Source organism: Simochromis diagramma, unplaced genomic scaffold (assembly GCF_900408965.1).
Source record: "Simochromis diagramma unplaced genomic scaffold, fSimDia1.1 OVJJ01000787.1, whole genome shotgun sequence".
Classification (NCBI taxonomy): Eukaryota; Metazoa; Chordata; class Actinopteri; order Cichliformes; family Cichlidae; genus Simochromis; species Simochromis diagramma.
The window spans coordinates 1-68,521 of NW_024387000.1; the positions used below are offsets into that span (position 1 = coordinate 1).

The 68,521-nt window shown below is 42.8% G+C and overlaps 2 protein-coding genes and 2 long non-coding RNA genes across 8 annotated transcripts; 3 read left to right on the forward strand and 1 right to left on the reverse strand.

Moving 5' to 3' along the window:
• Positions 1 to 3,830: 3,830 nt before the first annotated feature.
• LOC120739216 (interferon-inducible GTPase 1-like) lies at positions 3,831 to 4,540 on the reverse strand. The gene has a single exon (XM_040040910.1). It carries the CDS (start codon positions 4,353 to 4,355, stop codon positions 3,834 to 3,836), a length of 522 nt encoding a protein of 173 aa, XP_039896844.1. The 5' UTR covers positions 4,356 to 4,540; the 3' UTR covers positions 3,831 to 3,833.
• Positions 4,541 to 19,953: 15,413 nt separating this feature from the next.
• LOC120739215 lies at positions 19,954 to 24,566 on the forward strand. Of its 2 annotated transcripts, none has more exons than XR_005697146.1 (5): positions 19,954 to 20,006; positions 21,694 to 21,785; positions 22,511 to 22,668; positions 23,088 to 23,145; positions 24,085 to 24,566. It is a non-coding gene; the product is annotated as an uncharacterized LOC120739215 (long non-coding RNA). The 2 variants fall into 2 exon arrangements; XR_005697147.1 differs by having other exon boundaries at positions 23,091 to 23,145.
• Positions 24,567 to 26,769: 2,203 nt separating this feature from the next.
• Positions 26,770 to 33,463, forward strand: LOC120739212. Of its 2 annotated transcripts, XR_005697145.1 has the most exons (4): positions 26,770 to 26,819; positions 28,676 to 29,586; positions 30,285 to 30,468; positions 30,733 to 33,463. It is a non-coding gene; the product is annotated as an uncharacterized LOC120739212 (long non-coding RNA). The 2 variants fall into 2 exon arrangements; XR_005697144.1 differs by lacking the exon at positions 26,770 to 26,819 and having other exon boundaries at positions 28,633 to 29,586.
• A 4,738-nt stretch (positions 33,464 to 38,201) lies between these two features.
• Positions 38,202 to 51,628, forward strand: LOC120739213 (interferon-inducible GTPase 5-like). 3 transcript variants are annotated; one of them, XM_040040907.1, is made up of 6 exons: positions 38,210 to 38,332; positions 44,981 to 45,210; positions 46,233 to 46,820; positions 48,478 to 48,668; positions 49,865 to 50,435; positions 50,731 to 51,628. In XM_040040907.1, the coding sequence occupies exons 3-6, from the start codon at positions 46,265 to 46,267 to the stop codon at positions 51,381 to 51,383; spliced, it is 1,971 nt and encodes a 656-aa protein (XP_039896841.1). In that variant the 5' UTR covers positions 38,210 to 38,332; positions 44,981 to 45,210; positions 46,233 to 46,264; the 3' UTR covers positions 51,384 to 51,628. The 3 variants fall into 3 exon arrangements, with proteins under 3 accessions (XP_039896842.1, XP_039896841.1, XP_039896843.1); XM_040040908.1 differs by lacking the exon at positions 44,981 to 45,210 and having other exon boundaries at positions 38,202 to 38,332; XM_040040909.1 differs by lacking the exons at positions 38,210 to 38,332; positions 44,981 to 45,210 and adding an exon at positions 45,265 to 45,386.
• Positions 51,629 to 68,521: the final 16,893 nt, after the last annotated feature.

Sequence of the window (68,521 nt, forward strand, 5' to 3'; positions counted from 1 at the left end):
CATTTTCAAAACTTTGTCTTTCTGATGTTTTTTTTTTAATAGCTAAAGCAACATGGCTGCTATGAGGCCAGCAAGGATCCCTGTGGCCCTACAAATGATCCAGGACGGATGGGATGAAGAGCCCATCGGAGGCATTGACTCGGACATCGGACATCTCAGATATAGAGGACCCAGACTATTGTCCCCCCCACTGAACAAGGCCAGTCAGACACAGAGGAGTCCTCCGATGAGTCCTCTGAAGAGAAAATGGATATTGAGTCTAACAGAATGAGCCCCTCTTACTGCTCTAGCCACAATATTCTGAATTAGTCGGCCAGGGCTTGCACCTGGGTTTAGTACTGTCTCCCCAATAGATGCATGGAAGATGTTCATGTCTGATAATATAATAGAAGAGGTGCTGTCATACACAAACATGGAGGCACAAGGAGTAGCCACAGACAGGGGAAAAGAGTGGAAAAATGTAATCAAACATAAGCTGGCCTTCATTTGATTGACCATTCTTGCAGGAAGTGAGAAGAACTGGGATGTACCAGTCGGTGTGCTTTTTGGGAGTCCTCTGCATAACCCATTGTACAAGGCCACTATGTCAATTCAAAGATTTAAAGATATTCGCCCGTCTTGCACTTTGATGACAAGAGGACCAGAGCCTACCGACTGAAAACAAACGACGTGGCAGCTTTCCGCTACATATGGGGCGTGTTCCTGGTCAACTGCAGGCAGAAATTCATGCATAGTGATTGTGTTACAGTGGATGAACAACTTGTGCCTTTCAGAGGGAAGACCCAGTTTTTGCAGTATATGCCGAGCAAGCTTACAAAAGTGATATACGTGATACAAAAACTCCAATTTCTTAAAATGAATGAAAAAATAAATAAAAATGCAAAGGGCCTCATGTCACAAACATGTTTTATGAGGAATACCTCAAATATGAAAATATTACAACTCTTCATTTTAAAGATTTTGAAGAATAACAACTGAGTTTACAGCAAAATGCATTGATTTTATTTGGGGTCATTTTTGACCCCACTCGTGGAAGAGTGTAGGTATTGGTAGGTTGTGCATCCAAGGGTTAAACTCTCAAAGTTCTAACCTTCGTAAAAAAATATAATAAAATAACACATACATATAGGATCTTGCGGGTGGGCACGCTACACATCATCCAGATGACCATCAGGGTGTACACCTCACCCCTGGCGTCGTTGCCCACCTCTCAATTTTAAATACACGTAGACATTGAGGGCTATCAGGAGGGACTATGTGCTTACCTGCTGCTCTCTGGCAGGTAGCTCCATGCCCTCCTGGGTTTTAAATGCACCTTAGAACACACATGCATCAACACTACATATGAGCGGGCGGAGGGAGGTTTGGAGTCTTCTCACACCCCCGGTCTCTGTTGCCTGTTGGGACGGGGGGGGGGCTGGGAGGAGGAGTTGGCCGTCCAATTGGGGTCTGGAACGTGGGGCCTCCCTGCTGCTGCGGAGTCTGGGCAGTCTGCTTCACTCCACCCAAGGGTAACACTACCTGGGTCTGGGTGCAGTTTCCCCCTCCAAGGGCAAGGGTACCTAGACCCGGGGCTTAGAGTACGCTTGGGGAGTGTGATTGTGTGTACAGCGTCTCTCTATGTCTGTCTCCACATTGGGTGAGTGTGGAGTAATTGCATATGAGAGCATGAGGGTGAGAATGGATGTTTGTATCTGTGTGTGCCTGTATGTCTGTGTCTATATGTCAGGTTGGGTATCAGACGCCACCTCTCTGGGGACATCTCAGGTCATCCAAGGTTTGGAGGCCTATCTCCCCCTACCACCACTTCCCCTGCCAGTGGCGGACTCCCTCAGACATCGGTGCGTTGGTGGTTCTTTGTGTCCGGGGATGGGCGTCCAGTTACACACCGGCTCACTCCTTGGCGGCTGCTTGTCGGTGCCTTGAGCCTGGGGCTCGCTCGGGCCACTCCGGAGGTGGGGTGCCCCCGGCCCCTCGGCCTGGGGCTCGGTCACTCAGGCACGGCTGGCTGCCGGCGGAGCTCACGGGCGCGTCACTGCAACTCCCCCTGACTTCTGCTCCGCGGCTGCTGAGTGAGCCCTCATCTGGGACTCTCCTCAGCTCTTACTGGGACAGTGGCGCGGCTGCCCCTCTGTTGGTCTTCCTTGGTCTCTTGTGTTCTGGGGGCCTCTGGATGTCTGGAGTTTTGATCTCCTCCATACCTGCTTCATGCCCTGGAGGACGGGGCTGTGGCCCCCCCACACCCTCTAGCAGATCATTACATGAAGGAACCTTTTAAAAACAAACGCGCTCACAGGTGTACACACGGGTGCTCACACACACAAACTACACCCTTTTTGGCTCCTACCTCAAAGCACACTGTGCACTGTCGATCTTACGTGCTGCACAATAATGTTTAATATTTAGTATTTACTGTTATATTCCCATATATCATCGTGATGTTGTTTATTGTATTGCTCTCTTTTTTCTTTCTCAACAGGTGATCCAGGTGATTGATAGATGGATATTTTGTCTGTTTGTTTTTTTGTTTTTTGCCCTTTATCCCCGTCCCTCTTCCCCGCTGTTTTTCTTTCCCTCTTTCTTTCTCCCTTTTCTTTTCCCCAGTCAAGTCTGTCCCGTGTTCAGCAAATGAAAATAAAATAAACAAAAAAAGCAAAGGTGAATCAAATGGACCAATACGGCAAGGCTGGGATTGGTCCATCTTTCTTCGCCTTTAGACAATAATTCTGATGGCAAAAGAACCAAACGGGACAGGCAAAAAAAAAAAAAAAAAAAAAAAAGCACGCAAAATTGCACTAAAAGAATCCGTGAAACAGTGAGGCTGCAAAAGGTGATCAGCGTTATAGCGAGGGACCACTGTAATTGTAAAGATAAGTCACAACACACCCTTTGTGAATACTAATATATAGAGACCCTTACCTGTAATCATTCATGTATGTTTTAATATCCTGTGGCTTTTTTTCACAGTTTGTTGACATGCTGTGTAGGTGTGTACTGATATCGACATAACGGGGATGACTTTGACTATTGTTCACCTGTAGTTTGAATGCTGGACATTTGCCTGTTTAAATCATAAGAACTGTCACTATACAGAGATGTGCTTCTGCTGCAGTGATGCAGTTCTGCTTGTGTTGAGTGATGTAAACAAATTTGGATATCACACTGCAAGGTACAGAAGCAGTACATCCTCCAGCCACACAGTTAGTGTTCAGTATAATAAAACTTCCTCAAAGCAGATTTAAATTATTTTATTGTCCAGTTGCAGCTGAAACACCATCATTAAATCCAGAAACTGACCTCAGGTACAAATCACACAGGTCTGCAACCAAAAAACTAAAGAGAAATTTGGGTTGTTTTTTATAGATTTTTACTCACTGAAACCGGGAAAAATATTTTAAAAATTCCATCTTATCAGGTTTTCTTGCAAAATGCTTTTAGTTTTTATTAAACGTAAAAATTTCCCTTTTTAAACTGGAATCTGGTATCCTATACCTGAGTCAAAAAAACATCCAATAATGATTTCATACATTAATTAATGCAAAATGCAAATAGAAATTGGGAGGGGGGGGGGGGGGTGTTGTGTTTGGCGGTATGAAGAAATCAGATGATCATGTCCCAAAAGGTTTATTCTGTTCACAGCCAAAGATAATGGATCTCAGAACACTTATGCATAATTAATTGTAATAAAACATTGATTTTTTTCATCTCTGTTGTGCTTTTTTTAATGTAAGCTCCTCATGTTTTGAAGAGAAACTGTACGTGATGGAGGGACATGGAGATCATTTTTTGATTTAGCACCATAAAAAACATAACATTTAACAAAAATATCTGTGTTATTTTGCATCTGAACGAGGTCGCTCACCTTGAATGCAGTCGTCTCTGATTTTTGTCAGAGTCCCCTCTGCACTGAAGTCTCTCTTTCTTCTCTCAGCATTTATATCGTCATCAATCTTTGAGCGAACAAAGTAGAACTTTTTCTCCATCTTCTGAATCTCCTGAGCGAGTTTCACATCATTCTCGTTGAACCGAACAGCTGAGATGATGATGAAGAAGTCAAACTTCTCAAATCCAACACGTTCCAGGTACGTGTCAGATGGAAAATTTTGGGTACCAACCTCCATGGTGCATTCCGTAACACCAGTAGGAGCAGATCCCTCGTCATCATCACTCACACCTCTGAAGGCATTAACAAAGGTGGATTTGCCAGAACCAGTTTTCCCAGTGATGGCGATATTCAGTGTGATGCCGTCCATCCCCAGTGGCTCCTTGACTATTCCAGCAGCTGAAGGTTTGTCATGGAGTTGTAGAGCTTTAATTCCTTTTGTAACTGATTTGCAGTCAGTTTGAACAGCCATCTTTATCCTCGATAACTGCAGTAAGAGAGATGTTGAAAGTTATTACACAACTGGAAAAATAATAATACCTAAATTTTTTTTCAGTTAACATACAAAACTGTATGATGTCAAGACCATTTCAGTGCATTGAAATTGTCTTAATACATTTCAAGGCACTGAAAATTTTAAGTTCTTAAAATTTCCTTCCATAATATCGGAGGAGTAGAGCTGGGCGATAGAACGATAACGATATGTATTGCGAAATAACTTTTTCTCGATAGAAAAATGAAACTATTGCGATAGACATCTCTCTCTCTCTTCCTCTCTTAAAAAAGCCGAACCAATTACAGCCGCAGCGTCACGTCACATGACTTGTTACGTACAGCACAAGTGCCAAGCCGCACATGTGTATTTGTTTGGGAAGCAGCCAGCTGCCGTGCCGGCCGGGTAATGGAGGCGGGTAATGAGTGTGCCGACTAGAGAAAAATCAACCGAGAGCGTGACCGAAGGTTACCAAAGAGAAAACAGATGATGGTTCCAATGCTGGAGAGATTGTCGAAAGGAAGGCCAGAGAAGTTGCATAGTGTGGAGGTATTTTGGCTATTTGAAGTCTTACAAAAAACAGAGTAGCGCGCCCTGTAAATTGTGCCAAAAGCATGTTCCCACAAAGTCACAAACCTTTTTGATCACCTGAAGCAGTGCCACCCACTAGAGCACGCTCAATCTCTGACTGAAAGGGCTTTCGTCATTGAAAACAACCAGGGGAATCCCTGCGAAGCAGCAACAGTCAATTGAGTCGGCTTTCTCCAGCGTCTTACCATATGACAAAAAAACTAAGAGACAGCGACATAACGAATGCCATAGCCTACTGTCTTGCTAAAGACATGCTACCAATAAATGAAGGATTCAAGCAGCTAATTAAGGTAATGGATCCTTGTTACAAACTCCATGGACGTAAACATTTCTCTCAGACAGCGCTTCCAAAGCTATATAGAGAGTGCCATGAGGGTGTTGAGAAGGAGCTACAAACTGTGTTGTTCTTCGCTACTACATCCGACATGTAGTCAAGTTGCACGTCAGAAACTTACCTTAGCCTTACTGCCCAATATATCGACCAAGACTGGAATCTCTACGTCTCTTAGCTTTTTTGTCATATGGGCTGCCTTTTGTGTAGATTGCAATATTTGCCTTTATTTATCTGAAATTGAAGTCTCAGACACAGTGTGATTTTATCCTGGTGGAAGCAAAGCAGGAAAACTGAGGGAGTTCACGACGATGTTTATGTGAAGCGCAGTTTGGATCTTCTTTTGTTGCTGGTTCAGTCAATATTGTTTGGAGAGAGATCAAACTAACAGCTTTAGAATCAGCGCAAGAAGGGCGTGAACACAAAGTGCGGACCCGCCGAAACATCAGAATCAGCGAGCTGTCGGCTTTCAGCCCCGACCGTGTCCGTGCTGTCGGGTGAAAAAGTCACATCTGACTGATTCTGATCCATCGGTGGGTCGAGCTTTGTGTTTACGTCTTTGTGCAGAATCCGTGTTCCTGCTCTCATTTACTGTTTTAGCTGTTTGGTGGTTGTTGAAATTTTGTGAGGTTTAAGCTGAGATTCTGGCATTTCGGGCAAAATAAAATTATATTAAAAAAATCGATTCAGGATTTTAATGAATTGATATCACGTTATCCAAGCCAGAATTGATTTTAATCGATAAATCGATAATCAAAACCCACCCCTACAAAGGTTTCACAGAGCCAAAGTAGTGTGATTTACATGCACAAACTGGAGTCTATTAGATAGATACAGTGGGGCAAAAAAGTATTTAGTCAGCCACCGATTGTGCAAGTTCCCCCACTTAAAATGATGACAGAGGTCAGTAATTTGCACCAGAGGTACACTTCAACTGTGAGAGACAGAATGTGAAAAAAAAAAACCATGAATCCACATGGTAGGATTTGTAAAGAATTTATTCGTAAATCAGGGTGGAAAATAAGCATTTGGTCACCTCAAACAAGGAAAATCTCTGGCTCTCACAGACCTGTAACGTCTTCTGTAAGAAGCTTTTCTGTCCCCCACTCGTTACCTGTATGAATGGCACCTGTTTGAACTCATCATCTGTATAAAAGACACCTGTCCACAGCCTCAAACAGTCAGACTCCAAACTCCGCCATGGCCAAGACCAAAGAGCTTTCGAAGGACACCAGGAAAAGTATTGTAGACCTGCACCAGACTGGGAAGAGTGAATCTACAATAGGCAAGCAGCTTGGTGTGAAAAAATCAACTGTGGGAGCAATCATCAGAAAATGGAAGACATACAAGACCACTGATAATCTCCCACGATCTGGGGCTCCACGCAAGATCTCATCCCGTGGGGTCAAAATGATCATGAGAACGGTGAGCAAAGATCCCAGAACCACACGGGGGGACCTGGTGAATGACCTGCAGAGAGCTGGGACCAAAGTAACAAAGGTCACCATCAGTAACACACTACAACGGCAGGGAATCAAATCCCGCAGTGCCAGACGTGTTCCGCTGCTGAAGCCAGTGCATGTCCAGGCCCGTCTGAAGTTTGCCAGAGAGCACATGGATGATACAGCAGAGGATTGGGAGAATGTCATGTGGTCAGATGAAACCAAAGTAGAACTTTTTGGTATAAACTCAACTCGTCGTGTTTGGAGGAAGAAGAATACTGAGTTGCATCCCAAGAACACCATACCTACTGTGAAGCATGGGGGTGGAAACATCATGCTATGGGGCTGTTTTTCTGCCAAGGGGACAGGACGACTGATCCGTGTTAAGGACAGAATGAATGGGGCCATGTATCGTGAGATTTTGAGCCAAAACCTCCTTCCATCAGTGAGAACTTTGAAGATGAAACGCGGCTGGGTCTTCCAACATGACAATGATCCAAAACACACCGCCCGGGCAACAAAGGAGTGGCTCCGTAAGAAGCATTTGAAAGTCCTGGAGTGGCCTAGCCAGTCTCCAGACCTCAACCCCATAGAAAATCTGTGGCGGGAGTTGAAAGTCCGTGTTGCTCGGCGACAGCCCCAAAACATCACTGCTCTCGAGAAGATCTGCATGGAGGAGTGGGCCAAAATACCAGCTACTGTGTGTGCAAACCTGGTAAAGACCTATAGTAAACTTTGACCTCTGTTATTGCCAACAAAGGTTATGTTACAAAGTATTGAGTTGTATTTTTGTTATTGACCAAATACTTATTTTCCACCCTGATTTACGAATAAATTCTTTACAAATCCTACCATGTGGATTCATGGATTTTTTTTTTTCACATTCCGTCTCTCACAGTTGAAGTGTACCTCTGGTGCAAATTACTGACCTCTGTCATCATTTTAGGTGGGGGAACTTGCACAGTCGGTGGCTGACTAAATACTTTTTTGCCCCACTGTACGTGTATGATTTAAAAGCCTGTGAATGTAAGATCGAAAGTTAAGCAGACAGAAACAGCAGCTCCTCCTCCCAGTCATGTATTTCAGGTAGAACCGGTCCTCCACCCTGACAACAACAGAGAGGACATTCACTAACATTAAACCTGACTGTCCTTTTCAGGACACTGCACGAAAAATTTATGTTCTTTAATCAATATTTAATAAATCTGGAATTTACAGGAAAGTGTCATCTGTGCTCCATCATCTTCTTTTTTTTTTTTTCTTCTTTTGCCTGTCCCGTTTGGCTCTTTTGCCATCAGAATTGTTGTCTAAAGGCAAAGAAAGATGCCCAACGGATTTACTTTACCAAATTGACCATCCCAGCCTTGCCATAATGGTCCATTTGATTCACCTTTTATTGTTTATTTTATTTTCAGGATTTCTGGATATCAGCCACCTCCTCTATCTGCCGGTGGTACATATCGTGCAGGGGCCTGTCCTTCCATGATGGTTCCTCGTCTCCCTCCTCTTTCTTGGGTTTCTGCTGCCTGAGGTATTCACTGAGCACTCAGTCAGTTGGGGCCATCTTCCCAATGTATTCTTGGATGTTCGTTGTCTCATCCTGGACCGTGGTGCTGACACTCACCAGTCCCCGGCCTCCTTCCTTCCGCTTAGCGTACAGCCTCAGGGTGCTGGACTTGGGGTGAAACCCTCCATGCATGGTAAGGAGCTTTCTTGTCTTGATGTCAGTGGCTTCTATCTCCTCCTTTGGCCAGCCTATTACCCCAGCAGGGTACCTGATCACGGGCAGGGCGTACGTGTTGATGGGCCAGATCTTGTTCTTACCGTTCACCTGACTCCTCAGGACTTGCCTGACCCTCTGCAGGTACTTGGTGGTTGCAGCTTTCCTAGCGGCCTCTTCCTGGTTTCCATTCGCCTGCGGGATCCCCAGGTACTTGTAGCTGTCATCTATGTCTGCAATGTTGCCTTCTGGTAGTTCGATCCCCTCAGTTCTGACTACCGTACCTTCCCTCTCTTTGCCGAGCGCCTGGCAGCACAAATGAACCAGCTGCTAGTTGACGAGAGACACCCGGAATGGCTAACCGAAAGCCGGACAGTCCTGATCCTCAAGGACCCCCAGAAAGGACCGGTCCCCTCCAACTACCGACCAATAACCTGCCTCAGCACCACGTGGAAGCTCCTGTCAGGCATCATAGCGGCTAAGATGAACAGGCACATGGGTCAATACATGAGCGGGACACAGAAAGGGATGGGCAAGACTACCAGAGGCGCAAAACACCAGCTACTGGCAGACCAAGCAGTCAGCCGAGACTGCAGGACCAGACTGACCAACCTGTGCTCTGCCTGGATTAATTGCAAGAAGGTCTATGACTCAATGCCCCACACCTGGATCCTGGAATGCCTAGAACTATATAAGATCAACAGGACCCTGAGAGCCTTCATCAGGAACTCAATGGGGATGTGGCGGACAACACTAGAGGCCAACTCCAAGCCCATAGCCTCGTTATTTATATACATATATATATTATACTATTTACATAAACCAAAGACTAAAGACATTTTCTAAAAAGTAGGAATGACAGCATTATTTATTTTACCATAGGTAAATTATACTACAGTCCGTTTGACACTGACCACTACCAGTTAATTCTGAGCAAACATGTCATGGTCCAGAGGTTGCTGGGATGAGGATGAAGAAACCTTCCTAAAAGTTATTTGCATTCTGCTGTGGATGACATATCTTGAGACCGGAAGTATGACTGAAAAAAATGCAATATGTTGTGAGAAACAAACAAAAATGTCACCTTTAATTAATTTCTTGTATTTTTGTTTAGACTTTCGCACATTTTAACAGCATGAACACTCCTTCGGCTTCTGCCTGTGCTGAGTGGGAGTATTGTTTTAGTGACGCAGAAACCACTTAACGCTGCAAATACACTTTCTGTCGAAAGTAGAAAAACCTACAGAACAGTCAGTTGTATGACTGTTTTCTTGAAAGGACAGATGGTTTCTATTGAGATCATTTAATGAATGGGCAGCACAGTGTTCCCCTCTCTGTGAAAATTAGATAACCCACTGGCCTCTCTCTTTTTCTAAATAAGAAGATATTTATTTATTGTTTAAACTTTGGATGTCAGTCTTTGAGTGAATGGCAGCCTATACTGGTCTTCACAATCCACAGAAAAAAAAACAAACAAACCCTGTAACAGTTGTTGAAATGTTAGTATTTGACCACTAGATGGAGCTCTTGTAATGATAATGTAATTAACGCATTTTATTTTGTATGTTTTATTTTTATGTTGAGCATGTTAACATTTTCCTATTTGCATGCCGGGTTGGTGTACTGTTAATTTGATACATGGAAAATAGCCGGTTAATTTTGTAAGTTTAAGGTAAGAGCAGAAGTCGCTTCCTGATTTAGGAAGTAAAGTCAGAGAAGTTGCTCAGGGTCTAGCCGTGTGAATGTCAAAGAAGAAATAACAATTAAGTTCTAAAAACACCGGTTTGTCTACTTGCAGGCCAAAGTGGTATGTTTGTTTATATTTTGTGAATTTTATATTGCAATATGTTTTAATGCTGAAATATAATTTCCTTGTACATCTGTATTCATCAGTTCTACGGTGTACCTGTGTACGTTAAGAGAAGCACAGTAAACATCAGTAAAGAAGAACTCTCGTGTCTCTCGTGTATGTGTACAAGCCGGTATAAACCCAATTCAATTCAACTGTGTTTATATAATCACAACAATAACAGTGACAACAGTCTCCTCAAGGCCCTTCATACTGTAAGGTAAAGACGGCACAATAATGCAAACAACAATGATAGAACTTAACTTACACACGTATCCGCTGGTAATAAATTCAATTAAATTCAGTTTTATTTATATAGCGCCAAATCACAACAGCAGTCGCGTCAAGGCGACTGTTATAAATACAATCAAAAACACTAACATGTCCCGCCCAGGTTACTGAAGCCCGTCTAGAATCGCCACTGACAGCTACAACCAACCGCGCGCACTCTTTCCTTTTCTACGTGATCACGGAAAATGTGCCCACGGACTGACGTAAAGAACAGAAAGTCTAATCACATGATGGAAGTTTACCTGCACGCTGTGCTTTTGAAGCGATGATGAGTACTGTCTGTAGCTGGTGGAGGTCTGTCTGTACAGAGTGCAGCCTTGTACTACTCTCAGCTGAACTCTGCTCCCACCCATATGAGTAGCCCCGCCCCTTGATGGCTTGCTCTTTGGTCTTTCTGTAGCTGTTGTTTTCTGTACTTAAGAAAAGAAAAAGAAAAGGTACACTACAGACTGGAAAACTGAAAGTAAATTTTAAGATGTTGATGGATCACTTGGAGCAACTGCAGGTGGAGCACAAAGTGCTAGGAAATTTACAGTTTCCACAGACATAACCTGTGTATTAATGCTTGCTTGTTACAGGACAAACGCTCCCCCTCCTCACAAATCCCAGATTAACACTTTGGTTGAGATTAAACTACATTTTGTGTGAATAAATATATTTTATATTTTTTACATTTATATTTTATATTTTGGTATACTTTTGATCAGACAAGAGAGGGTTTTCAGGAAAAACTGTTAAATGTTCAGTTTCTATGCCATATGTAAAAACAAGATCTAGAGCAGGGGTCGGCAACCTTGGGCACGCGAAGGGTTAACTGATGGCACGACCATAGCTGGATTCATTTTTATGAGCCTATGTTTTGTTTTGTTTTTTGTAATGGTATAAAGGTCTGAGTGTCAGGTGAACTGAACTTCAGGTAAGAAGTTGACAGGGGATTTCTAAGAATCACCCCACAGTTCTTCAGCTGAGACACCTGAGTTAGAACACAAACACTGCAGTTGTCTTTACTCGCGAGGACGGTCACAGAGCGCTCGTACAAGAGGCACTCACGGACTCGCGCTCTGTCACTGTCTGCATTCTTTATTTATACAAGCTTGTGTGTGTACAAAGATATCAAAGTTATTCTAAGAACTCAGAGCTGAGGTTCCCCTTTACTAAATCTGTATGTTCTTAGAAAAGAGCAAGCTGTTAGTTGCTAAATAAATTTATCACACAAGAGTTTATGTGAAAAGTCACATAGACATGTGGATTGCTTAGTGATCCATAAAAAGACACATTTCATGTAGCTGATCACACTATGTACAATTTTCTTTTGACAGAAGTTATGACCTGCAGTCTATCTGGTCAGATATAAACCAAGTTTAGGTGGAGTTTATTTTCGTTGTGCTGACTTTTAACAGTCAGTTACAATATCTCAGCTAGCATGACGAGTTTCTATACAGCTGGGTGGGTGCTCTGATGTTACTGATAGTGAAATTTATTTTATTCATAAGGTTAGTTAGTAGAGTTGCCAACCGTCCTGTATTCAGAGAAAATATTGCGCGTTTCGTGTTGAGCTGAAAAGAAACACAGTTTGTCCAGGACTTCAGCTACAATGAAAAAGACAAAGCTGGAGTTACTCTGTGTCTTTGCTGCACAGCCGCCTCTTCTCTCATTCTCTCCCCTCCCTCTCCTGTTTCTACTTCAATCATGAAACTGATCAATGATCAGCTGATCAGCTTTTCTCTCTTATTTGTTTATCGCCCACTTTGCGCCAGAAAGAGGAAACCAGCGGATGTCGCGTTAAACAACAGCAGCACGTTTAAGCTTGATCAGCTGTTGTTAGAATTTATTTAATATTAATTTCTAGTATCAGCTGATGTTTGCTGGAGCCACAGCTGTAAAGCTGCTGGTCATGATATGGTTTGGTTATGTGGTGAGAGGGAAACATGAAGATGAAACCAGGAGATGTCCTTACTGAATCATCAGAGCTGAACAGGTGATGGAGAAACAGGTTTACCTTTTAGTTAACATGAATGAGTTGAAGTTATGAACTGTTTCTGAGAGACAAATAACACCAGGATCCTTTTTTAGGTAGCTGACAGCTGGTAACTGTGCAGGGGCGGGTCTAGCAAAGTGTTGCCAGGGGGGCAGGTAGGGCATTAACAGGGAAAGGGGGGCACAAAGAAATACACTCTTATTCTCATTTAAAATATCTAGCTTTTATTAATTATCTGAATCTTACATCCAAAGTTGTTATCTAACATAAAATGTATAGAAATCATACATATACCAACAAGACAACGTACATCACTGTCACAACAGCGTTTGTTTTCATTCAAAGGCTTTATAGCTTTTCCTGTAATACCTGGTCCAGTCCTGGGGGGCGGGGCTACATCACACTCGGGCTTTGGAGCGTGATGTCACGGGAGGGGGCATGGTCATTTTTGGTCGAGCTGCCATGTTAGTAGGCCAAACAAAGGGCTACAGGAGTGAAAGCACACGGAAACATCAGCTATGGCTCGTACTTGCTGTGTTGTCGGTTGCAACGTTAGATCACACAATCGGGAAGGGAATAAGCTGGAAAATTGGCTCTCTTTTTATCGTTTCCCCTCCTGGAAGCAACGCGAGGGATGTCATGTATGTTACCAAACGAAGATGTCAGGACTGGATAGTATGGCGTTATTTTTGTGCCACTATTCTGAGCGCACATAAAAAAAAGTTTGCAGGTTCTTTTTTTTTAAGCGAAGAAAAGCTGAATTTGAGTGAACAAAATTCATTGCTGTGTGCAAAAAATGTATTTCCGTGTTTGCTATTATCCACACACACACACAACAGCAGCCCGTCTCGCTCAGTTTTTGCATTTGCACTCGCTCGCAATGTGTTGCTCGCGCTGTCAACATTTCTGCCCGTGCGCGCTCAACTCTTTCTCTACACCGTTATATTTGTGCCACAAAACCAGCCAATCACAGACTTGGATGCAAAAAAATCTGATTGGCTGTTTTGGTCTCCAATCAGCTCAAAATGACGAAATGCAATATCCCAGAATCCATTTCGTCCAAAACTCAAATGAGGCAGTGGCGGAAGAACAGGATGTCCTGTTCGGTATTTCTGTTTTGAGCTATTTGTGTGATGTGAAATAATTTGACTGTAAAAGTGAAAGCCTGGTGCCGGTGCGTCGAGCCACCTGGGGGGCTCTTCAACTGGTGGGGGAGATTGTCACATCTTGCAGGAGCTTTCCTCTCTTCAGGAACTCTCTCTGCAGGAGGGGGAGATACAGGAGAGGTGGAGGAAAATCTCAGCCTGGGCGTATATTGTCTTATGTAGTCTGGAAGATGAGTGGATGGTGGGGTGGGTGCAGTTTTCTCTGTGGTGGGGCTGGGCGGCGCTGCTGCACTGGGCCCCGGTCTGGATGGGCCTGGGCCCCCTTTCCCTGGCGGGTCGCGGAGTATGGGGGTGCCTACTGGGGTCAGCGGGGGTGCTGGCCCCAGGGAGGGGTTACCTGCCCCTCCCTTCCTTCCCTCCCCATCTCCAGCTGCCTCCCTCTTCCCCCTCCACCACAACCACCCACACATGCAGGGCCTTGGAGTAGGGGTATGTCACCAGGGTGCAGAGGAGGCTACCCCCCCGTCCCCTTCTGGCTGCCTCTGCCTCAATTTTATCCCACAACTTAGACATTCACATTACTCACACTCTCATTACACATACATATAGGATCTTGGGGGTGGGCACGATACACGGAGTCCAAATTACCATCAGGGTGTACACCTCACCCCTGGCGTCGTTGCCCACCTCTCAATTTTATTTTATTTTATTTTATTTTATTTTATTTTTTTTGTGCCTGTCCCGTTTGGCTCTTTTGCCATCAGAATTGTTGTCTAAAGGCAAAGAAAGATGCCCAACGGATTTATTTTACCAAACTGACCATCCCAGCCTTGCCGTAATGGTCCATTTGATTCACCTTTTATTGTTTATTTTATTTTCACTTACTGAATACGGGACAGACTTGACTGGGGGAAAGAAGGGGAGAAAGAAAGAGGGGAAGAGAAACAGCTGAGAAGAGGGACGGGGGAGAAGGGCAAAAGACAAAAACCAACAGAATGGGCAGAGAAAAAAAAAATGCATATATCAATCACCTGGATCACCTGCTGAGAAAGAAAAAAGAAAGCAAGCAGAAGAGAACAAGAGTAATAGAATAAACAACATCACAATGATATATGGGAATATGACAGTAAATACTAAATGTTAAACATTATTGTGCAGCACATAAGATCAACAGAACACAGTGTGCTTTGAGGTAGGAGCCAAAAAGGGTGTAGTTTGTGGGTGTGATCACCCGTGTGTACACCTGTGAGCATGGACGCGCTTGTTTTTTGTTTTTTTTAAAAGGTTCCTTCATGTAATAATCTGCTAGAGGGTGTGGGGGGGCCACAGCCCCGTCCTCCAGGGCGTGAAGCAGGTGTGGAGGAGATCAAGACTCCAGACATCCAGAGGCCCCCAGAACACAAGAGACCAAGGAAGACCAACAGAGGGGCAGCTGCGCCACTGTCCCGGAAAGAGCTGAGGAGAGTCCCAGATGAGGGCTCACTCAGCAGCCGCGGAGCAGAAGCCAGGGGGAGTTGCAGTGACGCGCCCGTGAGCTCCGCCGGCAGCCAGCTGCGCCTGAGTGACCGAGCCCCAGGCCGAGAGGCCGGGGGCACCCCACCTCCGAAGTGGCCCGAGCGAGCCCCAGGCTCCAGGCCCCGATAAGCGGCCGCCAAGGAGTGAGCCGGTGTGTACCTGGACGCCCATCCCCGGACACAAAGATGGGGATGGGGGGTGCCTACTGGGGTCAGCGGGGGTGCTGGCCCCAGGGAGGGGTTACCTGCCCCTCCCTTCCTTCCCTCCCCATCTCCAGCTGCCTCCCTCTTCCCCCTCCACCACAACCACCCACACATGCAGGGCCTTGGAGTAGGGGTATGTCACCAGGGTGCAGAGGAGGCTACCCCCCCGTCCCCTTCTGGCTGCCTCTGCCTCAATTTTATCCCACAACTTAGACATTCACATTACTCACACTCTCATTACACATACATATAGGATCTTGGGGGTGGGCACGATACACGGAGTCCAAATTACCATCAGGGTGTACACCTCACCCCTGGCGTCGTTGCCCACCTCTCAATTTTAAATACACGTAGACATTGAGGGCTATCAGGAGGGACCATGCGCTTACCTGCTGCTCTCTGGCAGGTAGCTCCATGCCCTCCTGGGTTTTAAATGCACCTTAGAACACACATGCATCAACACTACAATGAGCGGGTGGAGGGAGGTTTGGAGTCTTCTCTCACCCCCGTTCTCTGCGGCCTGCTGGAGCGGGGGGGGGCTAGAAGGAGGAGTTGGCCGTCCGACTGCGGTCTGGAGTGTGGGGCCTCCCTGCTGCTGCGGAGTCGGGGCGGTCTGTCTCTCCCCACCGCAGGGAAAAGGGTAACACCACCTGGGTCTGGGTGCAGTTCCCCCCTCCAGGGGCAAGGGTACCTAGACCCGGTTCGTAGAGTACGCTTGGGGAGTGTGATCGTGTGTACAGCGTCTCTTTATGTCTGTCTCCACGTTGGTTGAGTGTGGAGTAAGTGCATATGAGAGCATGAGGGTGAGAATGGATGTTTGTATCTGTGTGTGCCTGTATGTCTGTGTCTATATGTCAGGTTGGGTATCAGACGCCACCTCTCTGGGGACATCTCAGGCCCTCCAAGGTTTGGAGGCCTATCTCCCCCTACCACCACTTCCCCTGCCAGTGGCGGACTCCCTCAGACATCGGTGCGTTGGTGGTTCTTTGTGTCCGGGGATGGGCGTCCAGTTACACACCGGCTCACTCCTTGGCGGCCGCTTATCGGGGCCTGGATCCTGGGGCTCGCTCGGGCCACTTCGGAGGTGGGGTGCCACCGGCCTCTCGGCCTGGGGCTCGGTCACTCAGGCACGGCTGGCTGCCGGCGGAGCTCACGGGCGCGTCACTGCAACCCCCCCTGGCTTCTGCTCTGCGGCTGCTGAGTGAGCCCTCATCTGGGACTCTCCTCAGCTCTTACTGGGACAGTGGCGCGGCTGACCCTCTGTTGGTCTTCCATGGTCTCTTGTGTTCTGGGGGCCTCTGGATGTCTGGAGTTTTGATCTCCTCCATACCTGCTTCATGCCCTGGAGGACGGGGCTGTGGCCCCCCCACACCCTCTAGCAGATCATTACATGAAGGAACCTTTTAAAAAAAAACAAGCGCGTCCATGCTCACAGGTGTACACACGGGTGATCACACCCACAAACTACAACCTTTTTGGCTCCTACCTCAAAGCACACTGTGTTCTGTTGATCTTATGTGCTGCACAATAATGTTTAATATTTAGTATTTACTGTCATATTCCCATATATCATCGTGATGTTGTTTATTCTATTACTCGTGTTCTCTTCTGCTTGTTTTCTTTTTTCTTTCTCAACAGGTGATCCAGGTGATCGATATATGCATTTCTTTTTCTTTTTTTTTTTCTGCCCGTTCTGTTGGTTTTTGCCCTTCTCCCCCGTCCCTCTTCTCAGCTGTTTTTTCTTTCCCTCTTTCTTTCTCCCCTTCTTTCCCCCAGTCAAGTCTGTCCCGTATTCAGCAAGTAAAAATAAAATAAACAATAAAAGGTGAATCAAATGGACCATTATGGCAAGGCTGGGATGGTCAATTTGGTAAAATAAATCCGTTGGGCATCTTTCTTTGCCTTTAGACAATAATTCTGATGGCAAAAGAGCCAAACGGGACAGGCACAAAAAAAAAAAAAAAAAAAAAAAAGGGGTGGAGGACCGGTTCTACCTGAAATACATGACTGGGAGGAGGAGCTGCTGTTTCTGTCTGCTTAACTTTCGATCTTACATTCACAGGCTTTTAAATCATACACGTAGCTTTAACTAACTCTTTTTGTTAGATAAACTCTGAGGTGTGCTTAGGTTTCTTTCCTTTGAAGAGAACATGGATGAGATTTTCCTTTAAATTAAATATTAACAACATCTTAAAACAGTCAGAGGAAGAACAGATATTTCAGAGATGCATTAATTCCTCTTTAAGCTGAATTCCAGGCAGTACAGTTGTGAGCATGCAGCTTATCGTGAGTCTAAACTAAAGAAAGTTCTCTTTGTTTTATCCTCTTTCATTTGGAGAACTTGTGCTGGAAACTCATTTGACTTTCTAAACAGGAGGGGAAGCTGGGCCTGTGTTTGTTAGGCTTTCACTTTTGATTTTTTTTTTTTTTTGTATGATTTAACCAACCATGTTTTTGGGTTAAATAACAAAAAACATTTTTGGGGGACTTTAACCTGTGCCTGACTTTCTTTCACTGCTCAGTCCATCACAGGTTTTCACACAAAATGTCATGATACATGGCCCCATTCATTCTTTCCTTTACACGGATCAGTCGTCCTGGTCCCTTTGCAGAAAAACAGCCCCGAAGCCCCAAATGTTTCCACCCACATGCTTCGCAGTAGGTATGGTTTTCTTTGGATGCAACACAGCATTCTTTCTCCTCCAATAATGACAAGTAGAGTTTTTACCAAGAAGTACTACTTTGGTTTCATCTGACCATGTGACATACTCCCAGTGCTCTCTAGCAAACTTCAGACAGGCCTGGACATGTATTGGCTTAAGCTGGGGGACACGTCTGGCACTGCAGGATTTGAGTCCCGGGCAGCTTAGCATGTTACTGAGGGTAGCCTTTGTTACTTTGGTCCCAGCTCTCTGCAGGTCATTCACTAGGTCCCCCCGTGTGGTTCTGGGAATTTTGTTCACTGTTCATTTTGACCCCACAGGCTGAGATCTTGCTTGGAGCCCCAGATCCAAAGAGAATATCAGTGATCTTGTATGTCTTCCATTTTTTAATAATTGCTCCCTCAGTTGACTTCTTCACACCAAGCTGCTTACCTATTGCAGATTCAGTCTTCCCAGCGCGGTGCAGGTCTAAAATTTGTTTCTGATATCATTTGACAGCTCTTTGGTCTTAGCCATAGTAGAGTTTGGAGTGCGACTGTTTGAGGTTGTGTACAGGTGTCTTTTACACTGATAACGAGTTCAAACAGGTGCCGTTAATACAGGTAACGAGTGGAGAGCAGAGGAGAAGTTACAGGTCTGTGAGAGCTTGTTTGTAGGTGACCAAATACTTATTTTCCACCATAATTTGCAAATAAATTATTTAAAAATCAAACTATGTGATTTTCTGGATTTTTTTCTCATTTTGTCTCTCATAGTTCATACATATGATGAAAATTATAGGCCTCTCTTATCTTTTTGAGTAGGAGAACTCGCAAAATTGGTGGCTGACTAAATACTTGTTTTGCCCCACTGTATATGGTTTCATACTTTCTTTATGTAACAGCTCCATTTTTTGTACTATTCTAATCAGTGAGGAGTGAATTCAGTACAAGAAAGCATGAATCAAAAAACAGAAGATAAGCCATTTATTAGGCTGGAATAAGTCCAAACATAGATGCAAACGGTCCAAGGAGCAGAACAACAAAAAAATCCAAATGGCAAGAGAACATACAGGGAGGGTTAGTGTCTCCCTACCTTTTGTTTGTAAGTTTCACCAGCCTTATTAAACGTTTGCTTTTTGTTAAAAGCAAGTTTTTGTTTCCACATGTCTACTTCACACCTCAACCTCCACACAGTCTGCAGTCTGTGACAGCTTTAAATCAACCATGAACACCAATGTGACACCTGCAGTGTCCCAGAGTGTGTTTTGGTCAGTGTCCACAAATACTGTCATACTGTTTGTGAGAAGAAGTTCCTGAAGCAGCAAAAGAGCCACACAGCTGACACTGTTACTGGCAACAAAATGTAAAACAGCACGGGGATCAGGAAACAAACAAATGAGTGAGATCAGTGAGATAAAAGTGAAAGCCTAACAAACCAACATTCTCACTCCCAACTCGTCAAACGTGTGACGCATGGTCAGGCTCCCTCTGCTGCACTTATGGACGCGCAAGGTACCCCCCTCGCGTCGGGAATTGACGTGAAGGGTCCTCCGATTGAAGAGATTGCCGCGGAAGTGCCTGTTGTCGGTATATTTAGACATTTTCCAAATCACATTGTAGTGACGTATACAGAACACAATAAATTATATAATGTAAACAACTACCTGAAAAACAGGTAGAACGATACTTTTGTATCGTTTATTGCATTTATGGAGGGAGTGATGTATGCTGGGTAATGGCACACCTAGCTACTGGGTGACTTTATTCACCCGCTTCGGCTGTTATCAGTCCATACAATGGGCATTATTAGCACAAATCAGTCCCATAGATATGGGCCATCTCCTGCTAGATTGTTCAGAAGGTTGTTCTCATCCATCCAGATGGAGGATCACTAACAGGAGCGTGGTAAGACTCCAGAATCCACTCTGGCTGGAATCCGGTGGATATGCAGTGTGTACAGGTAAGACCATTTAAACGGACAGCATTTATAGAATGACTATTGAAAGGGCTTTTATTTTTGAAAGCAAAATCAGAATGACTTGATATTGATATGGTATCACCGTGGGGTTGTATACTGTTGATCTAAAGTGGAATTACCCTGTGGAAACAAGAATTTTTCATTTTAGAGCATTTTGAATCGTTAGAAGATTAAGTCAAATATCAGCAATTTCAAAGGGCCATTACTATGAAAGGCAAAATCAGACTGACTTGATATTGATATGGTATTACTGTGAAAAAGACTGCTGTTGGAAAGTGTTGATACAAAGTTCAAATAGTATTTGGAAATACGACTTTTGCTTTTAAGAGCATTATGAAGTCATTGAAAGAGTAGTTCAAAAATGAAGATTCACAGGGCTTTTACTTTGAAATCCAAAATAAGATTGCCTTGATAGTGACAGGGCACGATTAGGGTACAAGGCTGTGTCATATAGATCGTTCATTAGAGTTTGTAAAAAAAAAAAAAGAAGCCTAAATTATATGTTATTATGTTCTTAACATATCTGCTAATTCACTCGAAGTTGGCTTTTATTTTGAAATCCGGTTTCCACATCCATTCCCGTAATACTTTGAATACACAGGGAACGTAAAACAAACTGGAGGCTGGCTTGACACAAGTGTTTAAACGGACAGCATTTATAGAATGACTATTAAAAGTCAGCGAGTGTCAGTAATGTTAATGTGGTTATGTTAGTAATACACCGAGTGCTAATATAACAGCTTTAAGATGCATTTGTAGATATTATTACGTGTTTTACCGTCTTTATGGTGCTAGCTTAAAGTTACGGTGTAAACGTTAGCTTATATTGGAGTAAAGCTGTTACTGGTTAAACGATGTTAGCACAGAAATATTAGCTTCTGTCATGACTGATGAAGTTACTAGTTAATAAAGTTTCCAGTAAAGTGTTTAATCGCAGCCACAGATTGACAGCAAATATCTCGATTAGCTTCAGTGCATCTATAATAAATATGTGCAAGTTTCAGTGCTTCGTTTAAACTGTATGGTACTTATACTGACCCAGGGTCAGTGTAAAATACAATCCTAGCTGTGTGAACAAAGCCTGGCTCCTTTAATCCTGCATGAAAAACCTCAGGATGCAGGTTATTATTACTCTTTCCTGCTGACACACCTGTCACACCTGAGAGTCAGCTAGAAACGTACAGTGACGTGGACATCATGCAAAGACTGCCAGACTCTGTAATACTGCAAATGATCAGTGACTCTCTGTGTGCTGAACATCTAGGATTGAGTCAGGCTGCATTGACTGTGGGACTTTAATGTGTTAAAAGCAGGTTGAAGACAGCTCAGAAACATTTGAAGATTAAAATTTAGCATTATGGCTGCTGGTGGTTTGTAAAGCCTCTACTCAGCTGTATTTTTGTTACTAATTTATGTTTGTTGTTGTTTAACACAGATTTCAGAAGAGCAAATATGCTTAATAGTTTAACTAGATTTCATTTGTCAGTGTGGGACTGCTGAGTCACCCGAAGAACTCATTTCATTCATTCTCCACATGATGTTCATTTACAGAAATGTTTCACAGGAACTGATTTCTCCCAAAGGGTGAACTAGTGTGTTTCCATAGATTACCTCTGTATGAATGTACTTCTTAAATGAAGGCAAGTGTTTGTCCTTTTTTGTTCCTCAGGTACAGTACGTGATATCAAGGGCAGGCGGTCAACACTGGGGGTAGACAAGAAGCAGACGTACTTCCAAGAGGGAGCTGCAGTGAGGTCAGAGGTCAGAATCTGAAACAGCTCAGGTTTATATTTTAGAGGTTATAAAAAATCAAAATGTATTTATAAAGAAACCTTTAAATAATAGTCATAATTATGATTATTATAAGAAATATCAAACATTTAAGTGGATTTTCTGTTACACATATTGTGTTAGCCCTGCGATAAACTGGCAGCCTGTCTTTGTCCTGTATCAGCTGGGATAGGCTTCATCCTCCCGCAACCCTGAACTGGATACATTGTATTCCAATTATGTAATCTGATCATTTACAAACTCAAGGTATCTAATCAAAATATAAGTAATAATTATAAAATGGGAAAGCAGAAATAAGTGTGACATAAATGTAAATGTGTGAGCTGACATAGAGGACAGCTACATGTAGTCTGAAAAACCTTTGTTGTCAAGTTTGCAGGTCTATCAGCACGAGACATTCTTACATAGAAGAGACATTAAAGTCTCTAACTCAGTGAAGCATTATTGGTCCCGTCTGTTTGGATAAATATAGTAAGTTGATGTTTGTCCATTTATTGACACATTTTCTTAAGTGCTTATCCAGTTCAGGATCACAGTGGAGCTGCAGCTGGATATGTTCACTAAATAAACCTTACAAAAGTTAACAATAAACCTGCATCTCTGTTCGTTGTTGTCCACAGGATGAGAAAATCAAGCTGGAAGACTGTGGAACATGTTAATAAATGTTTGTGTGTTTATGCCTGTGTCTTTCACAGGAGGCGCTGGAAGGTTTCCCTAATAGTTCCTGGTGAATCAAAGCAGAACCATAACGGTTGCTGGACTGCATGATGGCCTTACCCCTGAGCAGTCATCCTGTTAAAGGAGGAACCAGTTAGAAGCTGTTTTCAACGTAGCTGAGCAGATTTCATCTCAAGTAAGAAATTAACTGTTTGTTCGTTTGTTCTGCCACTTAAAGAGCATTTAAGGACGTCGTTTGAGTGTCCAGTTGAATTAATTCTACTGGCTCTCATGGTCATTTGTTATTATAGACATATTTTTCATGTTCATCCAGCTATTTAGTAAATTCTATCTATTTAGTAATATCCGTCAGCTATAAAATGTAATATAAATATAAAAATATCTAAATATCTCCTGCCCTTTATGTTTTAATGATGTAAGTCTGTTTACATTAGCATTCCTCACATATCAATGAGATGCTGTACAGTACAATCCTACTGACACAGCAGAGGGATAACGACGGCTATTCAACATCGTTACACGACACATTCGAGCTGCATGACGCAGACAAAGTGACTAAATCATCTTTTTTGTGGTTTATTGTCTTCAAACCAGCAGACAAAGCTGATTGCAGAAGATGTCGGAGAAGAACTTCAGGCCGTGGACTGAAAAGGTATTTTTTTCTTGTTATCAAAAGACATTTGGAGTGGCAGCTTCTACAACTGGTTGTGCTAAAGTAAAGCTTACAGTCTAAGAAACCACAGTGTTGATATTCAGCACAAAGAGAAAAGCTCACTTGTTTGAATTTATTTACAATCATAGTTTTATAAATTCTGACTGTAAACAGCTTTTACAGCTTTGATATTGTTTGACACTCGATATCAGGTTTAATTTAAAGGTTTCTGTGTCCCAATGAGCCATTTACACTGACCAGTGTCAGTTTAACTGTAACACATTCATTATTTAGATTCAACAGAGAAATAACTGAATGTAAAAATGGCAGCCCTCAGGCAGGTTTATAGAGATATATGCATGCATTATGAAATTTATGTATCCCAGATAATTGTTATTCATCTAGTCATGGCAGACCCACCTCTTCCTCCCAAGTTAACTGCAACCCAAAAGAACTAGTGGGGCTATTTACACACTCACAACCAGTGTGAGGTAAAAAGAGCCACCAAAAAACTGTCAGCCACAGATGTGCTAGAAGAGTTAGAAACTCTACTTATGGAGAAACTTTCTAAGCCTAACAGGGGACAGGTACTCCTGCCCAAATAACATGATATAACCCCACATACAGCCCAGCCATAAAGTGAACCAAGTCATTTAGTTAAAGACAGCATGGGACCAAATGCATGTAACCAGCCTGCACCCACCTGGCATTTCTTCCTCCTGAATTAAATGAATGGATGGATGAAAGTTAAATGACTACAAACCTAAAGCCACTAGTTCCCACACTGGAGCTCCCTGACACTGTGTGTTAACCGTATTTAGCTTGTATCAACAGTTGTAACAGGCTAAGATACGTGAGACACTGCATTGAATGATTGTTCCTGTCTTAATGATTTCAGCTGACTGGTTTCAGCTCAGATGTTCTGCTTTTTCCTTTCAGTAGATCAAAGCAGCTCGTGCTCCTTCTGCTTCCAATTTAGAAGAAGAAGAAGAAGGCGAAGGCTTCAGCGAAGTGGCGTTCATGGTCTCAGTGAACAGTCACGGTCACACACTGCATGTGGTTTTAAAAGCAACATGTCTGTTCAGTACAACGATATGTAATATTAGTGCAGCTATGGTTTGTTCTTGAACATCAGTTCTGTTTTCTACTTTGACCACTTAGACCAAAAAAGTGTTGTTTTCAGATTCTTTCTTTTACATCTATAAAGCACCTGTTCATTTTTTTATTACAATTAGTTTCACATAAATGTTAGTGTTTCCTTTATGATCTTTTAATGCTTACACTACACTGTACATGTCTACATTAGAGACATTTCTGTTTCCTGTTTCTGTTGACTCAGAGTTGTGAAATGTTCTTTTATTTGATGCACAATATGAAGTTCATAATTTTCTTACAAATAAAACTCTAATGACAAACATGAACAGCTGTGCTTTTTTCTGAGACATGAGTTTTTGAATGTGTTCATATTTAGACAGTGTGCATCTGTCTGCTGAAACTGTGATGGTGAACCTGAGGTGATGGTCAACAGAAGGCAAACATATATCAATATAAAACAATATTGAAGTAATGTCTTTACCCTCCGCAGCGTGTGGACGCTGTGCACACAATCACCTTATTTACTGTAGTAAACGTGCACCGCTAGCTCACGTGACTGACTGTCTCCATGGTTACATCGTATATTATGCTTCCAAAGATACCGCCATAGCTCTCTGCAGCTGTAACACTTTCACACTTTGCAAATCATTTCACGTTTTTGATAGTTATGAAGACAGAATATGTTTTTAATGTCATGCTAGGCAGTTGCTATGGTGGTTGCTGTGGACTTGGGTGGACCGCGTCCGATTCCTGTTATTAGCTGTCCGCCGCAGGAAGGCTGCGTTCCATTTACAAGTAGTGACAGTCTGCCGCAACTCGAACTCAAACCCCGCTTTGTTCTTTAATTATAGGCCTTTTATAGCCGTTCATGACACGCACACACACACATAAAGCATTTTGCCTCACCATGAGAATGCAAGTTTACCTAATCTAACCTTAAAGTATCTGATATAGGATAGAAAAATGAAGCAACCAGAGATTTAATGATGAAGACTCTGGGTTCTGTAGTTCACGTTTTACAGTCCTGAATGACTCTTTGCATATAATTTATTGAAGAGGAGTTTAGAATGCACTTTATATTTAGCCTGTTGCTGTTTCATTTTTTACATTGTTGCCGTGTTATGTCATGAATAAGGTTCACCTGCTGGGGGTTTGATGGATCAGCTGGACAATACAGTCAAAGACAGACTTCATTCATCATATGCAAGAATCCTAGTTGGATTTTTGTTGTCACTCATGTTTTTGAACCAAATATTGAAAACAATTCTGACAGACTGGATACCTGGTCAGGGTGTACATTACCTTGTAGTCAAGCATCCCAGGACAGAGCCCTGCCCCACCATGAGCCTGGGTGGATACGTGGTTATAATATAAAAGGACCAATACTTAATATATTTCATGAAAATTGAATTATAATACAAATTAGTAATAAGGGTTTCTCTGCACCCTTATCTACCCCATACTCAAAGAGCTGCGGGCAGAGAGGGTGACAGGAGAGGATGGCACTGAAGAGAAGATGCTCGGTTTCTGGAGTCTCCTGGGCCCTATTTCAGGAAGCCGGTTCAGAAAACTCAGAGTGAAAAACGATACTCAGGGTTGAGTAACCCCGAACTGTCCAACTCGGAATATTCGGTTTCAGAAAGGCTGATAACAGTTAGTTCAGTCAACGCGGAGTTGCTTTAACCCCAAGTTAAACGCGCCCACGAGGATACATAAAGCCCTGATTAGTGGAGCACAGATTAAGCGAGTCACCATGGAGACGGAGGGAAAGAAGGCGCGGTCAATGTATTTTACAGCGCTTGAGGCCGAAATTCTGATGGCAGCATATGCTGATAACATGCAAATTCCGCGGAAAAAAAGTAACGCAGCCTCAGCTGCAAAAGAAAGGGAGCATGCATGGCAAAACAAAGCCGACAGAGTCAATGCGTGAGTGTTAATTTAAACATTGATCTAGGGATTTCCACCCACTTAACACGTTATTTTATTATATTTTATTTTATATTTTATTTTATACATTTGATTTCGTGATGTGATGTGAGCGCAGGTGCAACCCAACAGGCCCCAAACGTTCCTGGCAGCAAGTAAAAATGAAATATAAAAATATAGTCCAAACAGGTAAGGTGTAATTGTATTATGAGCCATAGTGTTTGGTCTGTTTGTCCTATGTCATTCAATAGTTGGGTTGCGGTCACGTGGTTCTGATGACGTGCGGAGGCAGCGCGATTTTTGAGTGGAGGGCGGAAGTAAACATGGAGGACACTGTGGAGAGTCAGGAGAGCAGCTATTGTGCAACTTTAGACCCCGTTTCTCGGGAGAGATATAAACAGATAGTTAAAAAATATATCGGACGTGATCCGTATTCTTTGAAAATGTCCGAATACACCACAGAAGTAAAGGATTTGCCTACTATCGAGGCTGTGGATATCACCAACTACTTGGTCCTCCAGACTTCTTACTACACTAGGCAGCAAATGAAAGCTTTCAAGAGTCTGGAGGCGTACAATTTTTTTGTCAGCGGGTGGGTCCACAACCTTGGAACAAAACGTCTCCGTGATGGATACAGTTTGGTGTTTGCAAGGGTGAGTGTTTGTTCTTATATTGCTTTATCTTAAACACGCTAACAGTTAGCGGTAGCGGCTTTAACGTCAACAAACATGCCACATCCTTAGGACTTCGTTAGAGTGACAGTTGTTTGTTTCAAGGTAAACCATTCTCAGAGGTCTAACGAGACACCTCTGAAGACTTGGGTAATTGCAAAGGAGGATGGAGAAGTGATTGCAGCTCATTGCAATTGTATGGCAGGGTTAGTAGCCTAATTAAGTAGGATGTTATTGCAATGAGAACACACACACACACACACACACACACACGCATAGGGCACTGCTAGCATGAATAAACATGTTACTTCAAATAAAGTGCCATTGCACATTAGTATTAGTAAGCTATGCATCATCAAAATGTACTGTAAATTAGAGCAGGGCGATATGGCCAAAAATATTTATCACGATATATATTTGAAAATTTGCGATAACGATATAACTGACGATATAATTGATGCGAGACAAAATACAACTCCACAACATTACTAGCGCAAAAAGACAACCTATCATTTATTTTCACTTAAACAAGAAGCTGGTTTTTATGTACATTAAAGCTTTATAAAAATGTAACAGTGCAAATGCAAATTCCTTGCTGAAAGTTTAACCAAAAGGCATTTCCAGTAGAAATGGGCTGACATATCCTGAGCATAACCATGTATAATATCCACTGAAGTTAAAAAGAGGTGCTTTGCAACATTAAACTGCAGTGTGCAGTATGCATTTTTCGGACCATAAGGTGCACGGGATTATAAGGCACATTAAGCGAAACAAAGCAGTCAGATAAATCAAACTTTATTAAACTCATTCTTCTTGCTTCCTCCACTTCTGTACCATTGATTCATTAATGTTGAATTCGCTGGCAGCTGCTCTATTCCCATGTTGTTGCAGTATATTAATGACTAACCTCGTATTGTGGATGGATTATCTCAGTTGTTCTCCTGACTGAAGATTGGTCCTTTTACAGCATCCTGCCATGCGATTGCATTTGTCTCTAACCATGAGGAACCTTAACGTTAACTTTTATAAGTGGAAAAGTGTTAGTGTTTGTCCTCCAGCTTCACTGTTTATGTTATGCTAACATAGCTGTGTCGCTAGCGATCACGTAGCACATAATTATATACCAGCTAGCCCAACTTCAGTAACCCTACAAACGTCACTGCTGTTTAGTTTCCTGTCTTCATTTATGTTGGAAGTGATAGCAGAGCTGTACGTTTGAATTTTTTCAGAAATCTCTCAGTCAGAACATGCTATATCATGCTTAGGTAACTAGCGAAACTAGCGAGCTAACTTCCGCTAGCTTCCTGCTAGCTTCTAACTCCGTTAAATGTAATACATTTTGTTTTCATGGATGCCTGGAAGTTAAACTTCATAGTTACACCTGGTAAAGCAGCAATGCTGATCGTTTTATTAAAGATGAAAGAATTTAGACAGTTTTTAACTCTTAGTGATGCTGCAGTGTTCGTTTGACCTGAAGGATTACGGAGTTTAGGACCCAGATTTAAGGGCATCTTAGTCCAACGGCCGCTTGCATGTTCTGCAAAAAAAAGTGCTTTGTCGTGTATCTGACGGACAAACACCAAACCAGTTCCACATCACTGAAGTTGCACCATTTTTACAAACCAATTCTGGTTCATCTGTTTCACTCAACAATCGGCCATGTGCGTATGAAAACAAAGGCACTGCGCATGTGCGTTTTACTCATATTCTATCGCGATATTTCATTTTCCTATCGTTGCCTAACATTATACCGGTATTACCGTGAACGGTATAATATGGCCCAGCCCTACTGTAAATATTGCATTTCATGTTAAAAAGATTATGTGCTCTATTTCCAGACTATCAGAATCATGCTCGCACGTTGGAGCTGTTCTTTTTGCAGTTGAAGCTGGGGTGAAAATGAGAGCGACATGCACATCAGAGCAGTGCAAGTGGCTGATGCCATCTCATGTTAAAAAGGTAAGCCAAAAAGCAAAATGTAGGATAAAGAATGTTATATTGGGACTTCATGTGACAGTAGGATAAAATATCTTCCCCTATACTGCTACCTTGTCGTGGTGGGGAAGCTTGAGTGCCTCAATGACCCTGTAGGCTATACCGGCGGGGGCTTCAAGCTCCTGGTAGATCTAATCAAGCCGGGCAGGTTGCAGGTGAGGGGTCAGACAAAAGGCAGTACTTTAATAAATGAAGAGTTCTATTCTAAAACGCTATAACAGCATTTAAAAGCCATTTCCTTTTTCATGACTAACATAACCATGACTGCAGAACCGTATACTGTATATCACACCCTTCTCATGCATGCCTCAACACCCTAGCACTTGTTTTCTGCGCACACACACACCTGACTGCAGCACTTTATATATTCACATTTCTCATGCATTCCTCAATACTCACAACTCCTCACACCACATTTTCATCAACATGGAACTGCTTACTTTCCACTCCTTTTATACCCAGCACATGGCACCTCCATCCCCACCCAACATACACACACACACTTCACTGCCAACCAACCACTATACCCAGCCTAAAACACACATACTCACTCCACTGCCATCACTGTTCAATTTCGAATATTTTTGGAAACGAATATATAGCGTTTTGGAAAAGAGCTTTTTAAATTTTAATGATCTTCTTTGGCTTAATTTTTCCAGATTCCTGCTTGCCCAGTAACTCTGACTTCTCTTCAGCAAAGTCCAAAAAACGAAAGCTTGAGTGTTCCATTGATGGCTGCACAAGTACACAAAAGGTTGGGAAATCACTTCCATGCCCAAGAGTGCAGAGAGATTCAGAGACATACTGTAGGTTTTTTGAGAGTTTAAGCAAAAACTGTCCAAGGAGTGCAGCACTGATGTCTAGGGAACCTTACCACAAAGAATTTGTCCCCCAGTCTAGCATGCTTCCTAAAACTGTGCCTGAGTACAGAACACCAGAGACACTGCAGCTCCCCCCCAAAGACCTTGAAGAGCTATGCCTGGACTTCCAGCTTGAAGAGCTCACCCTGTCCCAAGTCCAGGCTGTAGAGAGGGCGACTCGAAGTCAGAGTGCAAGCAGTATTTGGTTTAGGCAAAGAGCTGGACGCGTAACTGCCTCTAAGCTGAAACAAGTTCTTAAGACCAACCCCCAGCAACCATCAAAGAGCTTGATCAAGGCCATATGCTATCCAGAGGCATATAGGTTCACCACAGCTGCTACAAGGTATTTAGGGTTTGATGTAGGGTAAGGCAGAGTTAAGATTTGGGGTATGAAACTGTCCATAACTGTAACTAAAAAAGTGTTATGAAGATGGAGGTTAGTTATAGGCTTATACGGCTAGGGTTATACAGGGTAAGAACTAAGTATAGTTTAGGGTAATGGCATATTGTATAATACATCACTTTACTGTTTTACACATCCAATACTAAGTAATAATTTCCTTTTCATGTTTGGCATGTGTACTGTTTATAGTTATGGATGCAAACATGAAGCACAAGCCAGAGGAGCATATGAGAAGCTTATGAGCCAGGAGCATGCAGGCTTCTCATGTATGGACAGCGGTCTCTGGCTGAACCCCAAGTGACCATACATGGGGTCCTCCCCTGATGGGATAGTCACTTGTGACTGTCATGGAACTGGCATCTGCGAGATTAAGGTATTGACTCTGTTGTAGTCAAGGCCATAGGTGTGACATCTTTCCATAAGAATCAGTGAACTGAGTAAAAATGCAGGAAATACCTTTTCTAATTTCTAATCTATTGTTCAATTAAGATAAGATGAGGCTTTATTGTCTGTCTCAAATAGACATTTGTTTTGGGCAATGAGAGATTATGATAACACAGACCACACCCATCATCTTTGCTTCTTCACTATTTCATCAGATAAATCTTGATTGTTGTTCTCATCACTGTGATTTTAGTGCCCACACTCTCAGAAAGATGCGGTCAACCTGCGCATGCGTGCTGGGGAGAAGGGCTTCTGCCTCATCAGTGACGGGGATAATGTCACACTGGACCCAACTCATGACTACTATTACCAAATTCAGGCACAGCTTCACATTGCAAATGCAGAGTACTGTGACTTTGTTGTGTGGAACCGCAATGACATATTTGTTGAAAGGATTTTGCCTGACCTTGAGTTTTGGGATGATGCGATTCCTAAAGTTGAGTGTTTTTTTAGAAACAGTATACTCCCAGAAATACTGGGACAGCAAGTTACAAACATACATGTGTAATGTGATAAAAGGACGACAACATAATGACATTTTGAATATTGTTATGTCCTGATGGTAGTCATTATGAGTTCTGGCTATTGTATTTGCTCTGACGTAGCATTAGAGCACAAATTGTCATTTAATTTTATTGTACATTTAATTGTGTCATTTAAGTGTTGTGTAACACTACACAATGATTAAATGCTATTGAGGCAGCATAATAATACATTGGTGGTTTATTTACAAGATTAGACTTTTAAACAAATAAACAAAATAGATTGCAATCCATCTCACAGTATAATACTGTACAAACTGCCAGCACAATATGACAGTTGGAGAAAAATATTTCATTTGAAAACATTTACAGACTAATCAGGAGTCAGGACTTAGGTACTACTATTACTCTACCCTGTTCTACTTATCACCAGAGCCAAGCAGCAGATACTGGACACTACTCTTCCTCTCCACCCCTTTCTGTGAGCCGTGACAGTGACAAGACATTTAATTTTTTTTAACTGATTGATTACCACCCACCCCCCTTACTCCAGTGGGACAACAGACTCGGAGAGATTTGATAAGGCACAACAAATTACCCCAATCTTGTCGATCAATGCATGTGTCTCACCTGGCTTTGTGGACATGTTCTCTATTGGCATAGCCCTGCTCTGCAGAATTTGATATTTCCTCCTGACTAAACCTATGACTCGCTCAACATGGATACGCAAATTGGCTATTTTCCTTGTCTCTGCCACTTCATAGGCTGACAGCTGTTTTCTCCCTTTAGTGAATGCCGGTGTCTGTAGTGAAGCACAGTAAAACCCCACATTATCGCCAATATTGAACCCACGATCTGCAAGGACAATATCTCCAGGTAACAAGTTCTTTAGGAGGCCACTCTCTATTGTGATCTGCTTATCGCTAACTCTCCCTCCCCAGGCAGAAGATATGTAAGTGACGTAGCCTTGGGGGGCAACCCCAATCAAAAATTTTACAGTGTGATGGTGCTTGTAGTTGGACCAAGTTTGAGCTTGTGCAAGAAGATTAGATGGTCTCTCAATAAAGACTTCAAAGCAATCAACAATCACAGCCACTTTACATCCAAAAGCCTGTCTGAAACTCAGTGGTATCGTAGCTTGAAGAACATGTCGCTCTGGCCACTCAATTAGGAACTCTAACCTTTTATGAAGTATGTCAATTACTTTATGCCAAACTCTAGAAGCAGTGGACAGAGAAATATTGAACCTGAAAGCTAAATCTTTCAGGGGCAGATTTAGTCTCAGCCTCAGCAAAACTAGTATGAATTGTTCAAATTTGGACAACAAAGACATAGGTCCCGAGGTGATATAGGGCTCGCACAGTTCAAAAATCTGAATTAAAACTAAGAAGTTGGGGAGCCCTGTGTAGAACTTTGTCTTGTCTTCATTTTTTTCAAAAGCCTCCTGGCTGAACTGTGTGTCCAGAGCCTTGCTCCGAAGATCAACCAGCTCTGCTGTGTTCTGTCTCAAAACATCCTCCATCTTCTCGATGTCATCCATCGTCAGCTCTGTCTGGCATCCAGCATCCGCACAGCCTGCAATATAACAGTGGGGGAGCATAATCAGCATAATAGAGGCAACCTCAATTTTTACTCATTTTCACTGTAGGAGTTTTTTAGTGGGCTATTAGAATCTGGTGTAATGTGTTTAATTCACTATGTTAATTTAATGTAATTTTTTTTTTTAATCAACAAAAAAACATGTTGCGTCTAAACAAAAAATATATTTATATGTTTCTCACCACAGAAACCTTACATTACGGATATCTTTACTTATCTGTGAAAGGAGACTGTCTGGAATCTGGCAATATAAGAACCATAGCAGTGTACAAAAACCTGTGGTGTGTGCCTGACGGTAATAAGTGCCACTTTTTCTTTTTTTCTGAATAAAATGGTATGGATTTACTCTGTGATTAAAAAATCACAAACATGTAATATGTAACTTGGACCATAATCATTACAGATAATGGCATCTTTTTCTCTTTGACATGATTCTTGTTTGTTTTACATCTCAGCACAATATCTTACCTGGATAAGTGAATGTCTCATTCACACTGAAGTTTTCTGGTTGTGGATTCTCAGCTGGAAGCTGCAGTTCGGGGTTCTCCACTGTCACTAGGCCCAAATCCGGGCTCTCAGCCGTCTGTTGCATATCCAAAATCGCCTCTGCACATCGATGCTGTTCTGCCTTAAGCTTCATTCTTTTCTCTCGTTTGAGAACTGATTCCGATCTGGGTTTTCGTTCGTAGCCGAGATTGACCGTCGGAGCCCAGTCCTCCGACTCTTCGTCATCCAAAGCACTTGGGCAGCCTATAGTCCCAATCAAGTCAATATTAGACTACTAACTTAAAAGCACTAAGTAAACGAGAATTTAACGACAACCTAATGCTAATAAGTTCGTTTGCAAACATAACATTACCTCTGACGAAGTGGTCGCTGCAGACACGGGCATTGGCAGACTCTGCTCCTCCCGACTGTAAACGTAAATTTAAAATCCATTTTTTCCTACGTTTTTCGGTTAGAATTTTCCATTTTTCTCCTATTCGTTGGGCTATTTTTGGTACCCTAAAATACCGTTTATCAGTTTCTCGGGTCGACCTACTGGAGCATCCGTAAACACAACAGGACATAGGCATTTTGCGTACTGTCTGTCTGTGATTTTGCGCTTATCTTTTTCACTTCCGACCGCCAGTCAAATTTCGCGCTTTACGTCGACGTCACGTCTACGTCAAATGAAACCTAGCTAAAGAAGCACTGGTTACATACAAATGCTTTCCAGTCTTTATTCAGTGCAGCGATAGTTGAATGGAGTCAACGGAGTCATAGATCACTACAGAAACAGTCACAACAGCGTCACGTTCTTGGCACCAGCAATAACTCACAATGTCCACAAGAGGTCACTGTAGACCTTAAATAGCACATGGTGGCAAAACTGTTTAATTAAACAGTGGAACAGTCCTTTAACTCATTCTTAATCAGGGGCGTAATTTCCAGAGGGGTTAGGGGGGTTATGACCCCCCCAATAATGAGACCCAACCAATATACCCCCCCCCCCCCCCCCCCAAAATAAAATAATGAATTATCTCGCATAAATAGGCTGTTGATTGTCTTTACTCATTTCAGGTACTGGCAGCAAAATAGTTGCATATTTAATCATCTGGGAATTTACCCAGATTTATTTATTTAGACCAGGGGTTCCCAACTCCAGGCCTCGAGGGCTGTTGTCCTGCAGGTTTTAGATCTCACCCTGGGTCAACACACCTGAAATTAAATGATTATGTTCATTACCAGGCCTCTGGAGAACTTTGGCTGTATCCCAATTCAGGGTATGCAGCCTTAAAGTACACAGCCTTAATGGTCCTCAAGGGCCGCGTACTTAAAGACCGCTAAGGCCGGAAGTGCGAGGCTTGTGAAATGGGACGGTCTAGCCTCCGTCATGCTGCCCAGGTTGCCTAGCAACCATGATACTAACAGCTGGAAACGTTTCATACAGCTTTGTTTGACAAAAATGAAGGAGAAAATCTTTTGTACATTTGTTTCTACATGAGCTTTGTGTGATTTGATAAGTATCTGAGGCTGAGACCACAGGACTGTAAAACATGATTGTTGGGCTTCATTTCTGTACTGAACAGTAATTTAAGATTAGTTAGTAAATAACAATTAGTTAATGTTGTTCATGAGACTAAAGTCATCTCACTGTGGTAATGTAAATATAATATGGCCAATATTATATTAATCATTAGTTATTACAGCAGTGAGTTTGAAAGATTCAAGTTGCAGTTATTTATATTTCCTATCACCTTAAATCTTCACTCAAAGACAAGTATCTGTGACAGTGTATATATAGATGTATTATACATAAGAGACAAATATTGTTTTTAATATGTTGGCATTACTAAATAGAATGAAGAGTAGACTGATATATTAAATATTCCTTTATTGGGTGAGAAAATCAGACCATGTCATAACTGCTTTAAGTCATACAGAATAGATATCAGAGCCTTAAACAGGCTAACTTCTGCTAAATGGGTCAAACTGGGCAGAAAGTCTACAAACACATAACATCCTTATAGAATATGATGTAACACTATAGATCAACTTACCTCAGAATATATAAAGCATATAAACAATTACAGCAATATGATGCAACAAACACAGCAGTGCTACTAATCCAAAATACTCAAAGCTTCATAGAACTGGAACAAACATTTATTTTTAGCTCCATTCTGCTGCTGATACATACAACAAACTTACAACAAATAGCAACAAACTATTTCTCCAGGCTAAATGATGATCTTCTAAATTTGTGACACGCCATTTACTCTCCAGCTTACGAGTTATCAGCTTTAGGCTACGTGTTTGAGAATTACCTTAAACCATGTTGTGCGCTCTTTGAGGTTTAGAGGGTAAGGATTTAAGCTCCAGTTTTCAACCCCTCTGGCAGCAATAAGACTTTCCCTGTCATCACATACACTGAGAAAAACAACGTTATCAGGGCTGCGATTGAAATGATCAGCCTCAGCCCTGTAAAGCTCAGGGCCTGACGGGCTGATCCACTGGGAAACATACAGCATCTCCGGGAAGCCCATATTGTCAAAGTCCGCACACACTACAATGCGAAAGAGTTTCCAGTTTTTAGTAGACATGACATGTGGCAAAAACAGTACAGCTATATTACTACTGTGGTGAAATGATGACGGCACACAAATCAGCGTAGGGCACACCTGTTCTTTCAGAAAGTCTCTTCAGAGACGGGACATCGAGACCAAACGTATGAACATAATGTGTGACAGCACTGTAGCATCCCCGGTTGAAAAGATGGTCTCTCAAACTGATGGTTCACAATCCTTTTATTAAACAGCCGTGTATGTGAACACACCGTAAGAGCTACAACATACAGAATAAAAGACTATTAGTAAATCAAACAGTGTGTTACCTTTAACCTTTTGACTTATTCATTAATCACAAATTAATTCTCCTTACCTTACATAACAAATAACACTAAAACTTGTAAATTATTGCATATAACAGGGAAATCGTTGCATCGCTGCCTAAACATGATGAGGTACGTTAGCACCCTCTAGTGGGTGAAAACTTAGCCTTTATGCTTAGTAGCGGTCAGGAGCTATATGCTCCGTAAAACAACAAAATACATATCTACAGGTCAAACTTTGTTACAAACCTTGTTCCCTCATCAACCAGGTGCTAAGAAACTGCTTTCAACTCAGTGTTGCACCTTAATAGCCGTTCTTTTTCCCTTTCCCGTCCATTAACCATAGAGCACACCTTCTCTCTGTGCATTAAAACTCGCGCTTCTGCCATATGGTTTACGCCACTTGATTTATGGCACCTTGTCGCTCTGTGACTTTCAAAATAAAAGCATTCACTCCAACAATATAATAGTCACTCATAACTAGGGATGGGTATCGTTTAGGTTTTATCCGATACCGGTGCCAAACCGGTACTTTTGAAACGGTGCCGGTGCTCAAACCGGTGCTTAAAGAATGGAGAACACAAAATTGGTCCAAAAACCTCTCATGTTCAGCTGTTTTTTGTAAAAAGATAACAATGTTAGCCTTTTCTGCAGCTATGGGGCATATATGGTATCACTCTTGGCTAGAAGCAGTGCTTAAACAATGGAAAAAAACACAAACTTTGTCCAAAAACCTCTCATGTTTAGCTGTTTCCCACTTTTTCTTTGGTCATTTTAGCCTTTTTGGCCAGGGTGAAGGGAGTATCTGCCATCAAACAAGAAGACAGCCGCATGTAGCTATGATGATGTTTGCTAGTTCACCTTACATGCATTAATGTAATAACGTGGTTAGCCTACTCAACGTAAATTACACACGAACAACTTTAAGCTACTCACGCAGAAAAGAACGGCTGCTGCTGCCATCATCATCCGTCATCATTTCTGCTACACTGAAGGGGCTAGGGGCCAGGACTCTCCTCTTCGTGTTTTTGGGGGATGTTGCATAACAGGCAACCCACCCGCAGTAGATGTACTCGGTGTGAGGTCTCGCAGCAAGCTATCATACGGCGCATTTCTGGGCTTTTAAAAAAAACGCTATGCGTCGCCAGGTGTTTCATCGGATTTGAGGTGTTACCTCCTTTGACAGTATCAGCTTAAAGCACTTGTTGCTGCTGAGTTTGCATCTTTTGCTGTGAAGTACAGCCAGACTTTTGACCACTTCGCTTTGGGCATTTTTAATCTGTAGCTCTGCTCTAAAAGAACGTACGTACCTGGACCCGCCTACTATCCTCGGAAACGTAAAATGATTGGCTAGAAGTGTATCACAGCTCAGGAAAAAAAAAGCATCGAAATGTGCGCTGCTTTTCGGTCTGGTTACTACCGTTTATGTCAGAACCGGTGCCATCATGGCACCGGACACCGGTACCCATCCCTACTCATAACTTTACAAAACACTTTACAAAATATTAATGAGGTCATTTACAAGCACCAACCAGCACAGCAGCATCAATACCAGTAGAAAGACCAGGAACTGGAACAGCTGCTCCAACTGCAGACAGAGTAGCATAGTAATTTACTCTATTAGTTAAAGTCAGGAATTACACCATGTTGTTGAGAACAGATTCTTAAAAATGTCAATTATCAAATACATTTCACTTTGATCTGCAACAAACTGAAGTATTTTCATCATTTCCTTTATTAGGCTGCGGGACAGTTTGAACTTTAATGTTTAAATGGATCCAGTGTCACAGCTCTAATGTGCAGCTGTCACCTTACAAATAAACAGCAACACTGAGAGCACACTCAGCCACAGAATCATTCACTGGAATTAAAATGTTTATTTCACCTCTGTGCCTAAATCACCAGGGTTTTCTGCTGCATCCATCCCTTATCTTATTTCCAACAGTGTTGTATTTTACTGTTATGTTTTTATGTTGTCTATAAATATTTACCGCAGTCATATAATCAATATCTGTTAATGCCTGATTGGATGAGATCATTCTCAGAGCCTGAAGCAGACAGCCTGACTGCACAGAGAAACCACCGAAATGACACCCAACTCTCTCTGACTCTCTGACTAGACATGTAGAGCTTGCCAGCTAATACAACAAAAGCCAGGCTGTGGCTGAAGGTTGTTTGTAGTCACACCCCTCTGGTTCAGTTAAAAAGGATTATTTCAACTTTTTTCAGGGGTGGGGCTAGAGAACACACTTATACGTATGGAACAGAGCTCAATACAGGGCTCCACTCTGTGCAGACTGATCTCTCAAGGATCGCCACTCCAACAACACAAGAATCAGGTAAATCTGCAACATTTAGTGACATTTTAGAGTTTGTTGTTTTAAAATTCATTTTCCTAAAAATGCAAAGAGCGTATGGTCATGTGACAATCGTTTCTTCTGTTCACTTAAGTTTTACTTCTGGTTGTACTTAAGCTAAGGAAATGAGTAGAAAAATATTTTTCTAAAAAGTGTTACAAATGCGTATGATAATGATCCACAAGTGTAAACGAAGATTCAGAAATGAGTACAGGGATTTGTGTGCGACGTTTGAGGACTCACAAAGCATATTACAATCCACAAATGCGCAGCAATTTAACCACCCATTTACAAATAAAAGCAGTGAAAAATTTACTATCAATTTTTATCAACAAGTTCAGCTTCACAAATCTGACTTTTGCTTTATGTCTCTTTCAAAAGACTTTACGTACAAATGTCTTTTTTGGTATTTGTAAAAAACAAAACTAATCAAAAAAAACTATTTGCGACTTTCATTTCGCTTTCGTTTAGCTCACTTACAAACCTTTAAGCTGCCAGTATAGCAGCCGCCTCGTCTCATGTACCTGCTGTTACTGTTCAGGAAGCAGATGCAGTGGTTTCCAGAACGATTTCGCCACGCAGGCAATATCACCAGATGTGCGCTGGAGGACAATAAGTCAAAATCGGAGGCCAGAGTTTGTCGAGGTTTTTTTTTTTTTTTTTTTTTTGAAAGTTTGCGGTGCAACACGTCAAGTTACAAAAATCAAGAAGTACATGACGCGCCACATGACGTGAGGTCAAAATTGCCACCAACAACAGTGTAACAATTTAATGTAACAATGGGGTTTTGGGACTGTTGACTGCCAGCTTGGCAAAGATCCCTAAATGAACGATGCGTTCAAGGGCAAGCGGAAAATTGAGACATCTGGGCCTCTACTGAATTTTTTTAAAATAAAAATTGACATTGCCTTTTCTAACAAAAACAAAAACAAAAAAAACCCCAGAACATCTTGTCACATCTCTGCTGAAAAAGATAAATTTAACAATTACATGCATTGCACAGTAGTCTGTGATGGTTAATATATGGTTAAATAACCTGCTGCTGGATGTTCCCCCACTTGGAAAGTCAGTGCTCAGCTGCAGATGGGGACACACCATGGCTGCGACAACTGTGGCTTGTCCACTGAAGTGAGTAAATGCATGCATGAGTCTTTTTTTCAGCTGAGTTCATCACCAAGTTAAAGGCTTTTTGCTCTCAGCTACAAACAGCTGAAACCTTTAGAAAGTAATAAGTGAGACATAATTAAGCAATAATATTTATAAAAGTATGGTTTTCTAATCAAAAAAATCGAACAATCAGAATAATGATAATTATTTATTGAGCACGTTTCAAATTTCACCCTGAAAAGTAGTTAGTGAGGTGAGCAAATTAAACATGCACCATAAAAAACATCAGGTCTAAAAGAAGTGTCATTGTGGTGTGTAGGAGTACTAAGGAACATAATGCAAGTACGTGAATCCAAAGTCCCTCTTTTACTAGGCTGATGCAATGTCCAGCAAATATGGAAATCCAATAAATCTATTGTAAAACAGGGTTTTGCTTAAGAGTTTTACATGCAACATTATAGGGGAAGAACAGAGACATATTTAATCAATAACATTTATAAAAGTATGGTTTTCTAATCATAAAAATAGAACAATATAATCTATTGTGAAACACTGGTTCCAGGAAACAGTGCTAAGAAACAAAAACAACTCGGTTCAGAAACACTTCAAACTTGAAGAAACTTACTGATCAAACTTATTGATGTCCAGTATGGGATAGTAGAGTGTGCTTAACATTACAGTAACAGGTATGCAGACAGATCTTCAAGTGTAGTGAAGTGATACCCGCAAAAATACTCAACACTACCAACATACCATTTCAAATGTAAAATATCCACTATACTGCCAGTGGCTGCCTTCATATAAGATAAGATAAGATAAGATAAAACTTTATTAATCCCTCGGGTGGGTTCCTCTGGGAAATTCGGTTTCCAAAAGCACAGCACCGACAGAAGTTACAGCGTTACAGAATATTATATATATATATATATATATATATATATATATATATATATATATATATATATATATATATATATATATACATATATAAATACAGAGACATATATAAATGAAATAAAATATACAAAGGGGATAAATAGAATAAATAGGAATAAAAATAAAAATACAAGTGAATTGCACATTTCAAGTATTGAAGCCTATTGCACCGTTGACTGTTAACAAAAAGTATTGCACAAAAGGTAATTGCACAGTGAAGTGAGGAAGTGAAGAGGCACTACAGCTTTGTTGCTCCCCCCCTCCTTTGTCCTCCTGTTTCCCCTCCCTCTCCCCTCCAGAGAGGAGTTAAACAGTCTGATCAGTTTCTCCAGCCTGGATGAGTCCTTCTTTGCTGTGCTGCTCCCTCAGCACACCACAGCATAGAAAAGTACTCCAGCAACCACTGACTGGTAAAACATCCTCAGGAGCTTCCTGCAGATGTTAAAAGACCTCAGCCTCCTGAGGAAGTACAGTCGGCTTTGGGCCTTTTTCTACAGGTGCTCTGTGTTGCATGACCAGTCCAGTTTATTGTCCACCCACAGCCCGAGGTACTTGTACGTGTTGACCACCTCCACCTCCTCCCCCTCTATCTGAACTGGCAGTGGACCTTCTCTGGACCTCCCGAAGTCCACAACCAGTTCCTTAGTCTTTGAGGTGTTGAGTTGCAGGTGGTTTGTGTGACTCCATGCGACAAAGTTCCTCACCAGACTTCTGTACTCCTCTTCCTGATCATCCCAGATACACCCCATGATGGCCGTGTCATCTGCAAACTTCTGAATATGGCATAATTCAGAGTTGTAGCAGAAGTCAGAGGTGTACAGGGTGAAGAGAAGAGGGGACAGCACAGTTCCCTGTGGTGCTCCTGTGCTGCTGACCACAGTGTCAGACGTGATGTCCTTCTGCCTGACGTACTGTGGCCTGTCGGTGAGGTAGTCGGAGATCCAAGCCACCAGGCAGGGGTCCACCTCCATCCTGTTTAGTTTCTCCTGGAGCATACAGGGCCGGATGGTATTAAAGGCACTGGAAAAGTCAAGAAACAGGATCCTGACCGTGCCTTTTCCCCCATCCAGGTGTGAGTGGGCTCTATGTAGGAGGTACAGGATGGCATCCTCCACTCCGACATCGACCTTGTATGCGAACTGTAGTGGGTCCTGGGCATGTTGTACCTGTGGTCGGAGGAGGTTGAGGAAGAGCCGCTCTAGAGTCTTCATAAGATGTGACGTCAGTGCCACCGGTCGGAAGTCACTCAGCTCATTGGGCCGGTTCCTTTTGGGGACCGGGACGATGCAGGATGTCTTCCATAGGGCGGGCACTCTCCCCAGTCGCAAGCATGGATAAGGTGTTATTGTTATATCCCAGCTCCCTGGCACATAGCAAACACTTCACCTTGTACAAAAGTAAAGCTGCTTAACATAAATTGTATTGCACCATCAGTATTATGAAAATACATCTTCTGTAGAAATTTACATACCTTGTTGGGAGGAATAAAATCAAAATGTTCTGTCGCGAAATCAATCAATGTAGAGCAGTGTCACAAACCACGGAAGCCCCAGAAAAGTGCAATCAAACGATGAGTTTATTAACAGCCCGGAGAAAACATCAACATGTCTTCTGACCAAAATACATGTTTTGGATACTTATGAAGCAGTGGGGTACACCCCCCCCATGGTGTCAATGACAGATTAAAATAGGTTCCAGACATTGTACATCTTTAATAGCTATAAGCAGACATAGAACTTCTCTTTTCTATAACACCTTCCATACAAAGTAATGAACTTCAAGCCCTCAGGGTCTCTGAGGCTAATTATTGACTCTGATCATCTGTTACCAAGTAGAATAAAATATAGTAAGACACCAAATGAGTTGAGGCCTCAGGCCGGACACATTCCTAGATTATATCTATTATATGTACTGTAAGCATGCATTGCAGTTATCCTTCTATGTTCTAGTTTCCCTCAGCATGTATCACCTGGACAGTCACGCCAGTGAAGCTTAAGACCCTTAATGAACGGAACATCAACTCAAAATAAGCACAGATATGCAATGTGTATAAAATACTTCTAACCGTACTTGTAATAAAAGTTAACATAATGGAAGGATCCTCAAATGGACATCTTCAATAAACAACTTTAATGCAATATCAATACTGTGAGAAATATTATTAGATGAAATAATGCTGTAAAGAATGTTATTAATGCAATTATAATGATGCAGATTATATGGCAGCAATAAAAGAATTTCTGTATCTCCACAGTTCCCACACAGGGGAGGACATCTTCCTCCTCTTCTTAGCTGGCTCCATTCTCTCCTGACTTTCCTTTCCTCACTCTCATAAACCTCCAAACTGTCTCCAAACTCTCACTAACCGCAACTCTCCATCAAACACCTACATTTTGAATGAAGTCTGAGGGGTTTATATCGCTGTCATAGCTCGCGGCAAAGTTCGAACCACTTCATGAATCAGTCATGTGGTACAGCCGGGCAGCGAGGCTTTGGACGTCATCATTTTCAGCTCCTCCCATAAATGAAGCAAGCCTCGTTACGCGCATCGCGGAAACGCCCCCTCCATTACTCGACACAAGCTTCGAAGCCTCGATACAGAATGTCACATCACTAGAGTATGGCAAAACTGTAAACCTACCAAGACAAGGCCGAACAAGGAGAGCGCTGATCAGAAATGCAGCCAAGAGGCCCATGGTGACTCTGGACGAGCTGCAGAGATCTACAGCTCAGGTGGGGGAATCTGTCCATAGGAAAACTATTAGTCGTGCACTGCACAAAGTTGGCCTTTATGGAAGAGTGGCAAGAAGAAAGCCATTGTTAACAGAAAACCATAAGAAGTCCCATTTGCAGTTTGCCACAAGCCATGTGGGGGACACAGCAAACATGTGGAAGAAGGTGCTCTGGTCAGATGAGACCAAAATGGAACTTTTTGGCCAAAATGCAAAACGCTGTGTGTGGAGGAAAACTAACACTGCACATCACTCTGAACACACCATCCCCACTGTCAAATATGGTGGTGGCAGCATCATGCTCTGGGGGTGCTTCTCTTCAGCAAGGACAGGGAAGCTGGTGAGCACTGTGAGGGTCACGTTTTTTGACTTTTCAAGTGCTTTCAACACCATCAGGCCGACCCTCCTGGGTGATAAGTTAGCAGCGATGCAGGTGGATGCTTCTCTGGTGTCCTGGATTGTTGATTACCTGACGGGAAGACCACAATATGTGCGTCTCCCACAGTGTGTATCTGACAAGGTAATCAGCAACACAGGTGCACCACAAGGGACTGTTCTCTCCCCCTCCCTATTCACCCTCTACACCACAGACTTCAGCCACTGCACAGAGACCTCCATCTTCAGAAGTTTTCTGATGACTCTGCGGTGGTTGGATGCGTCAGCATGGATGATGAGACAGAGTGCCGGGCTGTGGTCGACTCCTTTGTCACGTGGTGTGAGCAGAATCATCTGCAGCTCAACGTGGCAAAGACCAAGGAACTGATCGTGGACTTCAGGAAGACCAGGAAACACTTGACTCCTGTTTCAATCCAGGGGGTCAGTGTTGACATTGTGGAGGACTATAAATACCTTGGAGTACACATTAACAATAAACTGGACTGGGCTACAAACACCACAGCACTTTACAGGAAGGGCCAGAGTCGTCTCTATTTTTTGAGACGGCTGAGGTCCTTCAACATCTGCCAGAAAATGCTCAGGATTTTCTATGAGTCTGTTGTGGCCAGTGCGATCCTCTATGCTGTTGCATGCTGGGGGAGCAGGCTGAGGGTCGCAGATGCCAACAGACTCAAACTGATCCGTAAGGCCAGCAATGTTGTGGGGATGGAGCTGGACTCCCTCAAGGTGGTGTCAGAGAGGCGGATGCTGTCCAAGATAAAGACAAAGTTGGATAACACCTCCCACCCACTCCATGACATGCTGGTCAGTCGCAGGAGCACGCTCAGTGAGAGACTGAGATTGCCCATAATGCACCACTGAACGACACAGGAAATCATTCCTGCCTCTGCCTCCCTGTACAACTCCTCCACTTAACACACTGTTTACTGCAACAGCTACACCCTTCTTGGACATGTTCTTCCCTTTTCAGCTATTTATTAATAAGTGACTATTATGTATATATATGCCTGTATATATTGTGCTATTCTTAGTTAGTGTATTGTCTGTTACTGTTTGTTTATAATGGAGCACTGTAACGAAAAATAATAAAAAAATAATTTCCCCTAGGGATCAATAAAGTATTCTGATTCTAAACCTACACTAAACATGAGGGCACACGAATAAAACCTAAGAACTCAACCCTTAACCAGAAAAAACTGAAACATAGAATTATAATAATAATCAACAAAGCACAACAAGACAATCAGAATACAAAATCAAACCAAAACATAAGAACTCCGAATGCTGGGTCAAAATGACCCAGAACTGTAACAAAGCAGGTGCGGGCCATTCCTTCATTATGTCATTATCAATTAAGCAGATAAAAGACCTGGAGTTGGTTTGTGTTGGTGCATACAGTGTTGGTGTTTGCATTTGGAATATTTTCCTGTGAACAGTCAAAGGAGCTCTCTCTCTACAGATGAAACAGAATAACCTCATCTGAGGAATCGAATATTAGGAGAGGCAAAATCTACAGTTTGGTACATCCCGAGAAAGAAAGCACTGGTGAACTCAACAACACAAAAAGACCTGGATGTCCATGGAAGACAACAGTGATGAATGATTGCAGCATCATTTCAATGTAGAAGAGAAACCCCTTCACAACAGCCAACCAAATAAACAACTGCCATTGCCAGCAAGGGTTTTCAAACAAGTATTAGAATTGAAAATTTTATTTTCACTTATTTACATTGTCCAATTACTTTAGAGCCCCTGAAATGAAGGAATTGTGTTAAATATGCTTTAGTTACTCACATTTTTATGCATTTTTTTTTTTTTTGCTCAACCCACTGAAGAAAAGCTTAATTAAAAATTTAACTTAAAATGTAAGGACACACACACACACACACACACACACACACACACACACACACACACACACACACACACACACACACTCACACACACACACATACAGACACACATACACACACACACACACACACACACACAAAGAAGTGCAGTCAGGGTGGAATGAAAACTACACAGAGGCAGTAACTCAGTAATCTAAATAGTATAAAGTAATACACAGTAATCTCATTTTGACTCAGCTTAAAACGTTCTGACAAAAGAAATAATAAAATAAAATAAAATTAGCAATTCATATTTATCATTATGTCAATTGAAGCTACATCCCAGCATTTTGGGCAGCCCCATTGTAGGCTGTGGGTGCAAACCCCCCAAAACTTACAACAACAACAACAAAAAAAGCCATTTTTAGCCACTCCTTTATAATTTAGTTAATTTTTTGATTTGATATATATTTATGCCAGATGCCATTCCTAACAGAACACCCTGTTAAGCTCAACACTTGCACTCAAAGGGGAAAAAAACTAAAGCATGTGAAACTAGTGAGTGGCATACAGGGGCTTACCTGTAAGGGGCCAGTGAAAGTTTTTTGTGGCTAAGCCCATAATAGACTTGCCCAGTAGTAAGCCAATTTCAGTGCATCAGATCAAATGTATAATAAGATTTTGATCAAGAAAGTATGACACAAATTCTGTAGTTTTAAGAAATCAAAACTTCACAAATTTGACATCAAATTAGAGCCATATTTCATTCCACTGAAAAAAATCATACCCATAAACAGGGCTGTATATTCATGAATTGAAAACAAAAACGTAAATTTATTTCGTTCTGATTTGAAACATTTTTTGTTATTTGTGTTTCAGACTCTCTCTTACTGTAGACATCAGGGACAACCATGGCTGTTCAATCTGAATGTGACTCAGTTACAAAAGAAGTGAAAGAAGTTCTACAACACCATGACAAACCACTAAATGTTGGAATGGTCAAAGAGTCAGCAGACCAGCACACCATCCCACTAAAAATTGCCATTACTGGAGAATCTGGTTCTGGTAAATCTACTTTTGTTAATGCCTTTAGAGGCATAAACGACGACGATGAAGGTGCAGCTCCTACGGATTGTGTAGAAACCACTGCAAAGGGGACACCATACCCCCATCCAGAGTATCCCAGTGTTACCTTATGGGATCTCCCTGGAATTGGTACCACAAAATTTCCAGCTGATGAGTACATGAAGCTCATTGAATTTGAGAAGTTTGACTTCTTCATCATCATCTCAGACACTCGCTTCAGAGAAAATGATGTGAAACTCGCTCAGGAGATTCAGAAGATGGAGAAAAAGTTCTACTTTGTTCGATCAAAGATTGACAACGATTTACGATCTGAAGAAAGAAGTCAGAGAGAGTTTAATGCAGAGAATACCATTTCACAAATAAGAGAAAACTGTGTTCAAGGTGAGTGTCATATGAGATCATGTATACATGAGTAAGATCACTTTCTGGAATGATGATGACGCAGTTGTTGAGCAACCAAGACTGGTCACTGAGTAGACTGGGAGCAGGATTTGATCCATGCCTACTGGCTTAAGAAACTAACAGCACTCCATGATCATCTGGCAATAGCAATAAGGGGGCTTCTACCAGCAGATACTCATCCAGACTTGCTAACACTTGTCAGAACGATTCTGATCATTAAGGATGCCAATAAGGGTATGACGCCACCAAACACCTGGTCAAAAAGCTGCCTCTCCCCAACATGGAAGCTCCTCTCAGGTATTGTAGGAACAAAGCTGAGCAGGCACATGAGTCAATACATAAACATATGTCTAAAGGGCATCAGAAAAAGCATAGACCAGCTCCTGTTTACCAGTACCCTAAGACCAGGCAGACCATACTGAGCACTGCCTGGACTGACTACAAGAAAGGCTATGAATCAGAGGTCCAACTCCAATGCAACCACACAACTCAACATCAAGTATGAGTTATTCATCTCTTTTGTCTTGTCTTTCACCCTTCACCCCCAAACAGTCCCAGCAGATGGTACCCCTTCCTGAGCCTGGTTCTGCTGGAGGTTTCTTCTTGTTAAAAAGGAGTTTTTCAGGTCATGTGTCTTACAAGATTGTCTGCATAGGCCTCAATCTCCTAAAGCAGCTCATTGCTAAGCACAAATATGGATATAAAATGAGGAGTGGATTAACCATCTGACACCTCCCATACATGGATGACTTGAATTTGTATGGCAGGAGTGGACGAGACATCAGTTAACTGATCCACCTCAGCAGAATCTACAGCTATGATGATGAAGTTGTATGAAAGTCAGCCACATGTAAATACATCTTGGAGGTCAGATAGTGCTGAACGGTAGAATTAAGATCCAAGCCGTAACTGCATACATCTTACTGGTCATCAGATACTCAGCTGGAGTAATAAGCTTGTCAGAGCAGGAGATATATGCCACTGATGTCAAGAAATTAAAACTCCTCACAATGAATAGAAGTCTCACTTAGATTATTGAGTGTCAGAGCCACAATCCAGGATGAAACATAAAGCCTCTGTGAAAGAGGAAGATGAGCTGCTCTAAGAATGCCTCCAGATGCTGAAGACAAATGATGATGAGAAACAGGAAAATGAACTATCAAAGAAACTATCAAAGTCACTGCATGGAATGCACCATTTCATTAGCAAAGGGCTGACCTCAAGAAATCTTACCAGTGGCTAGAAAAGGTCAGAATAAAAGACAGCACAGAGGCTCTGATTACAGCAACACAGTAACAGGCCCTAAGTATCAGATCTATCGAGGCAGGAGCCTACTACTGCTGGCAGGACCCAAGTTGCAGATTGTACAAAGGTGACAGTGTCCCAGGGGACAGCAACATTAACATCCGATGAAACAACTGGAACAGTTTTGGAAGGTTAAGTCCAAAGTGGTCCCAGTGGTTTTTGGAGCATTAAGAGCTGTAACCCTATTATTTTAAGAGTTACTCCAAATGTCTCTGTCCACATGAGTGCGCCCTTAGGAACAGCGAAGATACTGTGCAGAACCCTCAAACACCAAGTTCTCTGATAGGTTGTATATTTTTAGCCCTCACACTATATTCTTTCTGTGACACAGGTCTGGCAACACAAGGCATTGAGTCTCCACGGGTCTTCCTAGTGTCCAGCTTTCAGCTCCACCAGTATGACTTCTCTCTTTTATATGAGACCTTGGAGAGAGAACTTCCTGAACTCAAAAGAAAGGCTCTGCTCTTGGCCACTCCTAGTATCAACCTGGAAATCATTACCAAGAAGAAACAAGCTTTCCAGGTATCATTATATTGACAGCCACACCGTCTACAGCTATAATAAATGTACCAAGATCCTAAGCTCGATATTTTTTTCTTATCTGCCCTAACTTACTCTAACATTAGAGCGTTATATTTTACAAAGAGAAAAGTAGAGTATCATTTAAAATAAAGGAGATTGATTGGTGTGTGAGAGGCAAAGAACTATTTGTATGCATGTGAACTCTAAGCGCTTAGGTTACCAAGATAGGAAAAAGCTTTATGAATAAAGTCTATTTGAAAGCAGGAAGTAAACCTGGCAAAAAAAACCCAAAACTTTGTAACAAAGACTTTACAGACTTAGCATTAATCACAGCGCTGCCATTAAGTCACAGTAATTACGCTTTGTCTAGTAACAATTTTTATATACAGTCAATAACTACTTTTTAGGACCATATCACTATTTCATAATGATGAGAAATCACTTGGACTTGATGTAGTTTATGTTGAGAAAACCTGCTCACATAAGTGTGCGGATCCAATGATGGACAGGACTCTAAAATATGGAGAGAAATTTGCCTCCCAAAGGGTTGCAAATGCAAACAATATGATCCACAAGAATAAGTCCCTGTGTGAAACAAATGTGTACAAATCTTTGCCTGTGGTACACATTTGCAAATCTTTTGAGGAATAGTACCGCAATACAGAGACTCAGGTGATGCTTAGTGCTCTGGGTTTGGCTCGTAGCTGCCTACTAGCTTTCTGGTCTTGGTCAATTTATAGCAAAGTGGATAGATGGAGAGAGCCAGCAGAGCTTTATTTTTCTGGAGGCTGGAAACACAGTGAACAGCTGAATACTAATATTTCACTCTCAGCTGGGCCCGTTAGAAAGTAAGGTTATGAAGTCATAAGCCAACAAGTGTGGTCAACAGTATAGGTGGAATGATTGTATTGAAAGCTGAATTAAAGTTTATTAAGTCCTGATATAGTTCCCCTGTTACTCAAGATGAGAAATAGTGTAGTGTGTAAGGCAGTGGAGATGCCATCTTCCTGTTTGATCTACAGACATATTGATGTGGGTCAATGATGACGGAGAGACTGGCTTTGGTATGTTAAAGGACCAGATAATCTAATTGTGTAAGATGAAACCAAGTGTGTCATATTTTAATGTCTATTTTGTTAAATAAACAAATTTAATTCATTCTAAAAGTAAATTTCATTCTCTTTTTTTGGTACCAGTTGTTATGGACGAACGCAGATAACCAATTCGGAAACAGAGTAATTAAAGAAGAAATCAAGGAAGCTCTGCTGAAGAATGACAAACCACTGGCTATTGCAAAGATTGAGGAGTTCCTGAATAAAGAGAAGAACACTCCACTCAATATCGCCATCACAGGTGAAACTGGTGCTGGTAAATCCACTTTTATTAATGCCTTCAGGGGAATGGACAACAGAGATGAGGGAGCTGCCCCGACTGGTGTAACAGAAACAACCTTAGAGAATACACCATACCCTCATCCAAAGTATCCCAATGTTAAAATATGGGATCTCCCTGGAATTGGCACCACCAGGTTTCCAGCTGCTAAGTACCTAGAGCATGTTGAGTTTCAGAAGTTTGACTTCTTCATCATTATCTCAGACACTCGCTTCAGGGAAAATGATGTGAAACTTGCTCATGAGATTCAGAGGATGAAGAAAAAGTTCTACTTTGTTCGCTCAAAGATTGACAACGATGTACGAGCTGCAGAGAGAAAGAAAGACTTCAGTAAAGAGAAGACTCTTACAAAAATGAGGGAAAACTGTGTTCAAGGTGAGTATCCTATGAAATACTTTATCCCTGAGTGAGATTTCTGCATGTATTCTTTTTTATGTGTGTTAATTTTATTTATAAATGGGTAATTATATAATAATTAGGTCATAAAATAACACTGCACATCTTATGCTTTTCAAATCAATAATAAGCTACAAAGCTAAGCTATGAATTAGAATCATTTACAGCTCTATAGTGTCAGCAAGGTTACTGTTTGAGCTGACTGAGAAAACATCATTTTTAATGATTTATTTCACATCTAATCAAATTGACATGTACTCCTTATGTGATGCAGGACTCAGAGGATCTGGGATCCAGTCTCCACAGGTCTTTTTGATGTCCAGCTTTGAGCTCCACCTGTACGACTTCTCTCAGCTATATGAGACCTTAGACAGAGAACTTCCTGAACACAAAAGACATGCTCTGCTGCGCGCCATGCCCAACATCAGCCTGGAGATCATCAACAAGAAGAAAAAAGCTTTCAAGCGCCGATTGTATCTTTTGTGTGCTGTCTCTGGAGGTGTAGCTGCTGTTCCACTTCCTGGGCTTTCTATTGTTGTTGACATAGCTCTGATGGTGGGTGCTGTTACAGATTATATTTGTGGGTTTGGTCTTGATATCAAGTCTCTGAAAAGGCTCTCCGCTATCTCAGGTGTGCCATACACTGACCTCCTTGCTGTCATCACTTCACAACTGGCAGCAAAGAAAATAACACGTGATCTCCTTCTGAAGGTGTCGGCCCAGCTTGCAGTATCAGCTGTATTCATGGTACTAGAGGAAGTATGCAGGTTTATTCCAATAATTGGAATCCCGTTATCAATGGGTTTCTCTATCACCACAACCTACAGGCTTCTAAATTTTATCTTGAACCAGCTCGCTGAAGATGCTCAGAAGGTGTATGAAAAGGCCCTGGGTCTGAAAGCTTCACCTCAAAAACTTAAAAAGTAAAAGTTAGTGAAACTTGTGACACTTTTTAAACCAGGGGTCGGCAACCCTAGGCACGTGTGCCACAGTTGGCACACGAAGGGTTAACTGATGGCACGACCATAGCTGGACTGGCCATTGGGCACACCGGGCATTTGCTTGGTGGCCTGGTGACTTTTTTTCTTCTTCTTTGTAACAGTATAAACAATGAAAGGTGGTGGATTGGCCAGATGCTGGCCGGTGTGTAAAAATAACTATCTGGGTCAGATATAAACCAAGTTTAGGTGGAGTTTATTTTCCTTGTGCTGACTTTTTACAATCAGTTACAATAACTCGTAGCTAGCTAGTATGACAGAGTTTCTATACAGCTGGGTGGGTGCTTTGATTTTATAGTGAACTTTATTTTATTCATAAGGTTAGTTAGTAGAGTTGCCAACCGTCCCGTAAAAAACGGAATCGTCCCGTATACAGACAAAATATTACGCGTTTCGTGTTGAGCTGAGAAAGGACGCAGTTTGTGGAGGATGGAAAAAGATACAAAGCTGGAGTTATTCTGTGTCTTTGCTGCACAGCTGCCTCTTCTCCTCTCATTCTCTCCCCCTCCCTCTCCTGTTTCTACTTCAATCATGAAACTGATCAATGATCAGCTGATCGGCTTTTCTCTCGTCTGTTTATCGCCCACTTTGCGCCAGAAAGAGGAAACCAGCGGATGTCACGCTAAACAACAGCAGCACGTTTAAGCTTGATCAGCTGTTGTTAGAATTTATTTAATATTAATTTCTAGTGTGGAATTAAAGAAATTATTTTACTGTTACTATTCATAATTACCATTAATCATTGCATTAATCATTATTTCATCAAAAGCATTTATTGAAGCTGTTGGCATTATGTTATAATTTGTATTACAGGTGTTATCATAATCACATACTAACCTTTTCATTACAGGTGCAGTTGTAATCATTTTCTACACACTTTGCATTTTGTGCTTATCTAAAGAGTTGAAGCTCAGTCAGGTAGTTGAAGGTCGTGAACTTTGTTTGGCGCTATGATCAGACAATCCATGGTGTAAGGGACTTTGAGCTATGGAAAGAACACGCTTACAAAACACATATACCAGGTTATTCATGAGTATCTTTTTATTTGTTTACATCCTTTTTATTAAGCTTTGAGTAGGGGCATTTCGGTATTTATTCAATAGATTACACATGTTCTTAGTTATGATTATTACACCTATCACCTATGATTATTATTATTATGATTATTACACCTATCACAAGAGCTTCAAGACACTTCACCCGTTGCCTACTGGTGGTGGTCAGATGGCCCGGTGGCGCCAGTGTCCGGCAGCCTCGCCTCTGTCAGTGCGCCCCAGGGTGGCTGTGGCTACAATGTAGCTGCCATCACCAGTGTGTGAATGGGTGGATGATTGGATATGTAAAGCGCTTTGGGGTCCTTAGGAACTAGTATAGCGCTATATAAATACAGGCCATTTACCAATACAGGCCAGGCCAGAGCTTCTGTCTGGTAAAAGGCCAAAAGCGTCAACGGGCGGGGTGAGGCTGAGTGCGTTGGAGGTCAAGACACACACACACACACACACACACACACACACACACACACACACACACACACACACACACACACACACACACACACAAGCAATAGTTAGATTCATGTTTAGGTAAGAGTTCAAATAATAGTTTGCAAAAGCTTGTGACTGCAAAATTGTGTCTGCCTAAGGGACAGTTTGTTCCAGGAGATAAGCGAGAGTTAATTAATAGGAAGCACCTAGCCTCGAGACGGAGAAGATGTCCTTTTAAATGTGTCAAAAGTCGTCAACAGAACATTTGTGGTTTTGAAACGTATGCATGTATTGTATCTGCTTCGACGCATGAGGGGACATCATAAATAATACCCTGATGTTATAAAAACAACTGCTTGTGTATCACTGGCAGAGATCGATGCTGGTGTGTGCAGTGTTCATCTCCCCACGCGTGTGTTCATTAAAAATCATTGTTTAACCAAAGCTCTTCTGGACCATTATTGTTTTTGTGCTCAGCCTCAATATTTGAACCCGTAACACTAGGATCAGCTGATGTTTGCTGGAGCCACAGCTGTAAAGCTGCTGGTCATGATGTCGGTTTGGATATGTGGTGAGAGGGAAACATGAAGATGAAACCAGGAGATGTCCTTACTGAATCATCAGAGGTGAACAGGTGATGGAGAAACAGGTTTACCTTTTAGGTGCATGAATGAGTTGAAGTTATGAACTGTTTCTGAGAGACAAATAACACCAGGATCCTTTTTTATGTAGCTGACAGCAAGGCATTAACAGAGAGAGGGGAGCACAAAGAAATACTTTCTTATTCTCATTTAAAATGTCTCACTTTTATTAAATAATTATCTGAAGCTTACAACCAAAGTTTTTATCTGACGTAAAATGTATAGAAATCATACATATACCAACAAGACTGTACATCACTGTCACAACAGCATCTGTTTTCATTCAAAGGCTTTATGGCTTTAATACCTGGGGGGCCGGTCTCTAGTCAAAATGACTGGGCTGTTTTTTTGTCCCAGTCCAGCCCTGGGCACGACATGTGTAACACACCCCAAGCAAGAGGGCGGCTGACAGATTATGTCTGGTTCTGAAAAACACAGATAAATCATGAGATGGACGACAGGTAGTGTGTTTCCTCTCTCGTTTCTGCCAGATCTTTATTTAAACACATTCATGTGTTCACAACAGGTTGCAAAAACTTCTTAACATCTCTGTCTCACATTCCCAAAGCCCAAAATCGCAATAAACTAAAATAGTATAAACAAAAATCTAAACAGTCATCTCTGTTGTTTGTTACTAAGAGCTATAAATCACACTTTTTTCCACACATAGTTTGATAATGCAAACATTCCAGTACTGTACCATATACTAATGCTGTATCTGTATAGTGGAAATCTCCACATCAACATTGCAGAGCGATCAGAATTATTATAGGTTATTACACTAACTTTAGACAATAACAGTGATAACACATCAAACTGTCTCTGCGAACACATTAACTCAAATATACAGGAGCCGTGGTGTACTTTTGTTACAAGAGGGTGCCTTAAGTTTAGAAAACAACAAAGCTAACAGCTACTCCAGGATGTGGCGAGCTAAGCTAGCTCCTACTCTCGATCGTAACACATTTCAATGAGCAAAACAGACGAATACAGATCTCAGCAAAACAAACTGCTGGTCGGGCTTTACCCTTATTTTGCATGTAAATTATGTGGACCACATGTGTGGCCTTATTACTTACTAACCTGAAAAAAACAGATAAATCATGAGATGGACGACAGGTAGTGTGTTTCCTCTCTCGCTTCTGCCAGATCTGAAGACGAGCAGTAGCGTCACTGTTAAGTCTAATTGTTGAATGTTGCCATTGTGTTTCTTAAATTTGTACAGTCTTAGTTCAAGCAGTAAGATCAAAGCCATTGCTTTGATCCTGACCACCTCTCCAACCACTCTGTGCTGGGGGAGGTTTTAGTGTAGATACATCCTATCTGAAAGATCTGTTTCTTTTGATGTAAACTTCCTGGGTTTACAACCCTTTGGTCAGCAGGAGGTCTGACACACACACACACACACACACACACACACACACACACACACACACACACACACACACACATTCTTACAGAAGTTCACACATATACATAAAATGCTTTGTCTTAGAACCAAGGGGGCGTGGCTTTGTTCTGACGTGTTTTGTGTGAACTGTCTCTCAATAAAAGGTAGCAGGAGGAGGTCAGATCTGGGGGTCATTTTCGTGGTGGACACAGACGAGGCCTCCCTTGCGCAAATAATCGATCGATCGACTGTCTTGTTTTCTTCATGATGAATAAGTCTCTAGAATAGAATAGACTCGAGACAGAATGTGTTTTTGGGACTTTCAGGTGGACCAATGTTTTATTTTCTGATCAAACCAGAAATCTTTAATGAGCAGCTGGATTTATCTCGCATTAACTTGCATCAACTGGCTGAGTTAATGCAACATCGAAGCAGCTGGAATCCACAGCTGTGCGTGTTCATGGAGCTGCATTTTCACCTGCTGGACATCACTACCTGACAAGTTTAACTGTCTTCAGAACATTGCAGAGGCCTTATTGACAGTATTTGGCTCTACATATCTGTGTGAGCAGATTTTCTCTCACATGAGTGTCCTCAGGTATCCGTCTGAATGCTGGACACTCGGAGACCTGTGTCTCTGAGTGGGAGACCAGAGATCACATTAACATGTGTTGTAAAGGCTCACCTTCTAGCACACTCACTTCACCAGATGCACCTTGTTTAGTTCTCTCACCTTTGATTGGGTGTGGTGCTTGTCCTCGATTGCACTCACCTGTCACACAGTATATAAGGACTGCATTCACTTTTGGCTCACTCTTTCCTCACTTCCACACGGGGCGGCAGCTGAGGTGAGGCTCTGTTTGGGTTTTATTTTATGTATTGTTTAAGGTAATGAGTAACTTGAATCTGTTTTCTTTCAGCATTGGCAGTCCATGTGTGTCTTTCTTTCCTTCCTTCTTTGCCTTATTGATTTGAGTTGAGAATAAAAGGAGAACCCTGTGAATAATTCTGAATTAGATGACTGCTGATTCTTATTCTAACCGGATGAGCCCATGACGCTGATTGCTTAAGCCCTGAACCTTCCTTCCTTCAAAACAACATGTGTATTTCTGTATTAACAAACATGCCATATTGGCCCAGTTTATTTTTCTTTGGTGGTGGCTCCGCGATAGCCACCACCAAACAACTGAGTTATTTTTACACACCGGCCAGCATCTGGCCAATCCACCACCTTTCATTGTTTATACCTGTGGAGATATAGAAATTCTTTTATTGCTGCCATATAATCTGCATCATTATACCTGCATTAATATCATTCTTTACAGCATTGTTCCATTTAATAATATTTCGTACAGTACTGGGATTGCATTAAAGTTGCTTATTGAAGATCTTCAGTTAAGGATCCTTTTATTATGTTTACTTTTATTACAGGTACAGCCAGAAGTATTTTATACACATTGCATATCTGTGCTTATTTTGAGTTGATGTTCCGTTCATTAAGGGTCTTAAGCTTCACTGGCGTGACTGTCCAGGTGATACATGCTGAGGGAAACTAGAACATAGAAGGATAACTGCAATGCATGCTTACAGTACATATAATAGATATAATCTAGGAATGTGTCCGGCCTGAGGCCTTAACTCATTTGGTGTCTTACTATATTTTATTCTACTTGGTAACAGATGATCAGAGTCAATAATTAGCCTCAGAGACCCTGAGGGCTTGAAGTTCATTACTTTGTATGGAAGGTGTTATAGAAAAGAGAAGTTCTATGTCTGCTTATAGCTATTAAAGATGTACAATGTCTGGAACCTATTTTAATCTGTCATTGACACCATGGGGGGGGCGTGTACCCCACTGCTTTATAAGTATCCAAAACATGTATTTTGGTCAGAAGACATGTTGATGTTTTCTCCGGGCTGTTAATAAACTCATCGTTTGATTGCACTTTTCTGGGGCTTCCGTGGTTTGTGACACTGCTCTACATTGATTGATTTCGCGACAGCTTTGGTGGAGGATGCGGGCAATTGTAGAGTGCTAATGGGGTTACTTCCACGGTGGTCGAACCGGATTTAGTGGTCAGACGGGCAGACGTCTCGGGTGATTTCTTGACTACTGTGGGCCCACATAAAAAGGTGAGCACAAACCTCTTAAACTGAAATTGTGCTGTATTGGATAATAATTCTAAAAATGTAGTCAAGAAGTTACTCGTTGATCTCTGTTTTGAGTTTTGCCTGAGTAAAAGTGAAACTATTAAGTAGTGTTGTATTCAAGGTCGACTCGTAAGAAACAGTACTGAGCTAAGAGTAACTCGAGATGTTGTTTTAAGGAAATAAGAGAACAAATAAGAAAAGAGACCAATGTGTGATTAAAGAATAAGAGAATATAAGAGTTATTGGTCAGTTTAAGGTTTAATAAGTGTCAAGTTCAGGGGTGCAGACCCCCTCCCTACTGGAGACGTCCAGTAGGTGGTCCGGCGTGGCCGTACTGGAGATTGACCATCTACCAAGACTTGGGACCTTGGTTTTAAAATAGGTTATGATCAGAGGATCATTTTGAGAGACACTTATTTGTGAGAAAAGAGTAATACCGGACGCAGAGGTCCGAGGAGTTGATATGTGATTTAACAGACTCAAGCCAGCCGTGAGCTTTGAGGGGCACAGTAAACTGAGTTTGAAACAAGTCAAGGTTTATGTGCTGAAGTAACATTGATAATAATGCTGCAGGGGCTGTAGTAGTTTCACCCGTATCTAGAGAAAGGCATGCTCATTTCGGGATCGTGCCAAATTGAATATTCCCGTACAGGGGATCGCCTATACATGAAATGTATATGCTGTGGTGAAACGGAAGAAACGGCTTATGGTTTTACAGTGGCTGCAGAAATAAGACTGTCAGACTTACCTAGGTTTTTGTTCCGGTGTTTCCTTATATTTAGGTGCTTGGTAATGTACAGAAGGCAGGGAGGGCATTTTCTTCCTTCTGCGAGCGTGCATTTAATGAGTTTGAAATTCAGTATCAATAGACAGGATAGATTACGCCTTGCCGAATCAGAGCACGAGTAGTAGCGTCTGAGGGGAGCTCCACCGCTCCATATCCGGATCAACTGTGACCCACGAGTTAGAGTTGAAAACAGTGACGTAAGAAACCGTCTGAAGTGATCTAAGTGCCGCTGGCTGCAGGCGGTGTGTGAGAGGCTTTGAAGTCTCTTTTTCCTTTCTCTTTTTCGGGTTGAGAAAGTGCGTACTTAACATTTGGGTGCGGCCTACTTCCCCTTTTTACTTCCCCTTTGAACAGGAGAAGAAACGTGCACTGTAGGCCTCTTTAAGATTAACAGAATAGCGTTGCTTGTCTCTTGGTGATTTAAAAGCAGGCCTTGCTGAACGGTGTGAGTTTGACTTTAACAGAAAGAGAAGAGAATTGTTTCTAACTTTGTGCAGGTCTAAGGTAACTGAAATATACAACTGTGCAGTTTTTGGGTTGGCCCGCACTTCCTCTTTTTACTGAGGATCGGTCTACAAGTTGCATGAAGTATAAAAGCTCTGTGCTTGGTTTGTAGAGCAAGAGTTGCAGCTGGTGTGGTGTGTTTATTTTGTAGCGCTGATAATTGTGGCTGTTTTGAGAATTTATGAAGCAAATGCTGTTCTGACCCAGCGGAGCTGAATAACGCGACTGAAAAAATCGCAGTGTCTGCCCAGCTTTAGGTGTGCTGTCGTCCGAGACTTGCACCGCAGTGACGGCGTTTGTTTCCCTGTTGGCCATGCTTCTTGTTGTGGTCATCTGTTGTCTTCCGGTATTTTCTCCGCAAGCGACCTTTCCTCGACCAATGAGATGAGCGGTAATCTGAATTGTCATACTCGAATTGTCATAAGTGTGCTGTCAGCTCATTGGTCACAAAGCAGGAGAGGGGCTGGGAATTATGTTTTCAAACAAAGCCTTAATTCCATTAACATTTATAGACTACTTTTGATTCTCACTGTATTACGGGACAAAGTGCGTCCCTTATTAGCTCAATACGGGACGTGTACTTTTGTTTCGAAATACGGGACGATTCCGTATTTTAAGGGACGGTTGGCAACCCTACGGCGGACAGACCCGACATTCCCAGTGAGCTGAGGAGGAAAAGACGGGGGTGTCGTGCTGGGAAGGAGCGCCGTCGCCCGAGAAGGAGACGTTATCGACCATCTCTTCCTTCTGTAATTATTGGAAACGTAAGATCTTTGCCCAATAAGATGGATGAGCTCATGTCGCTAACCTGGTCACAGAGGGAGTACCGGCAATGTAGCATCATGATGCTAACGGAGTCGTGGCTAACATCGCTAACTCCGGACACAAGCGTGACACTACCGGGATTCCAGCTGCTGCGAGCGGACAGGACCAGAGACAGCGGTAAGAGGAAAGGAGGGGGACTGGCAGTTTTTGTGAACGACAGATGGTGTAACCCTGGGCACATCACTGTAAAAGAGCAACTCTGCAGCAGAGACATTGAGCTGTTAGCCGTTAGCATGCGTCCGTACTACCTGCCCCGGGAGTTCTCGCATGTTATCGCGATAACAGCGTATGTCCCCCCCTCGGCCAACGCGGATGCAGCCTGTGACTCTCTCCACTCCTTGGTCAGCAGACTGCAAACACAATCACCGAGAGCCCTTCTCATAATATCAGGGGACTTCAATCATGCCTCTTTGGACTCCACACTGCCCACCTTCACCCAGTATGTGACCTGCCCAACCAGAGACAATAAAACACTGGACTTACTGTATGCCAATGCAGAAGAGGCATACAGTTCATCACCTCTCCCTCCCCTGGGCAGATCTGATCACAACCTGGTGCACCTTGTCCCTGTGTATGAGCCCTTAGTGCGCAGGGAGCCACCAGCCACCCGCACAGTACAGAGATGGTCGGAGGAGAGCGAGGAGGCTCTTAAGGATTGTTTTGAGTCGACTGTGTGGGAGGTGATCTGTGACGACCACGGAGAGGACATCGACAGCCTTACTACATGCATTACTGACTATATAAACTTCTGTGTGGATAACACCGTACCTACCAGGACTGTACGGTGTTTCTCCAACAACAAACCTTGGATTACCCCAGAAATTAAAGCTGTCCTCAAGCAGAAGAGGAGGGCCTTCAAATCCAGAGACAAAGAGGAGTTGAAAAGGGTGCAGAGAGAGCTGAGGGGACTGATAAGGAATGGGAAGGACAGTTACAGGCAGAAGATGGAGAACCAGCTTCAACAAAACAACGTTGGTGAAGTCTGGAGAGGCCTCAGAACCATCTCGGGCCACAAACAGCAGAACTCTCTGCCTGGGAGGGATGTGAGGTGGGCAAATGAACTGAATCATTTCTTCAACAGATTTGATTCAGCCATGAGGCAGTCTGCAACATCGGCTGCAGACTCACCCACCCCCACTGCTGCTGTTCCACCTCTGACACCTCAGACACTTCACACCTCCTCTATTCACCCTGCTCACTCCCCCCCACCCCCAACAACAGCATCCAATACACACTCAACACAAGGCTCCAGCCTGTCTCTCTCAACCACCCAGGTTAGGAGGGAACTGAGGAGGATTAATGGCAAGAAGGCAGCGGGTCCAGATGGCATCAGCTCGAGGGTTGTCAGGTCCTGCGCGGACCAACTGTGTGGGGTGATGGAGCACCTCTTCAACCTGAGCCTGAGGTTGGGAAGAGTCCCACAGCTCTGGAAAACCTCCTGTGTTGTACCAGTGCCAAAGACTTCACACCCCAAAGACCTCAACAGCTACAGGCCGGTGGCTCTGACATCCCACCTGATGAAGACCCTGGAGCGGTTGGTCCTGGCTCAGCTTCGGCGCCTAACAAGCTCATCACTGGACCCACTTCAGTTTGCCTACCAGCCTGGCATTGGAGCGGATGATGCCATCATTCACCTCCTACATCGTTCCCTCGCTCACCTGGAGACCGCTGGAAGCACTGTGAGAATCATGTTCTTTGATTTCTCCAGTGCCTTCAACACCATTCTTCCCTCGGTTCTAAAGAACAAGCTGGTGAACTCTGGAGTGGACCATCACCTCACTGCCTGGATTTTGGACTACCTCACCGACCGACCACAGTATGTGAGGACTCAGGGCTGTGCGTCGGACAGGGTCGTCTCCAGTATGGGGGCCCCACAGGGAACGGTTCTGGCTCCGTTCCTCTTCACCATCTACACTGCAGACTTCTCCCACAATTCCACCCAGTGCTTCCTGCAGAAGTTCTCTGATGACTCTGCAATAGTCGGCCTCATCACTGATGGGGACGACAGGGAGTACAGAGGACTGACCCAAGACTTTGTGGACTGGTGCCAGCTGAACTACCTCCAGATCAACGCCAGTAAAACCAAGGAACTGGTGGTAGACTTCCGCAGGCACAAGCATTCTCCACTTCAACCACTGAACATCCAAGGTATGGACATTGAGGCTGTGGACAGCTACAGGTACCTTGGTGTTCATCTGAACAACAGACTGGACTGGACTCATAACTCAGACGCCCTCTACAGGAAAGGGCAGAGCAGGCTGTACCTGCTGCGGAGACTCAGGTCGTTTGGAGTGGAGGGCCCACTCCTGAAGACCTTCTATGACTCTGTTGTGGCTTCTGCTATCTTTTATGGTGTGGTCTGCTGGGGCGGCAGCATCTCTGCTGGGGACAGGAAGAGACTGAACAGGGTGATCCGAAGGGCCAGCTCTGTTCTTGAATGCCCTCTGGACCCAGTGGAGGTGGTGAGTGACAGGAGAACGGCGACTAAGCTGTCATCCCTGTTGGACAACATCTCCCACCCCATGCAGCAGACTGTGACAGCACTGAGCAGCTCCTTCAGTGGGAGACTGCGGCACCCACGGTGTGGGACGGAGAGATTTCGCAGGTCTTTCCTCCCCACTGCTGTCAGACTCCATAATAAAGACTTTAACTGATCAAACACACACATCCATACATATGCAATAATACTAAGTGCAATAATCCTTTCTGTCATCGTTGTATTTTTACTCAGTTGTATATAGTATTTGTATTTGTATTCTATTTTTATCTTATTGTATATTTATTTTATTGTATTCTACTGTATATAGTATTTTATTCTATTCTGTACAGTTGTGTACTGTATTTATTCTTATTGTATCCTAATTTTTGCCTCATAACTTTTGCACTGTCCACTTCCTGCTGTGACAAAACAAATTTCCCATGTGTGGGACTAATAAAGCTTATCTTATCTTATCTTAGCTTCTTTGAGTTATTCCACAACTTCAAACACAAGTGTATTCTATTAAACATTCACACCATTCTATCACTCAAACAGCAAGCTGTTCTTCATTGCGTATGTTTGTGTTCTAAGCCAGGTTTAATCAATGTCTATGCATTAATCATCATGAGCTTGTCTTGTCTTTGTAAGGTTAATGCATTTTCTGTTTGTGTGTGTGTGATTTTGCATGTGTTGCTTTGCAGTGTTTCAGACTCCTTCACAATTTTCCCTTTAAACAGTCAATTTTCTCCTTCCCAAATTTGCTAACCGAAATTCAGATTTCCCACCTTAAATAACAGCATTCCTTGTCCTCAGCCAGAAGTTAGGGCCCACTTGTCAGGTTTGTGGAGACATGGCGCTGTGAACAATTCAACCAGAAAGAGAGGGAGTGTTTTCTCTCTTTGGCTCATCACTGGTCATTGTTAATGACATTTCCCCCTCCGCCTCAGCCCAGCGGCTTTACCCTTGAAGTCCCGTCTTCTTCACTTCATCTCACCAGTGAGTTTGAGCTCACAGGGACTGAGGCCAAGTAATCGTGACTGTGCCTGCCTTAGGTTGTCCCAGGGTTTCGAGGTGGGATCTTACCCGTCATGGGCTATCCAGCCTTCCATACTCGCCTGATACGGGGGCCAAGTGGGCAGGGGTGCTATGAGGGGAGGGGACACACTGGCTCTGGAAATTAAAGGAGTGTAAGCTGCTTCTTCATTACATCTTATATTATAATCAGGTTTAATTCATGCATCTTTTCACTGAGCTGTGGATTCAAACTATCTCACTTCTGATTCTTTCCTAAAATAATTTCACATATGGCACTTTGTGTATGTGTTTTCTATTCATTAATGTAATTGTCAGTTATTTTCTCTCTTTATTTTACTTTTTTATCTGTTTGTTTGTGACGTTCTACTTTAGTTCTACTAAATCTTAATGTAAAAACAATACCCCCTCTTTCACGCACACACTCTGCAGTTTGCCTACGCACACACTTCTCTCTCAGACTTCCTCTGTTCACACACTCGCCTATGAGTTATTATTAGTTATTTATTATTTTGTACAAATCACACAGAATCATTCAAATCGAGTACTCACAGCATTCACACACTTAGAATCACTCCAAATATGCTTTCCTAAGAGTATTTTATCAAACATGCTTTCAAGAATCAGAAAGAGGAAGTAGACAACACTCAGTAACTGCGTCTGTCCTCTTAAAAGAGAAGAGAAATAAACACATATGGGACAATTCTCCCCTTAAATGTCCTTTTCTAAGTCGTGTTCTTCTCTATACACAACTCTTGGCCTCCAGGGCATAACCTTTGGACTTATAACTCTGATATAAGTCCACACAGTACAGAGAACCTGCAAGTTCAGTTTTTTCTTTTTTAAATTCTCCACACACTTGAAGAACTGTTTGTCATTTATCTGCCCAAGAACTTCATCAAATGGACCTCGCCGGGTCCAGTAATCTTCAGCACATGTATCTCATCGCCGCCAGTGAGGATTTAAAACAGTTTCTTGTCAGCATTCACTTATCAAATGGACCGCAGCCGATCCAGCAATATCGACAAGATGGCGCCGGTGAGGTCGGCTGCCGTCACGACTGCTCCGACCACTTTTTCTTTGTCTTTGTTTTTTAAGTTAGTTTTCAGCGTTTCAAAATCGGCAAAATCATCACGATTGGGTACATTAGGTATGACAGTGACACTCTTGTTTCTATTGGTATACAATGTACTCACAATTCGAAGTTTTTAACTCCGGATCCGAGCTGGCCGAGTGAGATCTCGAGGGAGAACAAAGGGAAGCGGCGGCGGCCTAGAGGGAAGCGAGCCGGCGTCAGGAACAGGCTGAGAGCTCGTGCACACCGCACACCTCTGCCTAGCATCCTGCTCGCCAACGTCCAGTCACTGGAGAACAAGCTTGACGACCTCAGGGCCAGGATAAAGTTCCAGAGAGACATTCGGGACTGCAATCTCCTCTGCTTCACCGAGACATGGCTGAACCCAGCGGTGCCGGACCACGCCATCCAGCCGGCCGAGTTCTTCTCGGTTCACCGCATGGACAGGACACGGGACTCGGGGAAGTCAAGGGGAGGCGGCGTGTGTTTAATGGTGAACAACAACTGGTGCAACAGTGCGAACGTTGTTCCTCTCACACGCTCCTGCACACCAAATCTGGAACTACTGTCCATCATGTGTCGTCCTTTTTATCTACCTCGGGAATTTACATCGGTCATTGTAAGTGCCGTTTATATTCCACCACAAGCGGACACGGTCACCGCCTTATGCGAGCTGCATGAGGCACTCACACAGCACCAGACACAACACCGGGACGCTGCGCTTATTGTGACGGGGGACTTTAATAGCGCCAACCTCAAACGCGCAGCGCCGAACTTTTATCAACACATCACCTGCCCTACCAGGGGTGAAAAGACACTGGACCACTGCTACACTACGGTCAAGGACGGCTACAAGGCACAATCCCGACCCCCGTTTGGCAAATCTGATCACGCCGCCATCTTCCTCATGCCAAAATACAAACAAAGGCTGAAACAGGAAGTTCCGGTTCAGAGGAAGGTCGCGCGCTGGACGGACCAATCGGTGGCCGCGTTACAGGACGCACTCGATGACGCAGACTGGGACATGTTCAGAAACAGCTCCGACGATGACGTCAACGTGTTTACGGAAGCGGTTGTGGGATTCATCGGGAAACTAGCGGATGATACCGTGGAGACAAAGACTATCACAACGTTTCCCAACCAGAAGCCGTGGGTGGATAAAACCATCCGCGACGCTCTGAGATCCCGCACCGCTGCCTACAACACGGGACTCACGACGGGGGACATGGACCCGTACAAAGCCGCGTCATATAACGTGCGGAGGGCGGTGAAAGAGGCGAAGCAGCGCTACGGGAGGAAACTAGAGTCACAACTCCAACAGAGTGACTCTAGGAGCCTGTGGCGGGGACTAAGGACAATAACGGACTATAAAGCACCAACAACCGGTATGACGAACGCGGCCGTGACTCTGGCAGACGAGCTGAACACTTTCTATGCTCGCTTCGAGGCTGCAGCTAAGGTCTCCAACAATGCTAGTGTTGGTGGCGCTAATGGCTGCAGACAGGAAGATACTGCCAGCACCGGAAACGTGCTCGTCATCTCCGAGCATGAAGTAAGGAGAGCCTTCAAGAGAGTGAACACCAGGAAAGCAGCAGGACCAGACGGCATCCCAGGTCGTATCCTCAGAGACTGCGCATACCAGCTAGCTCCTGTGTTCACTGAGATATTCAACATCTCTTTATCTCAGTCGGTGATCCCCACATGCTTCAAAGAGTCCATCATTGTTCCTGTCCCGAAGAAACCCCACCCTGCTTCTCTCAATGACTATCGCCCTGTAGCCCTCACCTCAGTAGTGATGAAGTGCTTTGAACGCCTGGTCAGAGACTTCATCATTTCTTCACTACCAGACACACTGGACCCACTACAGTTCGCTTACCGTCCAAATCGTTCCACAGACGATGCCATCTCTCATCTCCTCCACACATCACTCACTCACTTGGACAGTAGAAGGGGGAATTATGTTAAAATGCTCTTCATAGACTACAGCTCTGCATTTAACACCATAATTCCCTCCACACTCACCACCAAGCTGGAGCATCTGGGACTCAGCTCATCTATGTGTCAGTGGATCTCCAACTTCCTAACTGGCAGACCACAGGCAGTAAGGATGGGCGGACATGTCTCAGCCTCCACCACTCTCAGCACTGGAGCCCCCCAGGGGTGTGTTCTGAGCCCCCTGCTGTACTCTTTGTACACATATGACTGTGTGGCCACTACCAGCTCCACCACCATCATCAAGTTTGCTGACGACACCGTCGTGGTGGGCCTGATCTCTGATAACAACGAGACGGCCTACCTGAAGGAGATTAGGAATCTGGAGAACTGGTGCCAGAGGAACAACCTCCTTCTAAACGTCAGTAAGACAAAGGAGCTGATAGTGGACTTCAGCACTAAGCAGGAGAGGAACTACCAGACCCCCGTCATCAACGAGTGCCCAGTGGAGAGAGTGGACAGCTTCAAATACCTCAGAGTTCACATCACGCAGGACCTGTCATGGTCCTGTCACATCAACACCGTGGTGAAAAAGGCCCGACAGCGTCTCTACCACCTCAGACGCTTGAGAGACTTCCAACTGCCCTCCAAGGTGCTCAGGAACTTTTACTCGTGCACCATAGAGAGCATCCTGGCGGGAAACATCTTAACCTGGTTCGGGAACAGCACCATGCAGGACAGACGAGCTCTACAGAGGGTTGTGCGGTCAGCTGAGCGCACTATCCGCTCCGAGCTCCCTGACCTGCACTCAATCTACAGCAGGCGGTGCTGGACCAAGGCCAGGAAGATCGTGAAGGACCTCAGCCATCCCAACAACAGACTGTTCTCTCTGTTGAGGTCAGGAAAGCGATTCCGCTCCCTGAAGACCAACACAGAGAGACTGAGGAGGAGCTTCTTCCCGCAGGCGATACGGTCTCTCAATCACACCACCACACAGTACTGACCCACACATATGGTTCTTACACACACACTGGACTTTCTGGACTTTGTTTTTGCACAACACTGGTCACTATATTCTTCATTTCCGGTTAATACTTGTACAGCTGCTGTTATTGTGCATATATTTATTTATATTTAGATTTCTTCATACATCCTTATATAGTTCTATATTGTGTATTGTGTATTTTGTTGTACAGTTATTTTATTTTCAACTTTAATTTATATATTTTATCTTATTCTTCCAGTTAAATTTACCCTTCATTCTAATTTGTGTTGTACAGTTATTTCATTTTTAACCTTAATTTATATTTTATTCCTTCCTAGTTAAATTTATCCTTTTTAATTTTTCATATTTATTTCCTATCTTATTCATAGCCTTTTTTTTTTTGTTTTCTTTAGGTCACGAGCAGTTGTCCAAGCATTTCATTACATATCGTACTGTGTATGACTGTGTACGTGACAAATAAAATTTGAATTTGACACAATTTGTGTATCCTCATGTACACAACTTAATCCTCACTGGTATCACAGCACATCTAGTAATATCATCAGAATTACTTCATCATAGTAAACATTGATTTTCTTTTAAAATCAATTTACCATTAGAACTCAAGATCACAGCTGACTCTATTCTCTGAATCCTGAGTCAGTTAAACACCTTGCTCAACTCAAGGTGTCCTTTTCTCGGACTTCCTCGTCTGAGCTCACTCTTTTTACCCCAGCATCTCCACCAGAATGTTGCGAGATCTTCCACTCTTACTTGGTGAAAGAAGGTAACTTTGTAAGTTCTCTCCACTGTCTCACAGTAGCAAACAGCCTGCGCATTCAGAAGATCCCCTTCCCACTGTAATTCAATTCTCATAGACCCAAAAGTAAGCATATTATCTCCCTAGTCAAAAGTGAAACCGTTCCTCACACAGTAATTCTTAATCTAACCTTAAAGTGAAACAAACACCCTTCGTGTTTTGAAACTAAAAGAGTAAGAAAGAGTGCCCAACTTTAACTGCGCATGTTGTTACTGAACAACACACAGACCCAGACCCAGGGCAATTCTTCCTGGACCATTTATCAACATCCAAACCAACACAGTCCGCATTGATTATTTTTCTGGACCTCAGTGGATCCACCAAAATTCATGTAAGTATATCAACCATTCACAGATTTATTTCTTCCTCAGACCACGTTGGATCTGTTAATATCAACAAAGCTGCACACTCAGAATTGTACAGCTGATTCTTCCCATCAGACCGCGCCGGATCTGTTACTTCAGCACAATAAACACTGATTTTCCTTCAAAATCAGTTTACCAAGAGCCACAAAACCATTTCTGACTCGATTTTCTGAACTTCTGTGTCACTTAAACATCCTGACAGCACCAGGTGTTTTCTGTCGGACTTCCTCTTTGAAGATCAAGTATAGAGGCTGTCTGTCCTGCAAAGTTTTTGTTGGGCAGCACATAATTTCTCCACATATTTCCTTACAGCTTTGAATTCTTTATCTGCTGCTTTAGTTGTTCTTGAACAAGACATGTGGATGGCTTTGCTCAGCTCCTCCAGCTGATCATTTAGTGGCTTATATAGCCTTGGTTCACTAGATGTCATAGTTGAGCTCTCCATTTTGGTTCCTCTGAGATTTCCCCAAAATGGCTGCTATATGACTCCTCCTTGCAAGTTTCTTGAGGCGACTTCCCTATTTCTTTATCAGATGTCCTGCAGCCACCAAGCAGTCACTTCCTCTTTTCGTACCGTGCTTGATATAACCAGCA

What these genes read in the sequence shown, in the direction of transcription:
- LOC120739213 (XM_040040908.1), top strand. Translation starts at nt 46,265, where the DNA reads ATGGCTGTTCAATCTGAATGTGACTCAGTTACAAAAGAAGTGAAAGAA. An exon ending in AAGAGAAAACTGTGTTCAAG is followed by an intron (nt 46,821 to 48,477) that starts GTGAGTGTCATA and finishes TCTGTGACACAG; the next exon opens with GTCTGGCAACACAAGGCATT. An exon ending in GAGGGAAAACTGTGTTCAAG is followed by an intron (nt 50,436 to 50,730) that starts GTGAGTATCCTA and finishes TATGTGATGCAG; the next exon opens with GACTCAGAGGATCTGGGATC.
- LOC120739216 (XM_040040910.1), bottom strand. Translation starts at nt 4,355, where the DNA reads ATGGCTGTTCAAACTGACTGCAAATCAGTTACAAAAGGAATTAAAGCT.